The sequence below is a fragment of the Oryctolagus cuniculus genome, chromosome 7 (assembly GCF_964237555.1).
Source record: "Oryctolagus cuniculus chromosome 7, mOryCun1.1, whole genome shotgun sequence".
Lineage (NCBI taxonomy): Eukaryota > Metazoa > Chordata > Mammalia > Lagomorpha > Leporidae > Oryctolagus > Oryctolagus cuniculus.
This window is the reverse complement of record NC_091438.1, coordinates 60,995,958-61,067,285: the sequence shown is the minus strand read 5'-3', so window position 1 is coordinate 61,067,285 and position 71,328 is coordinate 60,995,958. Positions and strand designations below refer to the sequence as shown.

Sequence of the window (71,328 nt, the reverse complement as noted above, 5' to 3'; positions counted from 1 at the left end):
TGGCCTCCTGAAGCTGGCAGTCTGGGGAAGCCAAAGAGGCTAGGCTTCACAGGGCAGAAGGCCAGAGAGAGCCGCACAGAATGAGAACTCAGGAAATACAGAGAGGAGGTGTCATGGTTTGAGTGTGTTCCCCAAAAGTTCCTGTATTGGAAAATTAACCCTCCAATTCAGGTGGGTGGTATGGGGGGGCCTTTGGGAGGTGATTAGGATGAGATGTGGTCATGAGGACAGGGCCCTGTAACGGCATCAGTGACTGTATAAAGACAGGGAGAGGGGCCTGAGCAAGCTCACTTCCTGTTTCACCACGCAATGCCCATTGCCATGCTGCAATGCAGTGGAGTCATGGTTTTGTAGCTGCCAGTCTCAGAGCCACGAGCAAAATAACCCATATTGTTTATGAATTACCCAGTCTGTGGCATGTGGTTATAGCCTCAGACAGCAGGCTCACCCCTCCCACCAAGTCCTCAGCTGAGTACGGGCCAGCACGTGCATGCGGGGAAACTCCCTGAGGCCAGGAAGGAATCCCTCAGAGGATGGGCAGGAACAAGACCTGGACTTCCTGCAGGGCCAGCAACCACTCCTGCCCTCAGTGACCATGGTGGAAAACCTCATATTTGAAGGACATTCGGTGGAGTATTCAGGAAAGTAGTGGGGGGAAAAAATGAACCCTAGATTAAATGCTATTCTGATTCTGCCAAATAAATAAATAAAGGCAAGATCAAAAAGGAAAAAAGTATTTTTAAATAAACTGTGCCTCAGAACAAAGTTCAAGACTATTTGTCAGAATACAAAAGTATCCAGCACCCAACAAGATAAAATCCATCCAACTACCCATGGAAAAAAGGCTCCAAAGGGGAAAGTCACCTGCACTGACCCACAGATCATCCAACTGGGGGACAAGGACAATAAGGCACTCACAACTGTACTCCACATGTTCAAGAAGTCAGAGAACAGATCGAGTATGTTAAACACTGACAGAAAATTAAAAAGATCCTAACTGAACTTGTAGAAGTAAGAATTATAATGTCTGGGGCCGGCACTGTGGTGCAGCGGGTTAAAGCCCTGGCCTGAAGCACTGTCATCCCATATGGGCACCGGTTCTAGTCCCAACTACTCCTCTTCCGATCTGGCTCTCTGCTATGGCCTGGGAAAACAATAGAAGATGGCCCAAGTCTTTGGGCCCCTGTACCCACGTGGGAGACCAGGAGGAAGCTCCTGGCTCCTGGCTTTGGATCAGTGCAGCCTTGGCTGTTGTGGCCATCTGGGGAGTGAACCAGAGGATGGAAGACCTTTCTCTCTGTCTCTACCTCTCTAACTCTGTCTTTAAAAAAAAAATTACAGTGTCTGAGATGAAAAATACACTGGATAGGATGAAAGACATTGCAGAAGAAATTAGTAACCTTGACACAGCAGTGGAAACTGTCCAGTGTGGAACACAGAGAGCACAGGAGACAGAAGGAAGCGAGGAGAGCACCATTGCGTGTAGAACGGCTTCTAGCAATCTAATATGTACGCAGCTGGAGTCTCTGCAGGAGGGTGGATGGGCGTGGGTACGACAGAAAAGAAATAATAGTGAAATTTATCTCAAAAATTAGAGAGGGCTTTTGGTGCAGTGGTTAAGATTTGGGACACTCACATCCCAAATCAGAGTGTGTGGACTGAACTCTTGGCTCCACTCCCAATTCCATTTTTCTGCTACTGTGCACCTTAGGGGGTAGCAGGTGATAGCTCAAGTAACCAGGTCCCTGCCACTTATGTGGAAGACCCAGGTTGGGTTCCTGGCTCCTGGCTTTGTCCTGTCACAGCCCTGGTTGTTGTGGGCATTTAGGAAGTGAACCAGTGAATGGGAGATTTCCCCTTCCTCCTTCTGCCTTTCAAATGAATATAGTTTTTAATTTTGTAAATTTGATGAAATGTATAAATCTAGAGAGCCAAGAAACTCACAAACTTCAATCTCAAGAAATATAAAAATCATGCCAAGACACATTATACTCAAACTGTCTAAAAGCAAAAATTGATAAAAATCTTCAAAGCAATCACAAGAGAAAAATGGCATTACATATGGAGGAACAAAGACCAACAGTAGATTTCTCTTTAGAATGCAAACCAGAAGACAGTAGAGCAACATCTTTAAAGTACTAGGGGAAACACTGTCAAGCTAGAATTCTATAGCCAATAACAATATCTTTCAAAAAAATGCAGGTTTCAAACATGAAAAATTCTGGGACAGGCGCTGTGGCACGGCATATTGAGCTGCTGCTCGGGATGCCCACACCCAAGACTAGAATGCTGGTTTAAGTCCCAGCTGCTCCACTTCCAAATCAGCCCTCTGCTAACATGCCTGGAGAGCAGCAATGATGGCTCAAAGTACTAGACACCCTGTCACCCACATCAGAGACCTGCACTGAGTTCCTGGCTCCTGGCCCAGCTCCAGCTGTTGTGGCAACCTGGGGAGCGAAGCAGTGGATGGAGGATTGATCTTTCTCTGTCTCTGTGTGTGCCTCTCTCTCTCTGTCACCCCGCCATTCAAATAAATAAATGAAATGTTTTTTAAAAATGAAAAATTCTGGGGGCTGGCGCTGTGGCGCAGCGGGTTAAAGCCCTGGCCTGAAACACCGGCATCCCATATGGACATCGGTTTGAGACTCGGCTGCTCCATTTCCAATCCAGCTCTCTGCTGCGGCCTGGGAAAGCAGAAGATGGCCCAAGTCCTTGGGTCCCTGCACCCACATGGAAGATCCGGAGGAAGCTCTTGGCTCCTGGCTTTGGATCAGCACAGCTCCGGCCATTGCAGCCAATTGGGGAGTGAACCATTAGATGGAAGGCCTCTCTCTCTGCCTCTTCTCTCTTTCGCTCTCTCTGTGTAACTCTTTAAAGTAAATAAATAAATCTTAAAAAAAAATTTGAAAAATTCCAGGGCCAGTGCTGTGGCGTACCAGGTAAAGCTGCCGCCTGCAGTGCTGGCATCCCATATGTGCACCCGTTTGAGTCCCGGCTGCTCCACTTCTGATCCAGCTCTCTGCTGTGCTCTGGGAAAGCGCAGAAGACGGCCCAAGTCCTTGGGCCCCTGTACCCACATGGGAGACCCAGAAGAAGCTCCTGGCTCCTGGCTTCAGATGGGCCCAGCTATGGCAGTTGTGGCCACTTGGGAAGTGAACCAGAGGATAGAAGACACCTCCCTCCCTCCCTCCCTTTCTCTCTATCTGCCTTTCAAATAAATAAATAAATCTTTTAAAAGAAATGAAAAATTCTGGGAGCCAGTGTTGTGGCATAGTAGGTAAAGATGCCATATGTTATGCTGGCAACCATACAGGTGCTGGCTAATATCCCCGCTGCTCCACTTCCAATCCAGTTCCCTGTTAATGGCCTGGGCAAAACAGCAGAAGATGATCCAAGGACCTGGGCTCCTTCCACTCACTTGAGAGAACTGGATGAAGCTCCTGGCTTCTTGGTTCAGCCTGGCCCAGCCCTAGGCTGTGTGTCCATCTGGGGAGAGAGCCAGCAGATGGAAGCTCGCTCGCTCTCTCTCTCTCTCTCTCTCTCTCTCTCTGTGTTTCTCTTCTTTAACTCTGACTTTCAAATAAATAAAAAAATGAAAGCTTCTGTTCTTCTGCACTTGTCCACTGCTCCTTAGCACTGTATGACAAGTGTTCCTTTTTGACAACCATAACGGAGGGACTATGCCAAAGATCTGAAAGTCAGTTGAAGTCCCATTTTTCTACATAAAGGCAACACCTATGGTCCCTAATATCACAGATCAGGGATATCCTCCTGGGTATTATTCTTTTTTATTATTAAAGATTTATTTATTTATTTGAAAGGCAGAGTTTCACAGAGAGAGAAGGAGAGGAAGAGGGAGAGAGAGAGAGAGAGGTCTTCCATCCGATCGTTCACTCCCCAATTGGCCACAAAGGCTGGAGCTGCGCTGATCCGAAGCCAGGAGCCAGGAGCTTCTTCTGAGTCTCCCACGTGGATGCAGGGGCCCAAGGACGTAGGCCATCTTCTACTGCTTCCCCAGGCTGCAGTAGAGAGCTGGATGGGAAGTGGAGCAGCTGGGATGCGAACTGGTGCCCATATGGGATACCAGCACTTCAGGCCCAGGTGTTAACCCACTGTGCCACAGCACCAGCCCCCTCCTGGGTATTATTCTCACAGCATTTGTGGACTTTCCTTGTACTCTGTTTACATATTTATCTACCTCTCAAATGATGCTATGAGTTCTAATGGCACACACTCTAATCTGGTATCAGGCTTAGCACAAGGTCTTACATTAAGTGCTCCTCACACATAACCTTAAAAGTCTATTCACAAACTCATGCTACTACTACTATTGTTCTGCGTGTAATCTTCCTTCTATGATAGCTACCACCATTTCAATAAATAATGGCTAACTATGGTTGAAATATAAATTACAGCCAGCCAAGACACTATTGAACAACTACTCACTGTTGGATAATCACGTGTGTAACTGTAACAGTGACCTTGCTCCTCTCCTTCCCACCACACTTGCCCCCAATTCCATCCAGCCGAAAATGCCACGAACACATCGAGGTGTGCAGAGGCATCAGCCAGCGGGAGGTGATACAGAAGAGAAGTTCAAGTATGTGAGGATGAAGGAATAAGGTCTGAATGCTGAGGTTTAAGCAGAGCTTAGAGGTGGGAGCAGATGGAGGCAGAGAAGGAAGCTGTGCAGGTAGAGCCAACAGGAAGACACATGCAAGTATTCTGAAAAATTTCAAAGGGAATCACAAATAAAATCTTATAAATATCACCAATCAGTACACTGGTAAGGATACACTAGATGCTGTTGGGCACTTGCTAAAGTAAGTTAAAATTAAAAATATTAAAGAAATAGCTTAACATTTAAAATATTAAGTATGAACTGGTACAGCATTTGACTTAGCAGTTAAGCTGCTGGTTACGACAACCACGTCTTAATGCCTGGTTTCAGTGCCCACCTCGGGCTCCCAATTCCAGCTTCCTGCTAAGGCAGACCTTAGGAGGCAGTTATGATGGCTCAAGTAACTGGATCCCTGCCACCTGTTGAGTTCCTAGCTCCCAGTTTCAGCCTGGCCCAGTCCAGGCTGTTGTGGGCATTGAGGGCTGAAATCAGTGGATGAAAGAGCTCTCTGTCTCATTTTGTTTCTAAATTTTTAAATTTAAATTTAAAAAATTAAATTAAGAATTCCAGGATCAGAGTTGGTGCTGCAGCATGGTAGGCTAAGCCTCCACCTGAGGCGCCGGCATCTCATACAGGCACTGGTTCGAGTCCCAGCTGCTCCACTTCCAATCCAGCTCTCTGCTATGGCCTGGGAAAGCAGCAGAAGATGGCCCAAATGCTTGGGCCCCTGCACCCACGAGGAAGACGACAGTATTCATTGTCTCCTGGCTCCTGGCTTCAGATCAGCTCAGGTTCCGCCACTGCAGCCATTTGGAGAATGAACCAGCAAACCTTTCTCTGTCTCTCCCTCTCTCTGCCTCTCAAATAAAGAAAATCACATTAAAAAAAAAAGAATTCCAGGATCAGGATAAAAAACATTAAAGTTGAAATGGAAGGTAAAACAACGGAGAAAAATAAATACGTTGGAGAAGTCATTCTAGAATCGATACTTTGGCTTGAAAGACCCAGAGAAAGCTGAGATGAGGCCATGGGACTGCTTACATGGAAATGATTTCTGATGGCACAAAGAGCTGGACATAATCAACCAACTGCTTCAACTGTTTTCTTTTTCTTTTCCTTTTTTTTTTTTTTTTTTTTTTTTGACAGGCAGAGTGGATAGTGAGAGAGAGAGAGACAGAGAGAAAGGTCTTCCTTTTACCGTTGGTTCACCCTCCAATGGCCGCCACGGCTGGTGCGCTGCGGCTGGCGCACCGCGCTGATCCGAAGGCAGGAGCCAGGTGCTTCTCCTGGTCTCCCGTGCGGGTGCAGGGCCCAAGCACTTGGGCCATCCTCCACTGCACTCCTGGGCCACAGCAGAGAGCTGGCCTGGAAGAGGGGCAACCAGGACAGAATCCGGTGCCCCGACCAGGACTAGAACCCGGTGTGCCGGCGCTGCTAGGTGGAGGATTAGCCTAGTGAGCCGCGGCGCCGGCCTGCTTCAACTGTTCTAATCAAGGCAAAATAAAATGAGTAAAAGAAGTATGAGCAAAGGACAAAACTTTGTGGTGAGAAAGAATGGAAAGGCAGAATAATCCCTTTAGGAAAGAAAACCCAAAATCCCTTACACAAAATTACCAATGAATACCCTACAGTATTAAAGTACCAAAGCAGCTGAAACGCTTGGGAGCAGCAGGAGGGCCGAGCAACGGAAGGCAGAGCCCATCTCCAGCCCTGTGTAAAAACGGCGCCCTGTGTCCGCTGGGAGCGTGGTGACGGTGAGGTTGCAGCAGATCTTATTTCTGGTAAACAAGAGCTGTGCTGCTCCAAGAGGCTCTGGTGTGCCTATGAGGGAGGTCAGTATACAGAGAACATGATCTGGTCACTGTTACACCGTCAGCCAAATGTGATGTAGAAACAGGGCAAAATTAAGGGACATTCTGTATATATGTTGTTTCTCCAATGAACAGTCCAAAAGGCAATATCAAGAGAGGCCGCAGAGCAAATCCAGTCATTCAGATTCCCTAATCATACTATAGGGTAGGAAGTTCAGAAACCAAGAGGTTGAAGGCCAGCCGGGCAGAACGTCAGCTTGATTGCACCAGGGGCAGATGAGCACGAAACTCCTGCTGCTTCCGGAGTTTCCCTAATCCCCTGCGGTCAGTGGCCCAGGAACAGACAGGTGGATCAGCGCGGCGACGCAGCCTGCGGGGACGCTGAGGCTTCGCGCAGCCCGTGATGCGGCCAGCACTCTCAGTGGCCAAAGGGCACCGGGAAACTGCTTATCTACCAAACAGAAAAAGCTGAATCTTCAGCTTCCTTCTTCTTTTTTTGAATTTATTTTCATCTATTTGAAAGGTGGAGAGGCAGAAAGAGAGATCTTCCAGCTGCTGGTTCACTCCCCAAATGGACGCTATGGCTGGGACACAACTGGGCCAGGTTGAAGCTAGGAGCCAGGAGCTTCATCTGGGGCTCCCATGTGGCCATCTTCTGCTGCTTTCCCAAGCACATTAGCAGGGAGCTGGATTGGAAGAGGAGCAGCCAGGACATGAATCAGCACTCATATGGGATGCTGGCACCACAGGCAGAGGCTTAACCTACTATGCCACAGTGCTGGGCCCATCAGCTCACTTCTTAAACCCACTCCCAAATTCCAGGTAGGGCAATGATTTAAATGTTAAAAGTTAATCACAGGAGGCTGGTGTTGTGGCACAGTAGGTTGAGCCTCTGCCTCCACTTCTGCTCCAGCTCTTTGCTAATCGCCTGGAAAGCAGTAGAAGATGGTCCAAGTGCTTGGGCCCCTGCACCCACGTGGGAGACATGGAAGAAGCTTTTGGCTACTGGCTTTGGAGCAGCTCAGCTCTGGCCATTGCGGCCATTTGGGGAGTGAACCAGCGGATAGATGACCTCTTTCTCTGTCTCTGTCTCTGTATAACTCTGCCTTTCAAATAAATAAAAAAAAATTTTTTTAAGTTAATCACAAAAATACTAAAGGTATGAGTGATTATTTTTAATAATCTGAGAACAAGAAAGTATACAAAAAATGATATAAACCAATACCCATACTATACAGATTTGCTTTGACCATATAAGAAAAACATTCTAAACAGCAAAACACCAAAGGGAATGCTGAAGACCCATGGGGAAGATATCCACAGGATGACAAAGAGTTAATATAGAGAGGGTTTTCAAATTGAGAAGGAAAGGCAAAGACCTCAAACAGACCTTTGGGAAGTAGGCAAAGGCTACAAACAAGCAGTTCTACCAAGACACAGAAATGGCCACGAAACCTAAGAGCAGCCACTCGGTCTCAACAGCAGTCAGGAAATCAATGCGAGGACACTTTCACTTTCCGGACTGGCAAAGATGAGAAAGACCTTGAAAAATGTGTCCAGTGAGGGCGTGGGGGCAGAGCACCTTCCTGCTTTGAGGGTGGGGCTATGGAAAGCTATTTGGTGGCCAAATTAGAACAGAGAACATCCATATCATTTGACCCAGCAATTCCACACCTCAGAGTTTATCATAAAGGCATAATTATACAGCTTTACAAAGAATATCACACACCTGATGTTTACTGTGGCTAACAACTACTGAGTGTTCCTACTGGCTGTCTTCTGTGCTGGGAGTCCGACATTATCACTGACCCACATAGCAATCCCACGAGATACCATTATATAACCATATATTATGGGTGAAGAATTACGCCATAAAACAATACACCAGGGTGGGCATTGCTCAGCGGGTTCAGCTGCTGCTCAGGATGCCTGTATCGCATATCTGAGTCCCTGAGTACCTGGGATTAAGTCCCACATCTACTTCGGATTCACCTTCCTGCTAATGCACCTGTGAGGCTGCAGACAATGGCCCAAGGGCTTGGGTTCCTGCCACCCACCTGGGAGACCCTGATGGAGCTCCTGGCTCCTGGCTTTGACCTGGCCTAGCTTTGGCTGTTGCAGCCATTTGGGGAGTAAAGCAGTGGAGGGAAGAGCTCTTCCTCTGTCTCTTCCTTTCTCTCACTCTGTGTTTCAAATAAATAAATCTTTAAGAAAAACCAATACACCAGGTGCTACTAAAAATGTTCCAGGTATTTATTAACACTGAAATATAGTCGTAACAGTAAATATGAGGTTTCAGAATGGCAAGTAAAATCATGTATGAATATTTATGGTTAAAAAGATCTGGAAGGATACTCTCTCTGTTACCAGCAACTGCCCCAAAGAGGTAGAACTTACATAGATGCCTTTTTCTTCATAATTTTTCTGGAGGGCATGAATTATTCCCACACCAATTCAAATTAGTAGGAATCATTAAAAAAAAAAAACTACATAAGGAACCTAATTTTAGTTAAAAATATGAAAAAGTAACTTTAAACAGTATGTATGAGGGGCATACATATATGTATGTATGGTGCAGTGGGTTAAAGCCCCAGCCTGCAGTGCCAGCATCCCATATGTGCACTGGTTCAAGTCCTGGCTGCTCCTCTTCCAATCCAGCTCTCTGCGATGGTTTGGGAAAGCAGTAGAAGATGGCTCAAGTCCTTGGGCCCCTGCACCCACATGGGAGACCCGGAAGAAGCTCCTGGCTCCTGGCTTCAGATCGACTCAACTCTGGCCATTGTAGCCATTTGGGTAGTGAACCAATGGATGGAAGACCTTTCTCTCTCTCTCTCTTTTTCAAATAAATAAAATAATTTTTTTTTTAAAAAAGTATATATGAAAGAGTGGTATAAAAAGTATACATAGACCATGCCAGTTTATTCTTTCTTATATCACGTAGGCTAACAGATGTCCTTTACAGCTACAGGACTGGTGTGATAGTCCGGGCTACGCCAAGCCACAGGGACATCCATGGTCCTGATTTAAGGCAGGCTTCCTAACACCACATCCCAGCGCCTCAATCCACCAAATTACTTGTTCAGAGTCTCATTCAGAGCCTTCTGTTTATCACCCATTGGGTGATTTTCCAGAGGCCCAGAGGGTTCCAACAGCCATCCACCGCCCCAGTAGGGGAGCTCTGACCAACAGAGAGTCCCTGGCTGCCGTCTGCAGTCACCATTAGATTGTCAAACAAGCTCTGAGAACTGCTGTGACAAAGCTGGGGGCCTCCCCGGGGAGGCGGTGCCCGGCTCACGTACCAAGCCCACGTGGGGACTAACAGTGTCCGCGCCTGTCGGCGGGCTAGGTAACCCTCTGGTTCTGGCCGGCCAGAAGCCGAGAGGCCACGAAGCACAGCATTCTTCACAGAAAGAACTCCGTCTTCACATCTAATTAACTGGAAGTCTAATTAAATTCCTGTTATCATCAGCTTGGGGAACTTAAAGTTGGCCCCAAGGGCCGCACGGCTTGGATGAACGCTCCTGCCTGTCTTGAGAAGGGAAAATGCTGGCAGCACCAACTCCGCCACAACCGGGTGCTCAGCGGCCACAGTCTAAAAGCCACCTGCACATGGCCTGGCTGTCTTGCCGTGAGGCGCAGCCTCTCTGCCAAGCAAAGCAAGGGGTGAATTCAGAGCTGGTCCCTCACACACACATTCTCTCCTGCCCCCAATACAGCCCTGCCTGGGCGCCCACTGTGGATTGGCCCCAGCCCCTGCCCCCGGGGCACCACAATCCCCAGAGCTCAAGTCCCTCCTGCAAACCGCACGGTATTTGCCTGTAACCTGCCACATCTCCTCCGGCATACTTTAAACCATCTCTAGGTTATGTGAGATACCTAACAGGCTGTGTGAAGGCTTGCTATAGTGATTAGGAAATAGCGCTAGGGAAAAAAGTCTGAGCATGGTCAGCACAGACACAATCCCCGCCCACTACCGGCATCCCATAGGCGCGCAGGTTGGAGACCTGGCTGCTCCACTTCCCATCCAGCTCCCAGCTCCCAGCTCCCTGCTAATGTGCCTGGGAATGCAGCAGTAGATGGCCCAAGTACTTGGGCCCCTGCACTCAAGTGGGAGAGCAGGATGGAGTTTCTGGCTCCTGGTTTTAGCCTGGCCCAATTGCAGTCATTTGGGGAGTGAGCCAGCAGATGGAAGATCTCTTTCTCTCTAACTGCCTTTCAAGTAAATAAATACATCCTTAAAAAAAAAAAAAAAAAAAGTCTGGGAAGTAGGCTTCCACATGCCATCGAGGGGACACAGGGCCAGGCCCCAGGGATGGCACGCTCCTCTGTCTTAACAGATAACAGAAAGCAGTTCTGTTCAATAAGGCACTGCTGGGAACAGAAAAGAGGAGCCAAAAATAAGATCACAGACGTCCCGTCCCAGTTCTCATGGAGACTATTCTTAGAAATGGAAAAGCTCAACATAAAAAAAATACACAATTTCAATTCTGTTCAGTTATTCAGAGCTTCCTGAGAGGCAGGATGATGGAGGGTAGAGCCCAGGGCTAACAATCAGTTGCCTGAATTTGATTCCCAGAGCTCGGTGGTACAACCTGATGGGGGCGGGGCCTTCCCGGCCCCTCTGTTACAGTTCCACGACACATAAATAACTGAACCCCTCAGTTGGTATCTGCTAAAACAAACACAGGCAGGCATTTGGCCTAGTGGTTACACCACTGCTTGGGACACCTATATTCCATATTGGAGTGCTTAGCTCCACTCCCCATTTCAGCTTCCTGCTAACGCACCAGGCTGCAGGTGATGGCCCGTGCAGTCTGAGTTCCTGGCTGCCAGCTGCAGGCTTGGCCCAGCCCTGACCATTGTGGGCCTATGGGGAATGAGCTAGCACGCAGGAGTCCTCTCTTGTCTGTCTCTGTTTTCCAGATTAAAATTTTTTTCTTAAAGATTTACTTACTTATTTGAAAGGTTGAGTTACACAGAGAGGCAGAGGCAGTGAGAGAGAGAGGGGTCTTTCATCCACTGGTTCACTCCCCAAATGGCAGCAATGGCCAGAGCTAGGCCGATCTGAAGCCAGGAGCCAGGAGCTTCTTTAGGGTCAGGGGCCCAAGGACTTGGGCCACCTTCCACTGCTTTCCCAGGTGTGAGCAGAGAGCTGGATGGAAAGTGGAGCAGCCAGGACTCAAAATGGCGCCCATAAGGGATGCCGGCACTGCAGGTGGTGGCTTTACCTGCTATACCACAGTGCTGGCCCCTCTCAGATCAATAATTAAAACAAAAACAAACAACAACAACAACAAAAAAAGGTTGTTCCACAATACCCAGTGCGAGGCCAGCAACCCCTATTGTCCAGACACCTCAACAAACCGGGCAAGAAAGACACGTGCCACTGTCCATGCATTCATATCTACACATTTGGTCTCTCAGTCTACGCTTAGACACCTCTCTTCATTCAATTTACTGAACTTGTCCAAGTTGCCTAATATTAAAAATCTGTGTTTTTTTGCCTTTTTTTTTTTTTTTGACAGGCAGAGTGGACAGTGAGAGAGAGAGACAGAGAGAAAGGTCTTCCTTTGCCGTTGGTTCACCCTCCAATGGCCGCCGCGGCCGGCGCGCTGCGGCCGGCGCACCGCACCGATCCGATGGCAGGAGCCAGGAGCCAGGTGCTTTTCCTGGTCTCCCATGGGGTGCAGGGCCCAAGCACCTGGGCCATCCTCCACTGCACTCCCGGGCCACAGCAGAGGGCTGGCCTGGAAGAGGGGCAACCGGGACAGAATCCGGCGCCCCGACCGGGACTAGAACCCGGTGTGCCGGCGCCGCTAGGCGGAGGATTAGCCTAGTGAGCCGCGGCGCCGGCAAAAATCTGTGTTTTAACCACACAGAGAAAGCAAATCAAATTTGGGGGATGGTGGGTCTTGAGACAAACAGGGTCAGGACAGTGCAAAGAGGAACATGTCAGCTTCAGCAGGCAGACCCTGGTACCAAGCTTATGAATCTGGGCCACTGAGGACAGGAGCAGACACCCCCTCCCCACCAATCTCACAGCCCCGTCGGCAACAGGCGCCATGCCATGTGACGATAATGTGAATCACAGTATAGTGTAAGTTAATCTCTTCTTAATGAGCCAGGGTCAGACTGCTGATGAAGAAGGCAGAGAAATATTTTAGAAAGAGTCCCAGTAAAAACAAACAAACAATAATAATAATAAAAGCCTCTGACACTTAAAAGGGCAGGCTGAGTTTAGAACAATTCGTTTCTAATCACACGGGTAAAGGAGCTACATTTCAAAACCCTCAGCATGTTATTTTTACTTCTGAGTCCCATTTCAAAGAAGAGGAAGCGACAGGGAGACGGGTGCCAGAGCCAGCGGGCGGAGCCGAGGGACCTCGGAGGCTTGCTGGCCCCCAGGGGGTGGGGACCCTCCCTCTGCTACCACCACGCTGGCAGGCTTCCAGATCTCCGGCCCAGCTCGTTCCAGACCCAGGCTGGCCGTACGGGCTGTTCTCTCCGTGCTGGACTCCTCCCGGTGAAATTCTGTTCAAGTGTCCGCCAGAGTGACTTGCAGGGCGTTCTTCTTAACGCCCCAGACTAAAAAGACTTCTGTCAATCATTGTCCCCGGCTCTGTCGTTCTTCTCGGCACTGAGCACACTGATAACTGTACTGTCTGGGGGCCATTTTCTCCACTGGTCCCTGGAGCTCCAGAAAGGCAGAGGAGGCCTTGTCTGTTACGTGCAAATCAGGCCTAACACATGCAGGAGCTAGATGAACAGCTGTGGAATTCAAGAAGGCCGACCTTGGTAACTAACCTCTACCCTTTACCAAGCAGGTACCTATTAGTTCTATATATGCAATTACCAGGCTACTTTGTAAATTACTGCCACTTTGTAAAGGAGGTAGGCAGCTCAGAGAGGTTAAGTAATTTGCCCAAAGTCACACAACTGGTTAAAGGGCAGAATCAAGGTTTCACGACTACTCCTTTTCCAGGACTCTGGGAAGCAAAAGTGATGAAGGGCTCACAGTACAGAGTGCACCCTGCCTTTAGGGAGTTCATAATCTGGGGAGCAAAACGTGTGTAACTGAAACCGAATGCCAGGACGAACACTTTTGGTGCTGTATTACATGGCCCTAGCACCTGGCGCTAACACGCATTCAACACTAAGCGCTTTGAAAGGAAGCTCAATTTGGGCGTGCTTAGAGGACTAGCGAGCAGAGGAAAGGAGGCAGGGTGGGAAGGGCGTTCAGGCCCGAGGCTGCCGGGAGGACGCAGGTGGCCCCCGAGGGGCTGCAGTGCGGTCACCCGAGCTGGAGCCGAAGGGCAGCTCGGGCCAAGAAATGGTGGAACAGCGGGCGGAGGAAGAAGACGCGCATAATCAAAGCAACTGCGTCCGCGTTCCAACCCCGTCCTCCCACGCACAGTTCCTGGGAAGCACTGACCGCGACGTGCTATTTCCTAGGACTGCACAGAGCTCCGCGGAGCGCAAAGGGACCACCGGGGTGAGATATGCGAGATGCTGTTTCAGCACCAGCAGCTAAAACCGCAGCCACTAACTCTAGTTAAGTGAAAGCCTGATGAAGGAGGAGAAACTAGTCTCAGTTTGTCATAATTGTAAGGTTGTTTTAGGAGCTGGGGAGGTCCGAAGTCAGGAGCCAGGAGCTTCTCCCGGGTCTCCCATGCGGGTGCAGGGGCCCAGGCACTTGGACCATCTTCTACCGCCTTCCCAGGTGCATAAGCAGGGAGCTGGATCCAAAGTGGAGGGGACAGGCAACAGCTTTACCTGCTATGCCACAACACTGGCCCCAATTGTAAGTTATTTAAAACCAATTAACTGTGTATACATGAGAGCACCACAGACGACCAGGTGTCTGATGATTTTAAGTCTGATTATTTTCTCCTCCATCTCCCATAGCTTCAGAAAAGAACACTTTGGAGAGACCGTCTCTCTCCTTCTTCCATTCCCCCTGTTTCTCTCCCTCGTTCAAGGATGTAAGTAGTGGAGTCATCCGTCGGTATCCACAGGGGACTGGTTAGATTCCCACGTCTGCAGCTGCTCAAGTCTTTTCCATAAAATGGCCCTACATTTGCACAGAGCGTGTGCGCGTCCTGCTCCTGCTGTACACTTTCACCCCCCACCCATTTACGATCACCTAACCCAGTGAGTGCTGTGTAAGCAGCCGTTACACTGCATGGTAGAAGAATATTGACAATGGGAACAGGCCTATACACGATCTGCAGTCACAGTTTTAAAATAAATTTTAAAAGTTTTTATTTATTTGAAAGGTAGAAAGACAAAGACAGAGCTCTTCCATCCACTGGTTCCCTTCCCAAATGCCCACAACAGCCTGGGGTAGGCCAGGTTGAGGCCAGGAGCCAGGAATCCAGCCCAGGTCCCCCAGCTGGCAGAGCTGTCACCTGCTGCCTCCGGGTGTGGTGACACTGGACATGGAGTAGGCAGAACCTGACCCAGGCACTAGGATCTGGGAGGTCGGTATCCCAGACAGAAACTCCAGCGCTGCATCAAATACCCGCCCTCACAATTTTTTTAAAACACTGTTTTAAATTTGTGATTAGATAAATCCCCAGGAACAGATCCCAAGATATTGGGGCCAACTGTACACATTGTTTAAGCCAGATTTGGTTCCTTTAAGTACCTAGATAATTCTCTAGGTACAGCATAGCTATGAAAACTTTCACCGCATATCCAGGTATCTAAGCATCTAGCCGGCAGTGCCTTAGTGGCTTAGCCAAGACCATCGTCATCATCATCGTCACACACCCTCAGCAGAAGATGAAGACACACTAAGCCCCGCGCTGCTGCTTAATCCTCACCGTGACCCGAAGGGCAGGCAGGACTACTCTCATTTTATACATGCAGGAACTAAGGTTCACAAAGATTTGCTTGTCCAAGGTTACTGCTCAAGTTTGGAACCAGGCCTCATCTCGGAGATAATTTTCTTCTCTAAACCACTGCTTCAGAGACCTGCCAATCATATCCACAACTTTAAAACGTGTTGTAATCACAATGGGTACAAAAAGAACACCGCTGCAGAAGCTCCTGCCATTTCTAGACTCCCCCTCCCGGCCACCCCCGCCCAGGCCTGTCATCCGACACCGCCAAGCCATTCAACCAGATGCGTTTCTGCCTCCTCCGGCTCCTTTTGGGCACATTTCCTTAGGAGTTGCTTCAAGGCTCTATTGATCTGGATCCTTGGCTGACAACCAGGCACCAGGGAAGCTTATTAAGAAATTACACAAGGGCCGGCGCCGCGGCTCACTAGGCTAATCCTCCGCCTTGCGGCACCGGCACACCGGGTTCTAGTCCCGGTTGGGGCGCCGGATTCTGTCCCGGTTGCCCCTCTTCCAGGCCAGCTCTCTGCTGTGGCCCAGGAGGGCAGTGGAGGATGGCCCAAGTGCTTGGGCCCTGCACCCCATGGGAGACCAGGAGAAGTACCTGGCTCCTGCCATCGGATCAGTGCGGTGCGCCGGCCGCAGCGCACCGGTTGCGGCGGCCATTGGAGGGTGAACCAATGGCAAAAAGAAGACCTTTCTCTCTCTCTCTCTCTCTGTCCACTCTGCCTGTCAAATAAATAAATAAATAAATAAAAAAGAAATTACACAAGGGGAGGCCGAAGCTGTGGCTAGCAGGTAAAGCTCCGCCTGCAGTGCCGGGATCCCATAGGGGCGCTGGTTTGAGACCTGGATGCTCCACTTCTGATCCAGCTCTCTGCCTGGGAAAGCAGAAGAAGATGGCCCAAGTGCTTGGGCCCCTGCACCTGTGTAGGAGACCTGGAAGAAGCTCCTGGCTCCTGGCTTCCGATCAGTGCAGCTCTGGCTGTTGCGGCCAATTGGGGAGTGAACCCACGGATGGAAGACCTTTCTCTCTCTGCCTCTCCTTTTCTCTCTGTGTAACTCTTTCAAATAAATAAATAAATAAATCTTTTTTTTTTTTTAAAGGAAAGAAATTACATAAGGGGGTCAGTGTGGTAGCATAGCAGGTTAAGCCTCTGGCTGGGATGCCAGCAACCCATATGGGCGCTGATTCGAGACCTGGCTGCTCCACTTCCAATTAACAGCTCCCTGTTAATGGCCTGGGAAAGAAGTGGAGGACAGCACAAGTCCTTGGGCCTCTGCACCTGGGAGACCCTGAAGAAGCTCCTGGCTCCTGGCTTTGGCCTGGCCGGGCCTCAGCTGTTGCAGCCATTGGGGGAGTGAACCAACAGATTTCTCTCTCTCTCTCTCTCTCTCCTCTCTCTGTAACTCGGGCTTTTAAATCTGCCTCTTTGAGAGGCAGCGTTACAGAGAGAGAGAGAAGGAGACACAGAAAAAAAGGTCCTCCCTCTGCTGGTTCACTCCCCCAAGCTTCTTCTGGGTCTCCCAGGTGGGTGCAGGGACCCAAGCACTTGGGTTATCTTTTGCTGCTTTCCCAGGTCATCAGAAGGGAGCTGGACTGGAAGCAGAGCAGCCAGGACTCAAACCAGTGCCCATATGGGATGCCAGCACCACAGGCAGAGGCTTAACCCACTATGCCACAGCACTGGCCCCAAAAATAAATCTTAAAAAAAAAAAAAAAGAAAGAAAGAAATTACACAAGTCATGCTCCTATGGCACTTCAAGGTTTTCAAACCAGGGTCACTTTCTCTTCAAAGCCTCGCCATGATGCCCCACTTCAGGCAATGGGGAACTGAGGCTCAGAAAGAGCTCACATCGGTGAGCTCTGCGGGGGGCACTGTGACCTTGAGGAGCAGAGAATTCGCGACCAGGGGACTTGTAGGTGGGCTCTGCAGCCCTGCCTCTGCCTGAGCAGCCTGCTGGCTCAGTCACCGCTGTGACACGCTTCCAGACGCAGCACCACGTGGGGACAACTGGGGTCTATTCCCAGCGCCCGGGCTGCACACACGGCATCGGGCCTTGTGGGTGAGAAGGAGGGATCTGATCTGGACGGGTAAAGACAGCAGTGTCCGGCCTTGCCCTGGCCTGTGACCGCCGGTGGGCATCAGCGGCTCCTGCCCCAGGGTCTCTCATGCCTTGGCCCACTCCTTCCTTCAGTGGGCCCACGCCTGCGAGTGTTCTGGCACCCACAGCGACAAAGGACGGCGGCCCTCCTGCCCTGCTGTGGGGCACTAAGGGGTCATTATCTCTCCCCAGCTCTGCCGCGACTTTCTCCAGCTCTAGCCTCACATCTAGCACTGTCTGTTAAACGCCTTTACCAGGAAAGTTCTAATGCCAAACCCCCAGGCATTTCCCCTCTCTTTGCACCCTCTGACGTTTTTCTTTTTTTTTTTTAAACTTTCCTGTATGTTTTCCTGGAGACCTCAGTCAAATGGCTCGTCAATCCCCTCTCCTTCACTCCTCAGGTAAGGCCCCACTGAACACCCCCGGGTGTGCCTTGGAGTTTCCTCCCTCCATATCTTCACAGATTTCCCTGCGGCCACCTTGATTCTCTCTCCACCCCCAGACCGTCTGCACCACAGTGGTCACGCCTTCTGCCAAGCTCCCAGCAAGCTGTGTCCGAACTCATAAACCTCTCGTGCCGCCACGGCTTAGCTTTGGGCCATATGTCTGGGCCTGGTCTCCACTTACACACAGTAAGCTTGCTCCTAAGCAAGTGCTTAAATGAATGACATCTACATAATACTTTATCAAAAGAGTTCAATAAAATTTCTCATTTGATTATTTGATTCTCTAAACAATCCTAACAGCTGCTTCTCTTTAAAAAAAAAAAAAAAAAAAAGCAAACCAAAAATAAACCCCAAAAACCAACAACTCCGGGGCTGATGTTTGGCACAGCAGTTAAGACACTGCTTAGTGGGACCAGCGCTGTGGTGTAATGGGTAAAGCCACCGCCTGCAGTGTTGGCAACCCATATGGGCACCGGTTTGAGTCCCAGCTGCTCCACTGTCAATCCAGCTCTCTGCTATGGCCTGGGAAAGCAGTAGAAGATGGGCCCCTGCACCCACATGGGAGATCTGGAAGAAGCTCCTGGCTCTTGTTTTTGGATCAGCCCAGCTCTGGCCATTCTGGCTATTTGGGGAGTGAACCAGTGGATGGAAGACCCCCCTCCCCTCTCTGCCTCTGCCTCTAATTCTGCCTTTCAAATAAAATAAATAAATCTTAAAAAAAATAAAAAGGGGAAAAAAAAATTATCAACTCCCAACTTGACTCTCACTGGGATTAAACATGACAATAGGTCTGATCTGATTTCATCATCATTTAAAAAAAATCATCTATTATTCCTCACTTCATGTTTCTGTGTGGGAGCAAACTGTTGAAATCCTTACTTAATGTATACTAAGCTGATCTTCTGTATATTAAGATAATCGAAAATGAATCTTGATGTGAATGGAAGGGGAGAGGGAGTGGGAATGGGGAGGGCTGTGGGTGGGAGGGACGGTATGGGGGGGAAGCCATTGTAACCCATAAATCGTACTTTGGAAATTTATATTCATTAAATAAAAGTTAAAAAAAACATAATATTTAATAATAAAAAAAAATAAAATAAAAAGGGCACTGCTTAGAAGTGCCTGGTTTGAGTCTTGGCAGCTCCATTTCCGACCCAGCTTCCTGCTAATGTGTACCCTGGGAAGCAGTGATGACTGATGGCTCAAGTACCAGGGTTCTTATTCCTGGCTCCTGGCTTCAGCCTGGCCCAGCCCAGTCTGCTGTAGCCATTTGGGTAAAAAAAAATTCAGCAGGTGGAAGATCTTTCTCTCTCTCTCTCTCTCTCTGCCTTTCAAATAGAGTGAAAATAAAGAAATGAGTTTTAGGTTTAGAACACAACTCTGAAGGTCAGAGAAATTAAGTGATTGTCCATGATCACACAGCTATGGAGCATCAGGGGCAGGACTGAAAGCCAGGTACTGGGAATTTTACAAATGGCACATCCATGTTTTACATACAACACATCTAAGTTTTAAATCCCTTATAGGAAACAGCAAATACCAGATCACCATTCCATCTGAGAAGTACTACAGTAAATTAAGTTTCCTTCTCAGTTGGGTTTCTCCTGGGCCTTCAGGGTGCTCGTGCCGTGGAACCAGACTTGCAAACTAGTGAATGTGCAATATCAGAACTTCGCTTTTTTAGAAGTTACAGGAAAAATAAAACTCTGTAGCAAAAAAAGCGAACCTAAGAGGGATGGTATTCGTAAGCTCTTAAGGAACAAACCTAGATTTTCTTCTGATAAAAATACTTCAGCCAATGAATCATATGTCAGTTTCCGTGTATGAGTGTATTTATGGCAAGCCCATCTACTTTCAAACACGCAGGCAAGCAGGATGAACAAAAGAAGCAAGCTCCAGTTTTGACAGGATACTGTAGGGAAGGAGAAAAAAAAAAACAAAACCACGCTTGCTGTCATGTATCTACTGGGTTTACTTTCAGATTCCCCGAGCTAGTAGCTTTGATTAGCAGTTGATCTTTGAGCCAACAAGTGACGATGGAGTATCACCACTGCCCCCAGAAAGAGACAACTGTCCTTCACAATTACAGGAACAAAGCCCCAGTCCCGCCCTCCTCAAGAACGCTGGTGTTTCACAGAAGCCGGCTCTGGAGGTGGTGGCAAATCACCCCCAGATGCGAAGCCCACGGATACTCCAGCCCCTCCAGGAGCCAGGAGCCACAGTGGGCTTCCAAATCCGGGGCTGCCAGATCAACATTCGCCATCACAACCTCTGGCCTCCTCTTGTCCCACGTAGATCACGGGATTTTTTTTTTCTTTTCCAAGGCAAAGGAGAGCTAGTCTAAGACGTCTCATGTTGTGGGTGGAACTGGAAGTTAGAAGGGGAAATGGCCAAACAGAAGCACAGAAAACATTCTCAGCTGAACGTTGTAGGTTCTGAGGGGAGGGTTTTGTTTTTACCGTGGTTTCCTGAGAGGAGGGTTGGGGGCGAAGTGGGAAAAACAGACTAGATCTCTAAGCAGGGCCTCTTGTTCACCTAACAGCCTGCAGAGGTACGAAGGATCTGTCGCGAGGCTCAGAGGCACCCATCACCAACATAACTGAGACCACGGCCACCATCGAACAACAACTAAACAGCCGCCCAGGATGGACTGAAATGGATTAGCTCACTCATAGGGCTCGCTGCTCTTCAGGCTCACCTGCGGGCAGAATGGTGAGGCCCCGGAGTAGGAAGAGCAAGTTGGGGCCGGCGCTGTGGGGTAGTGGGTAAAGCCCCTGCCTGCAGTGCCAGCATCCCACATGGGCACCAATTCGAGTCCCGGCTGCTCTACTTCCCATCCAACTCTCTGCTATGGCCCGGGAAAGCAGTAGAAGATGGTCCAAGTGCTTGGGCCCCTGCACCCACGTGGGAGACCTGGAAGAAGCTCCTGGCTCCTGGCTTCGGATCAGCCCAGCTCTGGCTGCCATCATGGCCATCAGGGGAGTGAACCAGAGGATGGAGGACCTCTCTCTCTCTGCCTATGCCTCTCTGTAACCCTGCCTTTCAAATAAATAAATAAACCTTAAAAAAAAGCAAGTTTTTGCTAAGTTTCTAAAACAGGTGAGTAATAGAGAAACAGATTAAAGTGGCAGCAAAGGGAGAAAAAGGGAACTGAAAATTCATAGACATGCAAAGATGCAGTAGCTGTTTTGGAACATAACCACATAGTTCTTCCTAGGAACAACTGCATGTCAAATTTGATGTTTTTCTCTGCCTTAATATTGGTCCCCTAATCATATTAAACACGTAGGCCTCATTTATCCAGCCTCAAAACACAGGTCACTTTCTGGGGAGACAGAAGCTGAAGGGCAGGGGAGGGAAGGGAAGGAGGGGGGGTGAGAAGACCTTACTCTCCCTCTCTGAGCACTACAACCCATGGCCTGGCAGGTGACGGCCCCACTTGGGGAGCAGAGTCACTGCTGTCAGCCGCTGAGAGGCCAACGGCTGCCGGCAAGAGTTGGGTGGGGGTCAGCAGAGTGCAGGGGAAGCTGGTGCCAACCTGTGTGTCCCTGAGGTGCAGATGAGAAGCAGTAGGGTGCAGAGCCTGCGAGTGCCGCTATGACAGCAAGGAAGTGGACCAGGGCACACGCCCTCTTCCACAAGCAGGCGGAAGACTCAAAGCTTGGATTTGGGATTGTGATGCCCAAAGCCAGCTGTCCCCCTGTGAGCCATCGGTCACACCTGGCTAGGACCTTTCCCCAGATTAAAATGACACTTCTCCAGAGCTGCTGAGACCCCTGGTCCACACGCCAGCCTGATGCCCTTCTCAGGGTTGAGGGTCTGACCAGGACACCGTGCATGGGTGGACATTTCCTGAGGGTTTTGCTTGCTCTTTCAACCAGGACCAAGCAGGGCCTCCAGAGTTCCTGTTCCTCTGCCCAAAACAGGTTGGAAGAAACATGAGCCAAGAGATTAAACGAGCCCTGGTGGGAGCAGGTGTGCAGGTAAGGGTACCGCAGACACAGGCTCAGTCCAGGCATTGACAAGGCAGTGAGAACGTTCCAGGGAGGCTAAAGGCGCTGACCTTCCGCGTGGCAGGGGGCTGTAGAGGACTGGTGATGCAAAGCAGGCTATAGCCTGCCACGGGCACATTCAGTCCCGTCGGCCCGCCGCAGCCCTGCCAGAGCCGGCAAACAAACACGCACATTCTTCTGGAACTGCCACCCCGTACACCGCGGCCTCCCGGCAGCGCCTGTTTATCTAAGGAACCAGTTGCTCTGAGGTTGGGCTGGGAGTCGGGAAGTTATGTGGACAGAAGCAGTTGGTGACAGGAGCGCAGGGAGGAGAGAAAACGGGCAACAGTTCTCAGCTCTGTTAATTGGAAGTTGCCAACGTTTTGAGGAAATTGTCAGAGGGTTTGTACACAGGAAGGAGAAGTAAGGAAATTATGTCAGCCACCACCAAAACTCTGGCCAAGCGCTGCATCTGGGTCTTTAAAGAGTTTCATGGCTGCCCTCAAAGGGGTGCCTACAGGAGAAATGTGTTCAGGCAACTCAACTTAGCAACCAACGTCAATAAAATCTCCCAGGCCTGCTCAGGATCTGTCATGTACACAGGGATACATGTTATGGACACTCTACGCACCCGGAGGAAAGAATCATTAAAAGTGCCACACAAGGGCCTATGCTTTGGTGTAGCAGGTAAAGCCACCGCCTGCAGTGCTGGCATCCCATATGGGCACCAGTTCAAGACCTGGCCACTCCACTTCCCATCCAGCTCTCTGCAATGGCCTGGGAAAGCAGAAGAAGATGGCCCAAGTCCTTGGGAGACTTGGAAGAAGCTCCTGGCTCCTGGCTTCGGATTGGTGCAGCTCTGGCCATTGCGGCCATCTGAGGAGTGATCCAGAGATGGAAGACCTCTCTCCCTCTGCCTTTCAAGTAAATAAATAAATCTTAAAAAAAAAAAAAAAAAAAAAAAAGGTGCAGCACAAGAATTGTTTGGGGTCGAGGACAACAAGACCATCCACTTGTGTAAGAAATGCGTGCTTACAAATCACTCCTAATAAGAAACAAAAGCTAACTTCTTACTGGGTCCTAATGAAACAGTAGACACTGTTCTGCTGAGTTAAGACGTAACCCAGTTTAGATGCACAGTCACTTAACTCCCACAACCACCCTATGAGGGAATAAGCACTCTTGTTTTCTCCATTTTAGGGATGAGGAACAGAGACAGAGAGGACTTAAGTAACTGATCCCAGATCACACAGCTATGAAGTGACACAGTCTGGATTCCAGTGCAGGCTGGCCTCAAAGCCTGCCTGCCCCCTGGGGCTACGTTGCCCTTCCGTGGCATGTCCAGCCCTCAGAGCCAACCTTGGAAGCAGAATTTTGGTAAAGTGTGGCTGTCTTTCTCCTTTGTTTTCTTGTTGCTCCTTCTGCTTTCCATTCTCAGTAACAGCCAACGTTTTTAATTTTCACTTTCTTTCCCATGAGTCTAAGTTATTTATAATACTGCCACTAGAAGGAAAACATGTCCCTCTCCTCCCTCTAAATGCCAAAATAGAGCAGATAAGCATGGCTTCTATGTGAAAACTATATAGCGTCCCCAATAAATGCAACACATTTGAAGTAATTTAAACACACAGATTGAAAAGAGAGGACAATGAAGGGAAACCTCCTGGAGAGAAACAGGGGGTTTTGGGCAAAGAGGGCAATGAATGAAGAAGCCTGAATTGGAGGCTATCAGGGCGCAGGTCCCCTAAAACCATAAACCACAGCCCTATCACGCTTTGGCTTGGCTCAGCTGTCTTGAGATTAGTTAAATGCCGCTATCTTCTCACAAGTCATAGAAACAGGCCCAGGAGATATGCCGAAACCTTCAGCAAACCATCCTCCCTTCCTCCCTTGGCACCCCCAGCTTCTGGCACAGAGGTGGGCGTCTGGAGAGCACTCACAATCAGTGATTATATGAATTATGCCGCTTGCAAAGAACAGCAGTCAGGTATAAGAAATTAACGGAGAACCAAGAACTCTTGATTTTTTCTTAGGGATTCAATCTCGTTACAAAACACAAGAAAAATCAGACTAAGTGTCTTTCCCTTCCCCAGCTGTGCCAAAGCACTTACCACCTTAGACCAAAAAGAAAGAAAAAAAAAAAAGACAAAAAGTTGTTCTGTCATGTGGACACTTTTATTTCAAACTGTTTACTTATTTCAAACTGTTTACCAGGGGCCAGAAAATACCCGACCTCTTCAGCACGGCTCAGGATGATTCACTGGGACTTCTTTAATACACCGGACTGAAAAGCAGAACCAACTCCTCCCGAACACCCCCTGGTTGAGGAAGTGAGCCCCTCCGGAGCGGAGTGACACTGCTCAACCATTTCTATGGTAAAGGCTGTTGATGAAGGCTCTTCCAGATAAACAAGCCGCTAAAAGGCTGTGATCTTTGGAGAAAAGACCCTGGGTGAGCAAAGAATGCAGAAAGGCTTATTTTAAATAAGGTTACTGAAAGAAGACTGACTTCCAAAAAAAAAAAAAGCAACTCACTGGCAACAGTAACTGAATAAAATGAAAAGAAGGGGATGTCTTCACTCATGGACTGTCAATGAATGAGCAGTGTCAGATCTGCTCCAGAGCGGATCTGGCCTCAGAAGGGCCTGGGCCAGCTCTCTCCACATCCTGTTTTGGAATGTACATTTACAAACAATATATCAACTCAAACTAACCAGGGAGAATCTGGTTAAGAAATAAATACATGAGCAGCAGCAAGCCCCAGGTAGGCCAACCAGGGAGAGAAGATGATTCTGGCTATGAAGTAAGAATGTTGTATGCAGCTGGCCCAAGGAAGGGGGCAGGTCTGGACAGAAATTAAAAACCGGAAGCTGTGGAAACGCAGTCTACTCAACCACCTTGTGCTCATCAAACAGGAGGGCCTCTCCGTGCCATCCCACCCCGGCTGCGCTCATCGCCCCCCACCCCGTCTGCACCGCCGGGCTATCTTTAGCCAGTTGAGCACAGTCATCCTGATCCTGGCATACTGGTGTCCCCAGAGCTGAGAACTGTGTCACCGGCGCTCAGCACGGTCCAGGGGAGACCGAGGGCGGCTGACCCGGGAAAGGAATGGGGTTACACAAGAACAGGTGCAGCCACAGGGCGAGTGATGGGTTCCTCACTGTTCCCACGTGCCATTCTCTGTGGACGAGGGAAAGACCAGAGGAAGAACACACGTGTGGGCAGCAACAACTAAATGGTTAACTTCGGAGCCCAACTCCCACCGAAGGCCAGGACGGAGCTACAAAGGTGGAGCTGCCGGTCCCCCACGGACAGAGCCTTTCGATCTCAGTAACTGGCTCCAAGCGTAGCATCCGCAATGTGTTTTCTGAACTGCTGGCGATCTGGCCTCTACAGGAGGCAGACAGCGCGGTCGGCGTTCCAGTACCACGGGACGAGGCCAGCTAGCGCGGGGCAGGAGACACGGCCCAGACGCTGCGTCCTAATGACCGCTCCTTGAACTATCAGAACACGCCTCGAGTCCCCCAAGCCTCGCCGGGGCCTCCACACACCGCCTCGCCGGCCTGCGCTTGCCCAGCCCCGAGGCCGCGCCTCGGCTTCCGCCCGGCCCAGCGCCTCCGCCAGGCGCCGCCGAGCCGGCGGCCGCGATCCTGGCTGCTCGTCCCTGACACACACACACACATACACACACACGGGAAGACGCCGCCGCCCCGGCAGGCTTTGACAACTCACAGAACGCCGTGAGAACCCGAGCCCGCCGCGGCTGTGACGAAACACACAGCCCCGCGGCCCGGGCCGGCTCCTCCCGCCGCGGGCTCGGGCGGCGGCCAGGGGTCGGTCCGCGCTCACCTGGTGCGTGTTGTTGACCAGCTTGGAGACGAAGTCTGGGACCCCGCCGCAGTCCCCGTCTTCGCCCGGAGCGCTGCGGCGCCAACGGCCGCCGCGGGCCAACGGGCCCCCGGCCGCGGCCGCGCGCAGCCCCCAGCTCACACCGAGCGGGCCGGCCCAGCGCGGCAGCGACGCGGCGGGCGGCGGCGGCGCGTCCAGCCGGTCCTGGCCGAGGGTCGCGGGCGGCAGCAGCTGCAGGAGGAGGAGGAGGAGGCCGAGGCCGAGGCCGCGGGGCTGGCGCGAGAGGCCGCCCGCAGCTGCCCGGGGCCGCTCCATCGCCGCCGAGTGCCGACGCCGCTGACACCTGCCGCCCGGCGCGCCCGCCCACCCCCGCCGGCGCCGCGCCACACCCCCGAGCGCGGCGGGGCGCTCCTTGGATACGCGCGGCCCGGCCTCCGCGCCCGCAGGGACGGCCCGCCTGTCCTTCTTCCCCGGCCCACTCCTCATTGGCTCGCGTTGCCTCCGGCTTCGGGGGTCTGGGATTCGGATGCCAACCTGCGGGGCTGATTGGCTGGAACGTGGCGGGGACGGCTGAGGTCACCCCCTCGCCCTGCGGCTCCGGGGCCGGCCTTCCAGAGTTCCTCCAACCTGCCCTCGAAGCCCCTCGCGCCGTGGCGCCCTCGACCCCTCGCAGCTCCTCAGGCGCCTTCACGCTGGAACTTGGGCTACGACGCTCCCGCCCCGAGACTCCCCGAAAGCCCCTCCGGTTGAGTGGCGCCTGGCGATCTTTACCAGCTCCCTGCGCTCCCTCGACTGGGAAGGGGGGCTTCGCCTGGAACCGGTGCTGCAGGTTTTAGCCTCTGCTCGCCCGAGCGCCCATTGTCTGCGCAGGCAGCCGCCCTGAGGCCCGGGAGATGAACGCGCACTGGTGTGGGCCCAGTGCTGCGGAGGCAGATAGACTCCAGGGCTTCCGCCAGTCCTGCGAGCCGGGAGAGGCGGCTTCCTGCACATTCGGCCTGCCTGGCCAGTCTCTTCTATGGGGAGGCAGGCCGAACGAGGAATCGCTATGGCTTTTCCTGGATTCTGGGTATAGCTCCAGGTTTTACGGGCAAGTAAAAGGGGCCAGGAGAACTGCCCGATGCCTGCTTTATACACACATGAGCACTGCACAGATGCATATCAGGGCTTCGTCAGTTCTACCTGGCAGTGACCGCATTGCTCAAGTTTGGTTCCAGTACACGATGTCCCCAAATCAGCACCCCGCCTCCAAGAAATAAAACCCCCACACCGTTCCCTTTACCGAAGATGCTGCGCACAAGACTTCTGGAACAGGCAGTACAGGTAAAGCCAGTTCTGAATCCTTTAATTCTGACTCCATCCCTTCCAAATGCTAGACACTGGTCCACAGACAAGGTGGCAAGCAGAAAGATACAAACTATGGCACTCAGATAAACTGACAAAATGACTTCACCGTAATCTGGCGGAAACTCAGAGGAGGGTATGTTTGCTATGGAGCAAAATGGTGCAGTGCACCCAACCCAGTATTTGCATCAAAGGACTCTCTGGTCATGTTAACTTGTACAAAGATTCACAACCGTCCATCCCTCCCCGCCACACACACACACACACACAACGCCGGTGTGGCAGAAGTGAAGAATGTTTCTGAATGCCACCAGGGCAGTCCTCCAAGTTTTGTTACTGGACTGACAAGGAAAGCTTGTGCTGGTGAATACTTTGTTCCTTTCCGTAACTACTATGTGTCAGACTATTTTTTAAAATACAAATTATTTAAACGATGCCAACTGAGGAGTGGATCACACGACAGTCAGTTCCAGAAGCATGTGATTAGTTGGGGGGAGAGGAGGGCCTATAAAGGAGTATTTCTTTGTTTGGGTGACACAAAGATGAATAGTCTATTGTCTTACTATAAGAAGAGGAAAAACCCAGCTCAACAGTGCCATCTTTCGGGAGAATGAACAAATACACCTTTTAACTATGTTGCAATTATCATTTACCTTTAATTTTCTTTTTAATTTATTTTTAAGGAATACAAATTTCATAAGTACTTTAGGAATATAGTTATTCTTCCCACCATACCTGCCCTCCCACTCCCCCTTCTCCTCCCTCTCCTCTTCCCAGTCCCATTCTCCATTAAGATTCATTTTCAATTAACTATACACAGAAGCCTAACTCTATACTAAGAGTTTAACAATTTGCGCGCGCATGCGAACACACACACACACAAAATGAGAACTAGTTTTACTGTTAACTCTCATAATACAACTCTTGAAGAGAGGTCCTGCATGGGGAGTTAATGCACAGTGACTCCTGTTGTTAATTTAACAATTAACACTCTTTTATGTATGACATCAGTGACCATCTGAGGCTTTTTTTTTTTTAAGATTTATTTTGTTTATTTTAAAGACAGAGTTACAGAGAGGGGGTAGAGACAGAGAGAGAGGTCTTCCATCCACTGGTTTACTCCCCAAATGGCTGCATCAGCCAGAGCTGTGCCAATCCAGAGCCAGGAGCCAGGAGCTTCCTCTAGGTCTCCCACATGGGTGCAGGGGCCCAAGGACTTGGGCCATCTTCTACTGCTTTCCCAGGCCATAGCAGAGAGCTGAATCAGAGGAGGAGCAGCCGGGACTAGAATCGGCGCCCATATGGGATGCCAGTGCTTCAGGCCAGGGCTTTAACCCACTGTGCCGCAGTGCCGCAGTGCCGGCCCCAGCATCCGAGGCTTTTGACATGAACTGCTTAGGCTATGGAAGCCTTTTGAATCCACAAACTCTGTCAGTATTTGAACAAGGCTGTAAACAAAGTTAAGTTCTTTCCTCCCTTTAGAGAAAAGAACATCCTTCTTTGAAGGCCACTTCTTTCTGCTGGGATCTCAGAGATCCTTCATGTAGAACATTTTTTGCCACAGTGTCTTGGCTTTTCATGCATGAAATGCTCTCACAGGCTTTTCAGCCAGACCAGGAAGCCTTAAGGGCTGATTCTGAGGTCAAGAATGTTACTTAAAGCAGTTGTCATTCTAAGTCTACTGTGTGGACTGCTTCCCATGTTGGAATATTCTCTCCTTTTAAATTCTATTATCACCAGACACTTGATCCTATTTATATGATCACTTTAACACTTAATCGTATCTATATGTTCACTTTAACACTTAAGATGACATTTTTACCACCAAGCCTAATGGGATTTGGGGGTCCTGTGGCAAGTTTTTAAACTTAGAAGTCCATAGGAATGTACGCAGAACTATACAGCTTTACAGTTACAAACTTCCCATATTCCCATTTTTTACTGAGATCTATTTTCAATTGACTTTATACACGATTAACTTTAACAGTTCAACAAATAGTATGAAGAACCCCCCCCAAAAAAAAACAAAAAAAAACCTGTTCCTCAACAGTCAAGAGAAGGGCAGCTCAAATCATCCCTTCTTGAAGTGTCATTTTCACTTCTACAGATTTGCTTGTAGGTGCTCAGTTAGTTGTCACTTTTCAGGGAGAACATATGGTATTTGTCCCTTTGGGACTGGCTTAATCCACTCAGCAGGGTGTTTTCTAGATTGATCCATTTTGTTGCAAATGATGATTTCATTTTTTTTTTTTTACTTCTGTGTAGTATTCTATAGTGTACATATCCCATAATTTATCTAGTCTTTGGTTGACAGGCATTTAGGTTGATTCCATGTCTTAGCTATAGTGAATTGAGCTGCAATAAACATGAGGTGCAGATAACTCTTTTGTTTACTGATTTCATTCCCCTCGGGTAAATTCCCAGGAGTGGGATGGCTGAGTCATATGATAGGTCTATATTCAGATTTCTGAGGTTACCTCCATTCTGTCTTCCTTAGTGGTTTTATCAGTTTACATTCCCACCAACAGTGTATTAGGGTAACTTTTTTCCCCACATCCTTGCCAGCATTTTTTTTTTTTTTACAAAGATTTATTTATTTAACTTAAAAGTCAGAGTTACACAGAGCGAAGAGGAGAGGCAGAGAGAGGTCTCCCATTTGCTGGTTCACTCCCCAGTTGGCCTCAAAGACCTGAGCTGTGCCGATCTGAAGCCAGGAGCCAAGATCTTCCTCTGGGTCTCCCATGCAGGTGCAGAGGCCCAAGGGCTTGGGCCATCATCTCCTACTGCTTCCCCAGGCCATAACAGAGAGCAGGATGGGAAGTGGAGCAGCCAGGACTCAAACCAGCACCCAGATGGGATGCCAGCGCTGCAGGCGGTGGCTTTACCCACTACACCAGTGCTGGCCCCCAGCACTTATTGATTTCTGTATGACAGCCATTCTAACTGGGGTGAGGTGAAACTGCATTGTGATTTTGATTTGCATTTCCCTGACAGCTAGTGCTCCTGAACATTGTTTCAATTGTCTGTTGGCCATTTGGATTTCCTCTTTTGAAAAATCTGTTTATTTCCTTTGCCTATCTCAACTGGGTTGTTTACCTTTATTTTTGATATGTTGCATTTACTTAATCTACGCTTACTGTATTTCCTAAAACTCTAACGGTTGCTGGGGACATGGTGTTAGTTTGCATGTGGCCCTGCGAAAATGTTTGGGTGAATATTTAGTATTTCACTTTTGTCTTTTTAATTTTTTTTATTTATTCGACAGAGTTCTAGACAGTGAGAGAGAGAAAGAAAGGTCTTCCTTCCGCTGGTTCACTCCCCAAATGGCCACTACGGCTGGCGCGCGTTGATCCAAAGCCAGGAGCCAGGTGCTTCTCCTGGTCTCCCACGTGGGTGCAGGGACCCAAGCACTTTGTCCATCCTCCACTGCCTTCCAGGGCCACAGCAAAGAGCTGGACTGGAAGAGGAACAACCTGGACTAGAACCCAGCACCCATACGGGATGCCGGTGCCACAGGCAGAGGATTAAGTGAGCCATGGTGCCGGCCCCTCACTTTTGTCTTATGACACAGGCACTAGGTATAAATGTTGCAGTCAGTTCTCCTTTGTGAAAAACTGCACACAAGGTCATACTGTGTAGGGCTAAAATATGCAAATTTACCTTATTACTAAAACCTACCTTTTTCTCCAGAACTACATCCAATGGCACAAAGATGAATAGAGAGCGATGACACATCATAAAACCCTCTCCTTCAATCATTTCTGCACAAGAAACTTGTTTTAATATTCAACACAAAACCAAAGCTCTCTTTGGAGAATGTACATTATTAAGTATTAAGGGCATGAAATTTACCATTTTAACAGGCAGAAATGCACATTGTCCAGGCAGAAGGGAAACCACATAAACTGGAGATGCATTTTTTCCCCTAAAATGATGTACGTGGCCCAGACACAGTTCCTCTTCCTGGAGCACCATGTGCTTTGCCCTCTTCTGTACTACCTACAGTGTCAGAGGGAATATCGTTTACTTCCTGGTTCCCCCTCCCAGCAGTGAGTTTCACTAGGAGCAGAGTGTACTTAGCATTTTCACAGCTCTGCTTAATACACTGTTTGGTATATAGGTGATAGGTGCTCAATGAATTTGTTAAAGGAATCAACTGGAGCTGACAGGATTTTTCAATGCTATTCTCTAGTAGGACTTAATAAAATGTTAAGAGGGATAAAATCACCAGACTTCTCTGGAACATGGTGCCAATACACTCTAATACCCTACTGTCCTTGTGTGCATCTAGTGCAATTTCTTTCTTTCAAATGCTTCCTGTCATTGCAGTTTCCAAATGCATATAAGCACATTATTTTTTGCTTTAATTACAGGATGAACTTAGTATGAATTCAGCCTACTCAAACAGTCACAATTTAAACATCACAGAGTACACTTTCTAATAAAGACCACACATGGAGCCCAGCAAGTGGTTCTGGCGTCCTCATTAGTAAATCAACTCTCATTTATGAATTAATCAATTCTATATCATCCATGAATTAGCTCAAGTACATCTCAAATCTCCATAATATTTCCATATTAATACACAAGCAGGTGTTCTGAAACCACAAAATCTGAATTCAAGGCCCAACAGCTTAATTTCTGTGTCCACAGCCTTAGATTCCTCTATTTAGAGATAATGACAGCTACTTTCTGTGGTTGTTTTTGAGGCTGAAATTGTTAAATTCTTTAACACTCTCAACAAGCCATATCATGGCAGCTCTAATGGGAGATGTCACAACACATCCCAACAGTCTAACGTAAACTGCTTCTGAATTCTACAATTCTCTTACTGATTTGGTTGAGATTTGTAGCCGACTGCCAGTGAGGCCCTGATTGTGGATTTTCTATAGTCCTTAACTTCATAAAAAGGAAAATCTCTTCCCAAATTGTTCATTCAGACACAAGAACTAGTAAGTACAACACTCTAAGTGGCTTATTCCAATCTGTCAATGTTTTGAGGAGGGCCTCAGATCATGCCCTTGATGATCAGTGAATATCATCTTATTCCTTAAGGACAGCAGCAAAATACCTATTTACTTAAGAGAAACCCCAGGACTGAAGTAGACTTACAGTGGTATTACCATGATCTAACCACCAAGAAGAGCTGGATGAGTTTGAGATAATTTACCAAGACCAAGGGGTCCACTGCTGGAACTGGCTGTTCTAAGGACCACTGAAAGAATTTTAGAACAGGAGCTTTAATAAGGTATTAACAGACATTAATATCACTATCTTTTTTGCCCACTAACATAAGCATTTCAAGACAAGACTGCATTTTAAAAGAACAGTCTACTAAATATCTTAAAATTTCTTTATTTCAGAACTGTCTTTATGTACAGACATCATTAAAAAAAAAAAAAAAAAAGCACATAGACTGGAGATTTTCCAAGGAATAGGAGCTGGAAATAAAATTTAAGGGCAATCGGGAGAACTGAAATTGTCCCTGGAAAGTTGTGAGGCTCACACTTCCTTAAATGTCCTTGATAACCTCTTCAAGCTCTTCCTTTGTGAACATGTGGAAATTCTGGCCAGGCTGCACCGTGGCTAGCTGCAAAGAAAACAGAGAAGGGTTCATGAGCTGGGCTCGATTACCCTCGCATGGTCAGGAGAAGCCAGGCCACTGACACAGCTGTTCTTTAGGAACTAAGGGATCTGCTGTCCCTGGGATGGCCTTTCCAGGCAGCGGGCCCCTAAAATAGCTCTCTGACTCCAAAATAAAAATTCGTATTGACCAAATTTTCTGTTTTCAGGCTAATCCACCGTGAAATAGTTAACCAAATACCTAGTATCATTGTCACCTCATGAAGTTACTTCAACAAGGATCTCAAACTACACAGACTCACTACTTGTTCTGTTAAACACTCCCTTAGCAGCAGATGTTAGCTTAATGGTTAAGATGCTGGTTATAACACCTGTATCCTTCCCTGCTCACTTGTGTCTCACACTGAGTTCCTGGGTTCAATTCCCAGCTCCTGACTCCAGCTACCTGCTAATGCAGACCCTGGGAGGCAGCAATGACGGCTCAAGGAATTGGGTTCCTGTCCCCTACGCGGGAGACCTGGATTGAGTTTCCTGCTTTCAGCTTCAGCCTAGCCCAGTTCTGACCATTGCAGGCAACTGGACGAGTGACCCAGATGGGAAGCCTGCCTTTCTCTCTCTGCCTCTTAAATAAGTAGTTCTTTTTAAAAAGATTTTTCTTTAGAGGCTGGCATTGTGGCATAGCAGGTAAAGCTGTTGCCTGCAGTGCTGACATCCCATATGGGTGCCAGTTCGAGTCCTGGCTGCTGTACTTCCGATCCAGTTCTCTGCTACGGCCTGGGAAAGCTGTAGAAGATGGCTCAAGTCCTTGGGCCCCTGTACCCATGTGGAGACCCGGAATAATCTCCTGGCTTTGGATCGGCACAGCTCTGGCTGTTACGGCCAATTGGGGAGTGAACCAGGAAATAGAAGAGCTCTCCCTCTCGGACTCTCCTTCTGACTTTCAAAATAAATAAATAAATCTTTTTTTTTTTTTTTTTGACAGGCAGAGTTAGACAGAGAGAAAGGTCTTCCTTCCATTGATTCACCCCCCCCAAAGGCCGCTACAGCCGGCGCTGTGCCCCTCCGAAGCCAGGAGCCAGGTGCTTCCTCCTGGTCTCCCATGCGGGTGCAGGGCCCAAGCACTTGGGCCATCCTCCACTGCCCTCCCAGGCCACAGCAGCACAGCAGAGAGCTTGACTGGAAGAGGAGCAACCAGGACTAGAACCCAGGGTGCCAGCGCTGCAGGTAGATTAGCCTAGTGAGCTGAGGCGCCAGCCATAAATAAATCTTTAAAAAAAAAAAAAAAAAAAAAAATCACCTGCCAGCGCCTCAGCTCACTAGGCTAATCCTCCGCCTGCGGCACCGGCACACCGGGTTCTAGTCCCAGTCGGGGCACCGGATTCTGTCCCGGTTGCTCCTCTTCCTATCCAGCTGTCTGCTGTGGCCCAGGAATGCAGTGGAGGATGGCCCAAGTGCTTGGGCCCTGCACCTTCATGGGAGACCAGGAGAAGCACCTGGCTCCTGGCTTTGGATCAGTGCAGCACACTGGCCACAACACGCAAGCTGTAGCAGCCACTTGGGGGATGAACCAACGGAAAAGGAAGACCTTTGTCTCTCTCACTGTCTAACTCTGCCTGTCCAAAAAAAAAATCACCTTCAATAAGTAGTAGTATTATTGTTAGGCACTTTCTCTCTAACAACCCAAACTTTCTTTCTAAAAATTTTTATTTATCTACATTCATTTTATTTGAAAGGGAGAGAGAGAAAGACAAACAAGAGAGAGATCCTCCATCTCTTGGTTCATTCCAAAAACCCACAACAGCCAGGGTTGGGAAAAGACAGAGCCAGGAGCACAGAATTCAATCTGGGTCTCCCATGTGAATGGCAGGGACCCAAGTACTTGAGCCATCATCTGTTGCCTTCCAAGTTGTGCACCAGCAGGAAGCTGCATCAGAAGCAGAGAAGTCAGAACTTGAACTGGGCACTAGGATATGGGATGCAGGTATCCCAAGGTACATTTTAAGTACTATGACAAATGCCTACCTCTTGTTTGTTTTTTAGTTACTGGCCATGAAAAGATTCCATTAACACAGGTATCGGGTATCAGCTGTGACAAAAGATATCAATGATAACCACTAGTTCAGATTATTAGCTATTTTTTAACTTATTTGAGAGGAAGAATGACAAGAGAAATCTCCCACCTGCTGGTTCACTGTCTAAATGCCCACAACAGCCAGGGCTGGGCTAGGCTGATCTGAAAGTCAGGAACTCAATGTGAGTCTCCTGTGTGCATCTTTCAGGGACCCAATTACTCAAGCCACCATCGCCAGCGGCCTCCCAGAGTGTACATTAGCAGGAAGCTGGAATTGCAAGTAGAGCCAGGACTCAAACTCAGGCACTCTGATATGAGATATGGGCATTCTGACAAGGACCTTAACTGCCACAACGAATTCCTGCCCCTAATAATCTATTTAAGAAACAAAATCTAGGATCACACATGCTTATTTTCAAATTTAACTAAAACTACCAGGTTTTCCATGATCTATGTTGATGACTTATTCCCCATATTTTAAGGGAGTAAGTACCACTTCATATTTTCCTCAAAAGCTTTTGTGTTTTATCTGTTTCAAATGTCATTTCCTTGGGGTAGGCACTGTGGTAGAGCAGGTTAAGTCCCTGTTTTGGATTGCCCACATTCCATACTGGAGTGCATGGGACTGAGTCCCACCTCCACTTCCAATTCAGCTTTCTACTAATGCACACCCTGGGAGGCAGCAGGTGATGACTCAAGTCCTTGGGTCAATGCCATCCACAGTTGCAGACATTTGGTGAATGAACCAGCAGACGGAATCTCTCTTTCTTTCTTGCTCTGCCTTTCAATTAAAGAAAAATATGAACTTAAATTTCCTCATATTGTCTTTAATTTAAAAACACTACGGCATATTTTAGTAATATCCACTACTGACATTTAATATAATTTGAAAGCTATAGAGAAAATGATCATAGTCCAGCTACATGATTTTTTTTCTCTTATTTATAAGTAAAATACACTAAAAAACTACTGTACATCTTAAGACACCTGATGATCTGGCCCAGAAATACTTAAAAGGATGTGGGTGAGGCAGGGAGTGAGTGAGGGACAAGGAGCTAGGGACTGCCAACACCCAAGCCATACACACCACCCAAATCCCAGTGCCAATTCAACATGGCTGAAGCCTTGGCACCTATCCCCTATCAGGCAGCTAAGCCTCACTTTCCATGAGGCACCAGATGCCACGACACATTCTTGGAGATCACCCTGTGTGCTGCAGCCTCATCCCAAACCCCGTGTCCTTTGATTCTTCAGTCAGGCCCTGCCCTGAGCACCGTCCTTACCCCATACAAAGGACGACCCCTACCAGGGTCGGGGCAGTTCTTCCCCAAGAGGTTGCCTGCACTCATGTCTGAGTGGGTTCTATCTCTCTGCCTTTCAGTGAATCCTGCTTTTCTGCTCACCTCTTAGAAAACAGTTCTCCTCCCAATATAAGAGTCATGTCCACACAGACTGAGTTCCGATCTAAATATATTTAAAAACACATGTTACGACCTTTTTTTTTTTTTTTTTTTTTTTTTGACAGGCAGAGTGGACAGTGAGAGAGAGACAGAGAAAGGTCTTCCTTTTGCCATTGGTTCACCCTCCAATGGCCGCCGCGGCTGGTGCACTGCGGCCGGCGCACCGCACTGATCCAAAGCCAGGAGCCAGGTGCTTCTTCCTGGTCTCCCATGGGGTACAGGGCCCAAGGACCTGGGCCATCCTCCACTGCACTCCTGGGCCACAGCAGAGAGCTGGCCTGGAAGAGGGGCAACCGGGACAGAATCCGGCACCCCGACCAGGACTAGAACTGGTGTGCCGGCGCTGCAGGCGGAGGATTAGCCTAGTGAGCCGCGGCGCCGGCCACTACCACTTCTCTTAAGGTATAATGTCTCTACTTGACCATTGCTGACATGAAGACAGAAAGAAAGTCAATAAACAGGAAAAGAGCAAGGGCCTGTAGAATTTTCTCATCAGGTCTCTCATGGCTCACTGGCCAACCCTTCAAAAACATTAAAAAGCCAAAACCCAGCAACCAGACACACTGATTAGACCACAGAATCAGAATACAAATCATAATAACAGCATTTGAACCAAGCACTGCCTTCAGGAAGTTACTCATCACTAGATGAGTAAAAATAACCCCTTATATTTACATAATGACAAATGGCATTTACATAACGAATATGATACTGTTCTCTCACTTGACTTTCAAAAAACCTTTGTGAGACAAAACAGTTATTTTCTTTCATTTATTCCACCAATAATTAATCACTATGCTAATTAGCTTTTATACAACTGTGGACTAGAGTTGTACTAGGGACCAGGGAAGCAAAAATGAAGAAACTTATTTTGGAGTGGGCATTTGGCCTGGTGTTGACACACTGGTTGGGCTGCCTGTATCCCATCAGAGTACATGGCGTGAAGTCCCAGCTCTGCTTCCCAGTCCAGTGTCCTGCTAATGCACACCCTGGGGGCAGCAGTGGTGACTCAACCAGTTGAGTCTCCACCATCCATGTGGGAAACATAGATTGAGTTCCTGGCCTCAGGCTCAGCCCAGCCATGGCCACCTTACACATTTGGGAGGCAAATAGAGGATGGGAGTTCTTACTCTCTCCATCCCTCTCAAATAAACAAACTTAAAAAAAAAAAAAAAAAGGAGGAATACCTATCTCACAGAGATGTTACGGAGAGTAAAAGAGTAAACACACGCGGATGACTTCAGAGGTTGCATACTATACCATGAAAACCTGGAATTAATCTTGGAGACAGTAAGCATCAGAAATGTTTTTTAAGTCGTGAACATTGATATAAATGTTGACTGGAAAATCTACTCTATTAGCACCCATGAAGAAAACACGGACTGAAATGCAGGAAAGCAGAAAACTAAATAAGAAACGTATGAAAACATACAAAGCAGGAGGAAGAAAAGGGACTGGGAAGAAGGCACTAGGAGCAGGGATGGAGAGTGCCACTGACATGGCAAGGGGACAACGACATGATTTAGTGACAGGAGAGGGAAGCCAAAGTCATCTAGGTTTCTGGTATGAATGGTAAGTACTCCAATGGTGCCATCAACCAGAATTAGGGGAATGGGAAGAGGAAATGGTTTTCAGGAAAGATAATCATTTTTATTTTAGAGCTGTCAGATTCAGACAAGAAAGATCAAATAATAGTTCTAAAAAGTAATCAGAAAATCTGACAAGCAGAAATTATCTTAGCAAGTAGCAGTCTCAGAAATAGTAAAAGTCAAAACAAATGGTAGTGATTAAAAAATAAACAAGAGGAGATGCCTTATGATTCCCGATTATGGATTATATTTGGCAGAGACTTGCACTAAAGGTAAAAAATCAGGACAGATGGAATGGCACTCAGCAATAACATACTACACACAAGAGACACGCAACACGAACCTCAGAACCGTGATGCTGAGCAGGTGTTAGACAGAGTACATGAGCACAGTCCATTTATATAAAGTCCTAGAACATGAAACCATTATTTATAGAAAGTAGATCACTGTGGGGGAGTGACTACAAAGGGGTATGAGGGAACTTTTCAGGAGGAAGGAAATGTTCCCTATCTTGACTGTGGTGGCAGATCAAAAATGTAATGAACTGTATCCTTAAAATGGATGCATTTTACTGTATATAAATTTGACCTCAACAAAATGCCCTTTTAAAAATGACAAGCAGGGAGCCAGCACTGTGGTGCATCAGGTTAAGCTGCCACCTGGGACACAACATCTCATATTGGTTTGATTCTGGGCTACTCCATCCAATCCACCTTCCTGCTGATATGCCTGAGAAGACAAATACACAGGCCACTGCCACTCATGTGGGAGACCAGGACAGAGTTCTTGGCTCCTGACTTTGGCCTGGCATGCAATTCTTTTACTCATCCACATCATCCATAATGACTTTCCCGAATATTCCCCTTCTCCTCCCTTTCACTGCTGCACTCGTCCACCCTCAGCAGGTGAGCCAACAATCACCAGGGAAACAGAGGACACCACTCCAGGCCTACCTATCTTTACTCATCGTGATCCCTTCCCTCCTACCTACATGTACCATTCGTGGTAACATTCAGAATTTGGCCCATCCCTCTCCAGACTCACTTCTTCCCAGTCTTTTATATCTTACACTCAAGTGTCCTTCAGAAAGTCTGTTGAACGGGGGAATTAAAAGATTATTTTATTTTGATATAAAATCTTTGAAATTTGTGCATTTTTTTCATAATACACATTTTCCATGCACTTTCTGAAGACCCACTCCATAGATAATTTCAAATTTTTTTACACTAAAATAAAAGTTATCTTTTAATTCCATTTTCCATGAACTTTTTAAAGAACCCTCCTATATCTGACATACCAGTAATGAGACAAAACCCCCAAGTTTTTCTTTTATGTACAATGCTATTTTACATCTTTTGAGACTTTGTGCTTGTTGCTCCCTTCTCCAGACACTGCCTCTTTCAGGAAGCTCTCCTAATGCCCTCATCTAAGTTGTATGTTCTATTTTTTTTTTTAATTTACTTGACAGGTAGAGTTATAGACAGTGAGAGAGACAGACAGACAGAATGGTCTTCCCTCCGTTGGTTCACTCCCCAAATGGCCACTACGGCCGGTGCTGCGCCAATCCGAAGCCAGGAGCCAGATGTCTCTTCCTGTTCTCCCATGTGGGGCCAGGGGCACAAGCACTTGGCCATCCTCCACTGCCCTCCCGGGCCACAGCAGAGAGCTGGAATGGAAGAGGGGCAACCGGGACTAGAACCTGGCGCCCATATGGGATGCCAGTGCCGCAGGTGCAGCATTAACCAAGTGAGCCACAGTGCTGGCCTAAGTTGTATGTTTTCATGGCAATCTGTTCTTATTGATAGTACAGAAGTATCACCTCAAACTCCTATTATCCATATGTTCCTTACACTACCCAGTGTAATGTAGTCACTGGATTTTCTGTAGCTGTATCCTGCCATCTAGCATAGCACCTGCCTTATGATGGGTACTTGATATAAAGCTGAATGCATTTTATCATCCCCTTTTCTATCCACTAATTTCTTCTCAGTTTATTCAAGTATTTTCACATCTTTCCCCATCCTTTCAGAAATAAAACTCCTTTTTTTCAATGCTGTCTTCTGCTGACACTAACCAAACTTCTTGAGGAAGTAATATAGTCTTGATTTCTACTTTATCACCTCCCTTTCACTCTTTAACTCATTGAATTCTGACTTCTGCCATCACCACTGTGGTGGAATGAGAAGGCCATGCCAAGATGGCCGCTGGCAAGCGAGCGTCACTTACTCAGGAATGGCTTTGAAACCCACCTGGCAAAGGAGACTGCCTGGCAACAGACTGTGATTGGTTGGGGCATAGACCACCCCTTGACCGGATTGGCTGGTCTTGGCTATATAAGCTGTTGTACTAATGCTGGCCTCAAGCCCACTTTCACCAGACTCCCGGGGTCTGTGTGGTGACTCCGAGCCTCTTGCACCCACCATGCTCCTCCTCTCAGAAACGAATCCACTGCAACACTGTTAAGAAATCAACTGCAACACACCACCTTACTAAAGCTACTTATTATTCAGAGGCTATCAATAACTTAAGAGCATAGCATACAAGAATGTGACTTTCTCCATCTAGTCCATCTTCAGCAGTGGGAGCTACAGTATCTGGAAAACAAAAACAAAAAACAGCCAAGTACCTCTATGTTAGTTGCATTCAGCTTCTCCTCCATGACTTGTTTGAGGATGATGAGTGAAGATTTGATTGCTTCTTTCAGTGTCATTGACTTGAAACAAAAAAGGTGACAAAATGAGTCATTAATGTACATAATTCCTCCATTCTTCAAAGAGCTCCCTTTTAACTACCCGAAGGAATGATTTAGCAAGTATTAATAAAAATCAGACATCTTAATTAGTACAGTCTGTTGCAAGTGTATCCAGAATTCCAATAGATAATAAATAAGTAAAACCCACTTATTCAGAGAAACCAATACCATATTTTAAGGTAAAACAAAGTTGCCAACTTGGATTTAGTGATGGTAAGGAATTCTTCTATTATGGCCGTGTCCAAATACTGATGCAGTATATGGTCACAGAAGGCTTCCACAGCCTTGGCAGCCCATGGCAAGAGCCTCAGATGATGACTGACATCATAAATAAGAGTGTTAATTGTTAAAGGAACAACAGAAGTCACTGTGCACTTACTCCCCATATAGGACTTCTGTCCCTAATGAGTTGTAATATGAGAACTGACTGCAAATTTTGTTCCCAAACTGTACTTTATATGTTGTGTGTGTGTGCATGGGTGCAAACTGTTGAAGTCTATGCTTAGCGTGGAGTTGGTCCTCTGCATATAAAGTCAAATTAAAAATGAACCATAATGAAGAAGAAGATGGGAGAGGGAATGGGAATGGGAGAGGGAGAGGGAGAGGGAGAGGGTGGGGGAGAGGAAGGTGGGATGGGAGGGAAGTGTGGGGATTTGGGGGAAAGAACCACTGTATTCCTAAAGTTCTATCTATGAAAAAAATGGATTTATTACATAAAAACTTAAAAAAAAAACCACAAAAAAAGAATTCCTCTAAATTTTAATTTAGAATTAAGACAATGTAATACTGATATCCCATGAATAAAAATACCCTAAATCTAAGAAGGCAAATTGAGAGTTCAGAAACACACTTTTTTTTTTTATTTGAAGATAGAGTTAGACAGTGAGAGAGACAGAAAGAAAGGTCTTCCTTCCGTTGGTTCACCCCCCAAATGGCTGCCATGGCTGGAGCTACGCAGATCCGAAGCCAGGAGCCAGGTGCCTCCTCCTAGTCTCCCATGCGGGTGCAGGGGCCCAAGCACTTGGGCCATCCTCCACTGCCCTCCTGGGCCACAGCAGAGAGCTGGACTGGAAGAGGGGCAGCCGGGACTAGAACCCGGCGCCCATATGCGATGCCAGTGCCATATGCGGAGGATTAGAGTCATTAGAGCCATGGTGCCGGCCCCTAGAAATCATTTTTTTTTTTTTAATTCTGTTTTGTGCCTAATTGCTCCCACATATAAAATCACTACTACTAGCAATCGATATGAACAGGCATCCCTGTAGGAACTACCCAAATGGTAAGTATGGCAGCCTTTAGTTACACCAATGAGCTACCCAAATCAAATCTGCCAAATGCCCAGAGGCTCTGAGAACCAGGGTAGAAAGCTTTTGCTAAGCAAAGCTGTGAGGGTAGAGAATAAACACGTGTCCCTACCATGGTATATCACTCAGCAGTGAAAAGGAACTACCTATTGATAAAACGACATGAATGACTCTCAGAGTCAGTATGTTAAAAACAATAAGAAAAAAATACAAACTGTAAAATTCCATTTATAAAAAGTACAAGAACAAAAAAATGCACCTACAGTGGTAAACATGGTTACAAGGGAGGGGAAAAGTTGATGAGAAGGTGGATGAGCACTTTAAGGGTGATGATGGAAGTACTGTGCATACTTTAGGATGAGGTTCCAAGGAGGTATAAAACTGTCAAAACTCACAGAACTAAACTATTAATGTCTGTATATTTTATTATATGCAAGTTATTTGACTTCAGAAATAATAACAGGATAAATATTACCTTGTGGTAAACTTCCTGCAAGGAGCTCTGGGCCCCCTCTGAGGCAGAGCCAATTGCTCGAGCATCACACTGTACAAAGGTTCCAGATGGGTCCATGTGAAACCTGTAAAGAGGATCCAAATGCTTCACAGTGATGACATATTATGTAACAAACATATCACTAAAAGAGATAAATGTTTGACCATGCAGCCAAGAAACGCCACTGAAACACCAAGGCGCAGAGCCAAAAGATGTTCTATGTCTGGAAAACTGGATCTTTTTTTTAGATTGATTTATTTATTTGAAAGACAGAGTGACAAGGAGGGTTGGGGAGGAAGAGAGAGGGAGAAAGAGAGGGCAAAGAAAGAGAAAAAGAGAAAAGTCTTTCATCTATTGATTCACTCTCCAAATGGCTGCAATAGCTGGGGATGAGCCAGGCCCAAGCCAGGAGCTTCTTCCAGGTCTCCCACGTGGGTGCAGAGGCCCATGCACTTGGACCATCCTCTGTTGCCCTCCGAGGCACATTAACAAGGAGCCAAACTGGAAGCAGAGCAGCTGGGATTTGAACCCGTGCTCCGACATAGGATGCTGGTGTCAGTAGCATTAACCCCAACAGAAATTGGATCTTTTAAATAGTATTTAAGAAAAGTAGCAATTTCCTCAGAGACTTAGAAGTATAGTATACATAATTATGGTACTCATATACATTTATCCAAATAGGATTTGAGGATGAAGACCAGAAAAACAAAACTCTTAAACATACGCTGAGTACAGTAACAAAGTTACTTCTAATTCTTCCTAAAATTACCACTGATTCCAAAGGGAAGTTCTCTATAGAACCCCCAATGTGTTGGTCTAAATAGCAGAGAACTGGGAATTTGTACAGCAGGTTAAGCTCCCGCCTGTGATGCATAGGAGCACAGGTTTGAGTCCAAGCTGCTCTGCTTCTCACCCAGCTCCCTGCTGATGCACCTGGGAAAGCAGAAGATGACCCAATTACTTGGGCCCCTGCCACCCACATGGGGATCTGGCTCCTTAGCTTCAGTATGACCCACCCCTAGCCTGGCCCAGTCCAGTTGTTGTGGCCTCTTGCGGTGTAAACCAGTGAACAGAAGATCTCTCTCTTTCTGTGTCACTTTGCCTTTCAAATAAATAAAATAAACCTTAAAAAAAAAAAGAGGAAAGAAAGCACACTGAAATTTAGCAACATAAGTCCCTTTTCTACATCTCTACAAATAATCTTCTCATTAATTTAAACTACCAGTCCTACCCTAAATTAAAATACACATACACACACTCCCTCCAAACATAGGAGGAAAAAATGGCAAAACAGTACTTACAGCTGGGGTCCTTTTTCATCAACTCCCCCAAATAACAGTGCTACTCCAAAGGGACGAGACTAGAATCAAAAGGAAGAGTGATTAAACTAAGTGGCTATAAAGGAAGGAGATTGAGGAGGCTGGGAAAGATATACAGAGGACAAACTGTAAGAAAACTTGACACAAGCTTCATACTCACCATGGCACCTGGATCTGCATCTTCTTCTCCAAACTGTAGAGCCAAATTTGATACAGCCTGGGTCACACTCTCCACTGTCATTGTCTCGTTGTAAGTGAACCAATGGTTCTAGAAGAAGAGCAAAGAATGGTACACATTTCAAGTACGAAGGGCATTAGAGCAGCCCGCCAGCTTACTATATGCATCTCTTTGAACTGTGGTTGAGAACTGAAGCTTCAAATGCTTTTCTTAATTAACACCAACATGAGTATGTGGGACTGTATGAGAGAAGAGAAACAGCTCTGGAAACAAACATATCGAAAGGACTCTAAGCAACGAAGGACTAGAGAATCATCCTTTGATAAACAGGATTAACCCCTGAAAGCATAAGTTCAGTCTTTTTATAAGGTGATCACTGACAGCCAAGTGTCACTTTCCCTCAACGGCCCTAAGTTATCATTCTATTGTTCTTTAAGGTAAATGACTTATTCCTACTTAAGTACTGAGAGAAATCTGAAAATAAGCACAAACATTTTTACCATGAGATTTTTTTAAAAAAATTTATTTGACAGATAGAGTTACAGACAGAGAGAGAGACAGAGAGAAAGGTCTTCCTTCTGCTGGTTCACCCCCGAAATGGCCGCTACAGCTGGCGCTGCATCAACCCGAAGCCAGGAGCCAAGTGCTTCCTCCTGGTCTCCCACATGAGTGCAGGGCCCAAGCACTTGGGCCATCCTCCACTGCCTTCCCGGGCCACAGCAGAGAGATGGCCTGGAAGAGGAGCAACCGGGACTAGAACCGGTGCCCATACGGGATGCTGGCATCGCAGCCAGAGGATTAACCTAGTGAGCCATGGTGCTGGGCCCTCTAGCCTACTCTTAAGGCAGCAGGACCACAGTTAAAAAAACAAAATCAGCATTCTTGAGCAGTATTTGTCATCTGGTGTAACAACTCACTAGAGAGCTGTCACCTGCAAGCCTGGCAGCAAAGGCAGTTTTGAGAGGAATGTTCTTTAACTCTCATCACTTCCCACCAGCATGCTCCCACAGAAAGCCAATTAGGGAACAGAATGCAGTGAAAAGCACGCTTGCTTCATAGAAGGCAAATCCAGAAGAAGCAAAAGACTGTAAGTAGTATTGACCAGAGCTTCCTTAAAGCTCCATCTGCTGAATGGCTAAACTCTAAACCCCAGGGAGTTGTAAGTGGGAAGTCTACCCAAAGTCACTCCCAAGAGCCACATCTAAAAATGACACAGATACCTGCAATAAGCCCAGGCAGCTATATCATCGCTAAACAAGAAACTCAAGCATCTTGATAAAAAGAAGAGATGATGCCCATTTTACCTGTGTCTCCACTCTGGCTTTATCAATTAAAGTCTTAGCATCAGCAATAAGCCCACTCATGGCACAACCTGCAATGTAAAAGCAACAGTGATCCAGTGGCCAAAACCTTGTAGGACCCTCCCATCTACTCATGGAAAAACTGAAATCCCAGAGTGGAACCACAACAGCAATCTTAGGGCAATATACCCAGCAGATTAGATGGGAAACGATCTACACTGAACCCAAGTATAATGACGTTATAAACGAAACCATGCACTGTGATCCGTAAGTCCAGACAAGATAGAAGAGCAGCAGCTAACCAAACACAGGTTTCTATATATTATACCTGTAGGCATCCCTTTGGCATTCCTGGTGGGCCAGAATACACTTCTGAACTAAGAAAACTAAGCAAGCACTAATGCCACAACCTGAGAAATAAGGAAAAGAAAGCCACTCACTGTGGGCTACAGTGGAAGACTCTGGAATAAAGCCTTCTCACCTCATTGTCCCAAACACAAACCAACTAGTTAGATTGGAAAGTTTGCCTGACTGTCCAACATACCAAGATTAACAGCTGTTACTATTTCCTTCGAGACCTATCTTCTTCCTTGGTCTACCCAACCAACCAGATCCCAAGTTCTGTCAATCTCTTTCTGATCAATCTGTCTGGCATTAGTTCCTTCCTCTCCATTTTCTGGCCAATGCCTCGGTTAAAGCCTTCATCATCTATGTGTTGGAACTATTTTTCTTTCTTTCTCAACAGCAAATTCCCAAACTAGCTCACTTCTCTTTACTTGAGAGGCAGACAGAAACAAGAGAGAGTCCTCCCATCCACTAGTTCACTCCTGAATGCCTACAATGACTAAGACTGGACTGAGGCCAAAGCCAGGAGCTGGGAACTTAATTCAGGTCTCCCAAGTAGGTGGCAGAAACCTAATAACTTGAGCCATCATCTGCTACCTCCAGGGTCTGCAGGAGTGAGGCAGAAGTTGGAGGTAGGTATTGAACCCTGGCACTCTTGATATGGAATCCAGGTGTTTTAACTAGTATGTTAAACACCTGCTTGTTCAGACAACTAAGAAAGTTTTTTGAGGCTGGCACATGGCATAGTGGGTAAGGCCGTTGGCTGCAGTGTTCAAGATCCAGCTACTCCACTTCCAATCTAGCTCTCTGCTATGGCCTGGGAAAGCAGTGGAAGAAGGCCCAAATGCTTGGGCCCCTGTACCCATGTGGGAGACCAGGAAGAAACTCCAGGCTCTGGGCTTTGGATCAGCCAGCTCCGGCCGTTGCAGACATTAGGGGAGTGAACCAGCAGATAGAAGATCTCTTTCTTTCTGCAACTCTTTCAAATGAATAAATAAATCTTTTCTTTTTTTTTTTTTTAAGATTTTATTTTATTTCAGAGGTAGAGTTACAGACACTGAGAGGGAGAGACAAAGAGAAAGGTCTTCCTTCCATTGGTTCACTCTCCAAATGGCCGCAACAGCTGGAACTGCACCGATCCAAAGCCGGGAGCCAGGCACTTCCTCCCGGTCTCCCACACGGGTGCAGGGGCCAAAGCACTTGGGCCATCTTCCACTACTTTCCCAGGCCACAGCAGAGAGCTGGATCAGAAGTGGAGCAACTGGGACTAGAACCAGTGCCCATATGTGATGTCGGCGCTGCAGGTGAAGGATTAACCTACTGCGCCACCGCACCAGCCTCCAAAGAAATAAATCTTAAAAAAAAAAAAAAAAAAAAAAAAGTTTATTGAGGCCAACACTGTGTTGTAGCAGGTGAAGCCACTGCCTCTAAGCAAGGCATCCCATATGGGCACCAGTTCAACTCCCAGTTGCTCCACTTCCGATCCAGCTCTCTGCTATGGCCTAAAAAAGCAGTACAAGATGGCCCAAGTCCTTGGGCCCCTGCACTCGCATGGGAGACCCGGAAGAAGCTCCTGGCTCCTGGTTCTGGATTGGCATAGCTCTGGCCATTGCAGCCAACTAGAGAGTGAACCAGTAGATCAAAGACCTCTCTCTCAGTCTCTCTCTTTCTCTCTGTGTAACTCTGACTTTCAAATAAATAAATAAATCTTAAAAAAAAAAAAAAAAAGTTTCTTAACTAGTCTCCCTGCCTCTTCAACACCCACAGTTTATCTTTAACAGCATATTGGGATCATACTACCTCATTGCTTAATACCTTTCCCACCACTGCAAAAGGATCAAGTTTAGGCTCTTTGGCGTGGTAAAAAAGGACTTCCACTCTGATCTCAGACTCATCTTTTGTGACAGTTCATCTCCCAGTCATACTAAAAACACTTGTGCCTTGGAACTTTGCTCATTTCTATTCCCTCTAACGACAATGCTCTCGGCTACTAAACTCTTTGTTCACTGGTAAACTCTTCCTTAGCTTTTAGAATTGAACTCAGCTCAAGCATCTCCTTCATAGAATCCTTTCCTGAAAGCTCTACTACCACTAACTCCAAGCAAAACTAGCTATTTCCTCCTTGACCACTGAGCACACACTAGAATCTTCCTTGGTATCTATACCACTTAATTGCAATTACTTACTCACATCATATCCACCACAATTAGACTGTGTGCTCCTGGAAGACTCTGACTCACTATCTTGTATCTAGCACTGTGTCAGGCACATTGCAGATTCTCAATTTGGTGAATAAAATGACACTGATCTATCTCCAAAAATCAGGTGACTTTGAAATCAACTAGATCAATGCTGTAATCTTCAAGAATTAAATCTGTTTATCTATGAGATGGATAATATAGATTAAGTAAGGGTTCTCAAAAATGTTCAGGACTAGAAGTGTTTTGGATTTCAGATTTTGGATTATTTGAAAATGAAGAATGAGGTATCTTGGGGTGGGATCCAAGTCTCAATAAAAAATTTATGTTTCATATACTCCTCATATAAATAACCTGATGGTAATCCTATACATTAATTTAAGTAATTTTATACACAAAATAAAGTTTGTACACAGTGAACCATCACACTTGTGGTATCACTTGGATACATAGGAAGTTTTGGATTTTTGTGCATTCTGAATTTTAGGATAAGGAATGCTCAACCTGTATCAAGCTCCCAAACTCATAATGGCATTTGGTTCAAAGGCCTTTAAGCAATTAATTATTTTATCAATGTGTCATTAATTACTTGCCTAGATATGAAAGAAAATTTGGATAGCAAACTAAAATGTGCTATAAGTAAACAAAAGTGCTCACTCTGTAATGCTACAATGATACACAGACCAAGACAGGGAATTATAATCACTGAAGAAGGGGGGTAGGATGGGTTAAGGAAAAAAAGGTAAATCTGAAAACTGTGTTAGAAAACTGATCTACTCAGACAATTATTCTTATTACTCTCTGAACCTTAGTCACTCTCAACAACTTTGTGTGGTCTCAGTGGACACCCTAGCTTCCCTCTGAACCTGGTAGCCTCCTACCAAGGCTAACATTATACATTATATACAATATATATACATTATATATTATTATGTAACATATACATTATACATTAATGAAGACCCAGCCATCACAGGGAGCTTGCCTATGATGGCCTATGATGATTAAACCTTGCCACAACAATCATATTTCCCAAGTCTAAATTTGAGGAAGAGAAGAACTTCAGGAATAGGTTAAATATAAATGAGTTTTGCTTGCTACTCCTCAAGTTGTACACACTGGCCTACTGCCTGGAAAACAACAGCTAACAAGAGGGTAAGGCATGCATCTCATGAACCTTCTTTCAGACATCAGAGAAGTAATTAACCCACACCAGATTCCACAGAACAGCTTTCCCTGACTCCTTACCTATGTGAGCATCAATCTCTACAATTTTCTCAATGCTGCTGGGCTCCATAAGTGGGGAGGTAATTCTCTTCTCCACGGCCAGGCAAACACCCTCTGCTGTCTGGATACCAATAGCTGTAGAACCAAGCTAAAGAGAAACATGTTATGGTTACCATGAACAAGCCAAAGAACAGTTTGCACATTCACCAGTGATCTCTCTGCACATCTTCACAAGACAGAAGATTTAATCAGCTATACCTAATATGCACAGAACAAGCAGCATCCTTCTATATGCTATTCCTATCAACAGCAAGAACACTGATGTACAGTTACATACTTCTAAAGAGAAAGTTCAATAAAGTCTTGAAAATTCTAAAAAAATGCCAGTCCAATGCAGTGGGAGGTGAATTCTAAAGTTCTAAATATGGATGAGATAGTAATACATCTCTAACGCCTGCTCTGCACCTGGTTTCTTTTCACTTCTGCTATTTATCTTGGTCTATCCCCAAAGGTGATATTTCCTAAACCTCTGGAAAAATAATTGACAAAGGAAGGAAAGGAAGAAGGGAGGGAAGGTGGAGAGAGAAAGAAGAGTAGAAAAGAACTACTACACCATAAAAATATTCAAGGCCAACAGCAGCCTACCATATAGCTTTAATTCATCTCCTGCTCCAAGTTCCCATCCTAGTCATCTACCTATCTATGCTGTTACAAAGGCAAACACAGGGATACATAAAATGCTTAAAATGGTGCCCATTACATAATGAATGAACAAATGTTACTTATTCTTTTTTTCTTTGACAGGCAGAGTGGACAGTGAGAGAGAGAGACAGAGAGAAAGGTCTTCCTTTGCCGTTGATTCACCCCCTAAGTGGCTGCTGTGGCGCACCGCGCTGATCCGAAGCCTGGTCTCCCATGCAGGTGCAGGGCCCGAGGATTTGGGCCATCCTCCACTGCACTCCCGGGCCACAGCAGAGAGCTAGACTGGAAGAGCAGCAGCCGCAACAGAATCCGGCACCCCGATTGGGACTAGAACCCGGGGTGTGCGCCGGCGCCGCAGGCAGAGGATTAGCCTAGTGAGCCGCGGCGCGGGCCATCTCCCCTGGAATACAGTCTTCCTTCTGCCTATCCAGATTCCATCCATCACTCACAAAGCCTGTCAGGACTGTGTTCTCTCCTCTGAACTCCCATTACCATTTAGTTAGACCTACAAACAATGACTGCCAAATGTGAACACCAGACTTGAGCCTGTTATTACAAAGGATGTATGAGTGGATGGAAGATCTTTCTCTTTCTCTGTCATTGCCTGTTAAATAAATCTTTTAAAAAAAGAAATCTTCATCCTCCAAAATGAAAAGTCCATAGATAATATCTAACAAAAAATATAAGTATGTGTTCTAGAAATACAGAGATAAATGCCAAGAATATTATCAGCTAAAAGAGTTTTAAAGTGTTGCCGCTAAGAAGCTGAAAATAGATGGAGCAGGCACCAGAGATTGCTGTGTTTGTTAACAGGCTTATAGAACTTACCTTCTGCCTCTAAAACTATCTACCTATCTATATAAAATATTAAAAAATGGGGCCAGTGTTGTGGCACAGGTTAGGCTGCCACCTATGATACAGGTGCCAGTTTCAGTCCTGGCTGCTGCACTTCTGATCCAACTCCCTGCTAATGCACCTGGGAAAGCAGCAGAAGATGGCCCAAGTACTTGGGTCCCTGCACTCAACATGGGAGATCAGGATGGAGTTTCTGGCTCCTGGCTTCAGCCTAGTCCGGCCCTGGCCACTGTGGCCATTTAGGGAATGAACCAGCAGATGAAAGATCAGATAAAGATCTTTCTGTCTCTCCCTCTCTCTGTAACTTTGCCTTTCAAATAAATAAATAAATCTTAGGGGAAAAAAAAAAGAAAAATCAGAAACCATTCCCAGAAAACTGAATCTATCAGTTTAGTTGTTCTCTGCTTGTACTATGTTTTATGTATACTGATCTTATATCCCCAACTGAACAGGGCAGGACAGAATTCATGCCTATTTTAAAATTTTATCTAAAAAGAAAAAATATTTAAATTTTATTCAGAAATCTTCTTCAACTGGAGGTCATTTTGCCCCCTGATATTTGGCAAAGACTGGAGACATTTTTGGTTGTCACAAAAGGAACAATGAATGTTAACAGGCATCTAATAGGTGGTGGTCAAAAATGTCACACACCTTACAATGCACAAGAAGCAGGGCTGGCGCTGTGATATAGCAGGTAAAGTATCCTCCTGCAGACTCACTGAGCACGTCGACCTCTCTTCTGCATGTCTTGGCTCACTAGGTTGTCATAAGGACCTGAGCAGGGATTTACATACTAGTGCACCGGTACCCCTTTGATGGAGGGCTCTTGGCCTGGGCTAGTAAGCCAGTGCCTCCTGGCCCCAGTTTAGTTTAATTTTCTGGATGGGGCTGGCGCTGTTGCATAGCAGGTTAAGCCACTGCTACAGCGCTGGCATCCCATACGGATGCTGGTTGGGGTCCTGACTACTCCATTTCCGATCCAGCTCCCTGCTTATGGCCTGGGAAAGCAGCGAAGGATAGCTTGAGTGCTTGGGCCCCTGCACCTGCGTGAGAGACCTGGCTGAAGCTCCTGGCTTCAGCCTGGCCCAGCCCCAGCTGTTGCAGCCATTTGGAAAGTAAACCAGCTGATGGAAGACCTTTCTCTCTCTGTGTCTCTCCCCCACCCTAACTCTGCCTTTCAAATAAATAAATAAATCTTCAAAAATAAGAAAATCCTCCAGGGAAGACCAATTTCCATGTCAGTGGAGGTGGTGTGGTGTGGGGTTGGGAGAGTTGGCTCTGAAGCCAGCATCTGTCACTTCTTCCCTGGGGGCCTGGGGCCAGGAAGCCATGGCTGCACACTTGTAAGGCAAGGGTGACGACAGAGCCGGCCTTTCAGGCACACTGTGAGGATTCAATACTGTCAGCCAAGAGCCTGAATCAGTCCATGTCACACAGCCAGCCTTGGTGTCTCCAATGCCGGGGGGGGGGGGGGGGCACTGCTGCCACTGATAGGGGTCCCCTTTCTCCCTGTAGTTCCTGGGAGCACCCTGACACTCAGGGATGGGAGGATTTTCTTTTTTGGATATGTTTTATTTGTATGACTCCAGCAGCTCAGACAGGGCCAGACTGAAGTCAGGAAGGAGCCAGGAACTCCACCTGGATCTCCCTTGTGGGTGCAGGGGCCCTGGTAATTGCTTTCTAAAGGTGCATTAGCAGGAAGCTGGATTGGAAGAGGAGCAGCTGGGACTGGAACAGGCACTCTGATAGGAGATGCTGCTGTCACAGGCCATGGCTTAACCCCTTGGGCCACAATGCAGTTCCCAGGAAGATCTTTCAAAAAGCAGGGCTCCACGCTCCCTTTTCATCAGGGTCTCCCTCTCACCTTTGCACATTCACCCCCAGACCCCAGGCTGGTAAGCCCCACCAGGGAAGCATTGCCATGGACAGCTGCCCTCCATCTGTATGAGACAGCCAGGCTGCTGTGGGGTGGGGGTGGGGGAAGCTCATTTACTTCCTATGTTCATGTTTTTGAATTACTAAATGTGCTGAATATAGACTGACCTTCACACGGTTGCAGTCACAGGCCAGAGCCGCTGCCTCCAGGGAGCAGCAGCACCAGGCTGTCAAGTTCTTCCCAGGAACTTCTAACACAAGAAGTAAAACAGGGGGTTGGCGCTGTGGTGTAGCGCGTAAAGCCTCTGCCTGCAGTGCTGGCATCCCATAAAGACGCAGGTTCAAGTCTTGGCTGCTCTACTTCCAATCCAGCTCTCTGCTATGGCTTGGGAAGGAAATGAAAGATGGCCCTAGCCCTTGGGCCCCTGTGCCCATGTGGGAGCTCTTGGCTTCAGATTGGCCCAGCTCCGGCTGTTGTGACCATTTGGGGAGTGAACCAGAGGATGGAGGACCTCTTTCTCTGCCTCTGCCTCTCAAACAAATAAATCTCTTAAAAAATTGCACAAGATGCACTTTCTCTGAAGAAAAATTAACCAGTCCAAAATGTCAATAGTTCCTGCATGGAGGAAGTGGTCTCACAGCCCAAAAATAAATTCTCAGTCTGTTCAGTTTAGCCTCCAATGTAAAATAACTTTCTAGGCTTCCACTCCAAAAAAAGGGTCAATATTACTGACAGACTATTTTACAACATAGATCAAAATTCAAGATAACTTTTTTCTTACAGTTACATTTCCCTCCAGAACTTACAGTGTTATAATTCTGCCTAAATTTCTCCCCCAACCACCCTTTTTGAGGACTGTGGAGAGGGGGAAGGGAAGACAAGGAACATCTGAACTGACTATATGTGATATCTCTTGGATGTAACTCATTAACACAGTAATCAATGGCTAGGTGCTCAATATAATACAATAATGTTGACATTTTCACTCCTAGGGCACTTTTTTCTACCTCTACTGGGTGTATCCTTCATCCACACAATTTGCATGGTACCTCCAAGTAGCCATGTCTACCATCAGGCATTTTTACCCCAGATCCTTTCATGCTACTAAAGCCTTATGATTATCAAATCACTTTCATATTGTCCATTTTTAAGTTGCCAGGGCAACAAGCAGATTATTTGAATGTCAAAACACCTGAATTTTTCACAAGGGTTAAGTTGCAACCACTGTGGGTCATATCCACTACCTCTATCCTAACCCAAACTAAGACAAAGAGATCAGATACCACCTCAGAACCTCTAGAAAACCTGGAAGTTACGAGCCCTAAGGAGCTGAAAACCTGGGGATTACTCTTGGTGTGCCCACCTGAGCAGAGCCATTAGCTTCACTAAGGCTCAAAATAAATGCTGCAGCTTAGAATTCTGACAGTCAAGCACTTCCCAGTACTCTGTTTTCAATAAAGACTGTAAGAAATAAACATAGGAACAGGCACTTTAGAGGGCCCATCATTTTCTGTCCCACAACATAATGCCTCCACTTCACTCCCATGTCTTCAACTAATCAAAATTTCTTTCCCCTATTTCCAGATTCTTACACAACTTCTTCCCCCAATATACTCTTTCCAGCAGATAACTGAGGAACAGAACAGTTATAGGAACTGTCTTCTGAAAGAGGCATTTTAAATAAATAAGTAAATCTTTCAAATAAACAAATCTTTAAAAAGTTATTTAGATTCTTCATAATTGAATAATGTAGATTTCATAATTTTAGGGACAGATAACTTACTTCTAATTTTTGGAATACTAACTTGAACTACACATTTCATTCTTTTTTTTTTTTTTTTTTTTAATGGCAGAGTTACACAGAGAGAGGAAGAGACAGAGAGATCTTCCATCCGCTGGTTTGCTCCCCAAATGGCCGCAACGGTTGGGGCTAGGCCAGGCCAAAGCCAGAGCTTCCACCAGGTCTCCCACATAGGTGCAGGACCCAAGGACCTGGGCTGTCCTCAGCTGCCTTCCCAGGTACATCGGCAGGGAGCCTGATCAGAAGTGGAGCAGATGGGAAAGGAACTGGTGCCCATATGGGATGCCAGTGTTGCAGGTAGCAGCCCCACCAGCTACACCACAATGACAGCCCCAAACTATCCATTTCTTATGCTACTGGATTACAAAATATCTCTTACTACATAAAGTGTCTAGTAAAAATTCACAACTTTACCAAAAAGAATGCAAAGGTAGTCAGCTACACGATTGATTCAATACAACAAAATACAGAAAACAATACAGGTGCTACTTCTGGACAGCCAAGGGGATTTTTATAAATACAACCAATAAGCCCTTCCACCTGCATGGAGAGAAAAAGCTATTTACATAAATATGAAGCAGTTACCTGGTCAAAAAGTTTTAGAGGTTAGTAGTATTGAAGTTGTTAAAAAATGGTTAACAATGGTTGGTGAAACAGATATAGAACATTTTCTAAAGGACTGGATAAAACAAATTTACTCCAAGTGCTCTATCAACAGTGTTAGGTTGCCATAAAATTTCAAAAATTTTGCTATTTGCTACCATACCTTGATGGCCTCAATGGCATATTCCACTTGGAATAATCTTCCTTCAGGAGAAAAAGTATTCACACCTCTATAATTTAAAAAAAAAAAAAAAAAAAACTTTAAAAAATTGTCAGAAAAATGAGTCATTGGACAATGACCTCAAGTTCCTTCACAACTAGCTCAGACTGCTAGAGAGGCATGTTATTATTCTCTACTTGCCCTCAACAATCTCAGCCATTTTGGGGTACATTAACAGTTTCTCAAGGCAATGGAAACATCCATACAACACTTCTGCCCTACTCACAGGAAGTCCTCCCAAACTGATCAATGAGGAGGCAACTCTTGTGTCTTAATCCTAAATCAACCTAGATCAATGTTGAATCAACTTACCAATTCTTTTGATGAGTTCACAGATCAAAACTATCAGGTAATTCCCAAGAAACTGATTTTTTCCTTTTTAGTCGAGTCATGGGCCAGCATTGTAGTGTAGTGGGTATAGTGGGTAAAGCCATCACCTACAATGCCAGTATCCCATGTGGGCGCCAGTTTGTGTCCTGTCTGCTCCACTTCCCATCCAGCTCCCTGCTGATGGCTGGGAAAAGCGGCAAAGGATGGCCCAAGTGTTTGGGCCCCTGCCATCCACATGGGAGACCCAGATGAAGCTCCTGGCTCCTGGGTTCAACCTGGCCATTGCATCCAACTGAGGTGTGAAACAGTGGATGGAAGATATTTTTCTCTGTCTCTCCCTGTAACTGTATCAAATAAATCTTTAAAAAACAAACAAAACAATATACATGGTCAAGTCATTCTCAACTTATTTTTATGAATCAGCACTGTCAGTAGACTGAGAGCCATGTGGTTCCTATGTCTTAACCTAGTTCACTTACTCAAGATACGTAAACCAATTACATGCCAGATTACTTTTTCTCCGAAACACTTTCCCATCATTCTTTGCTTCAATGTTTTTGAAATAAGAGGTACCAATCACCATTGTAACTATAAAACCCTTGAGCACACAATGGATACTTTTTTATATTCATAAAGATTTATTTGTTTATTTGAAAGTCAGAGTTACACAGAGAGAGGAGAAGAAGAGAGAGAGAGAGAGAGGTCTTCCATCTGATGGTTCACTCCCCAAATGGCCACAATGGTCGGAGCTGCGCAGATCTGAAGTCAGGAGCCAGGAGCCTCCTCCAGGTCTCCCACCCAGGTGCAGGGGCCCAAGGACTTGGGCCATCTTCTACTGCTTTCCCAGACCATAGCAGAGAGCTGGATCAGAAGAGGAGCAGCCGGGACTAGAACCGGCACCCATATGGGATCCCAGCTCTTCACGTCAGGCTGTTAACCCACTGCGCCACAACGCCTGCCCCAACAATGGACTCTAACAATATACATTGAAAAGTTTATTTGAGGGGCTGGTGCTGTGGCACAGTGGGTTAAAGCCCTGGCCTGTAGCATCGGCATCCCATATGGGCACCGGTTCAAGTCCCAGCTGCTTCACTTTCAATCCAGGTCCCTCTAATGTGCCTGGGAAAACAGTATAAGATGGTCCAAGTCCTTGGACCCCTGCACCTGCATGGGAGATCTGAGAGAAGCTCCTGACTCCTGGCTTCAGATCGGCCCAGCTCCAGCCACTGAGGTCATTTGGGGAGTGAACCAGCAGATGGAAGACCCCTTTCTCTCTCTCTATCCCTCTCTATAACTCTTTCAAATAGAATAAATATTAAAAAAAATTTATTTGAAAGGCAGAGAGACAGCTTCCATCTGCTGGCTCACGCCCCAAGCCCACAACAGCCAGGGCTGGGCCTGGCTGAAGCCAGGAGCTCAGAACACAAGCCAGGTCTGATATGTGGGTTGCAGGGACCTAAGTTCTTGAGTTATCACCTGCTGTATCCCAGGAAGTACATTAGCAGGAAGCTGGAATTGGAAGTGGAGCCAGGACTCTAACCCAGGTGATATAGGACACAAGCTCCCAACTGGTATCTTAACTGCTGTGCCAATCATCCACTCCCAGAAATATTTCAACAAATGCATGAAAATGGTTTTAATAGTTTATGAGGGGGCTGGTGCTGTGGCGCAGGTTAATCCTCAGCCTGCAGTGCCGGCTTCCCATTTGGGCGCCAGTTCTAGTTCCGGCGGCTCTCTTCCAATCCAGCTCTCTGCTATGGCCTGGGAAAGCAGTAGAGGATGGCCCAAGTGCTTGGGCCCCTGCGCCCACGTGGGAGACCTGGAAGAAGCTCCTGGCTTCGGATCGGCACAGCTCCAGCGGTTGTGACCATTTGGGGAGTGATCCAGCTGATGGAAGACCTTTCTGTTTCTCCCTCTCACTGTCTGTAACTTTATTTCAAATAAATAAATAAAATCTTTAAAAAAAAAAAATAGTTTATGAGGTCTAGAGCAAAGTGTTCGCAAATTTGTCAAAAACTCTTTTTTCAAAATAAAATTTATATAAAACCCCAAAATATAAAACAGATAATAAAAGTTTATTTAGCCTTTACTATATGTCTGGCACTGCTTTAAGCCATTAAATGACTCAAAAAAAATCTACCTCACTTAATCCTCAAAATAATCCTACAAAATAGTAGTCTAAGGTGGATAATATGTTACAGATGAAGAAGGTAAGCCACAGTGAAGTAAATTGCTCAAAGTCTCTCAGCATCTATGAGACAGACCTGGAAACAGAATTTAGCCCATCTGACTACAGAGACCAAGGTCTCAACTGCTCCACTGTATGGCCTCAAAAATCATTCTGGCTACATTTGGGGTAGAAAGAGAATCCTACCATCCCAGCCTGCTATGTTCCTGAGGTAATTCCTTGAGGCCCAATTACTACACTTGATCTTAGCCAAAAGGCTAAGTGATACCTTGAGGCCCATTTAAAAGAAGTTAAGGAACAGGTATTTGGCGGAGCCACTTGGGACACCCATGGAGTCCCAGCTCTGCTTCTGATTCCAGTTTCCTGCTAATGCATATCATGGAGGCAGCATGTCATGAGCTAAGTCCTTGTGACTGTGTCACCCACATGGAAGACTTCACTGAGTTCCAGACTCCTGACTTCAGCTTGGCCCGGCCTTGGCTGTTGCATACATTTGGGGGATCAACCAGTGGATGAAAGATTTCTCTCTTCCCCCGTTCTATCTCTCCCTTCCAACTAAATAAATAAATGAAATGTAAAATGAGCAGTTTAATGTAAAGAGCAGTTTAAGGAAGTAGGCATTTAGTCTAGCAGTTAGGATGCCCATATCCTGTATCATAGTGCTTGGCTCCAGTTCCTGACTCCAGCTTCCTGCCAATGAAGATCCCACAAAGAGGTGATGATAGTTCAAATAACTGGGCTCCTGCCACCTACATGGGAGACCTGCATTTCATTCCCAGCTCCTGGCATAGGCCCCAAGCAGCCCACCATTACAGGTATTTGCTTGCTCTCTCTCCCTCTCTTCGCCACTCTGACCTAAAAATAAATAAAAACTAAATTTAAAAAATTTCTGAAGATCACTGAAATATCTAGGATCAAAAGACCTGGAATTGAGTTCTAGTTTTGTCACTTACTACCTTTAGTTCCCTCAAATAATAAATGATTTTTTTTTTTTTTTTGGACAGGCAGAGTGGACAGTGAGCGAGAGAGACAGAGAGAAAGTTCCTTTACCATTGATTCACCCCCCACCCCCCAATGGCTGCTGTGGCCGGCGCTCTGCGCTGATCTGAAGCCAGGAGCCAGGTGCTTTTCCTGGTCTCCCATGCGGGTGCAGGGCCCAAGCACTTGGGTCATCCTCCATTGCCTTCCCGGGCCACAGCAGAGAGCTGGCCTGGAAGAGGGGCAACCGGGACAGAATCTGGCGCCCCGACCGGGACTAGAACCCGGTGTGCTGGCGCCGCAGGCGGAAGATTAGCCTAGTGAGCCGTGGCACCTGCCAATAAATGATTCTTATACTGTGGTCTTTCTACTCTTGGCCCTCTTCTCAAACTTTACTGTTTCCTTGGATTACCTCATCTGTGCCAAGTTCCAACAATGTCTGCTGCCAGTTTATTTATTTATTTAAAAGGCAGAGATAGAGAAAGGGAGAGAGAGAGCGTACTTCCTTCTGCTAGTTCACACCCCAAATGACCTCAATGGCCAGGGTTGAGCCAGGCTGAAGCCAGGAGCCAAGGTTTCCCACTTAGGTGGCAGGGACCCAAGTACCTGAGCCATCATCTGCTGCCTTTCCAGGAGCATTAGCAGGAAGCTGGATGGAGAGTGGAGGAACCTGAACCCAAACCAGTCTTCAGTGTAGGATGCAGGAGCCCCAGGCAGTGGCTTAGCCCCGCTGCACCACAATGCCTATCCTCCCCTCACCTCTGTCTTAATTAATTTAAATGTCTGTTTAACATTTCCATTTGGTTGGCCTATCAGCACCTACCCCTCAATGATTTATAATCTGAAAGATTATCTTTTTAAATCCAGTCACCCTGAAAAATTTGCTTCAACTCCCGCCATTCCTACTTTAGTTTTTATTTCTTTTTTTTTTTTTTTTTTGACAGGCAGAGTGGACAGTGAGAGAGAGAGACAGAGAGAAAGGTCTTCCTTTGCCGTTGGTTCACCCTCCAATGGCCGCCGCGGCCGGCGCGCTGTGGCCGGCGCACCGCACTGATCCGATGGCAGGAGCCAGGAGCCAGGTGCTTTTCCTGGTCTCCCATGGGGTGCAGGGCCCAAGCACCTGGGCCATCCTCCACTGCACTCCCTGGCCACAGCAGAGGGCTGGCCTGGAAGAGGGGCAACCGGGACAGAATCCGGCGCCCCGACCGGGACTAGAACCCGGTGTGCCGGCGCCGCTAGGCGGAGGATTAGCCTAGTGAGCCGCGGCGCCGGCTAGTTTTTATTTCAAAATACCTCTAGTCTTGGGGCTGGCGCTGTGGTGTAGCAGGTAAAGCTGCCACCTGCTGTGCCAGCATCCCATAGGAGCACCAGTTCGAGTCCTGGCTGCTCCACTTCCGATCCAGCTCTCCACCATGGCCTGTGAAAGCAGAAGATGATGGCCCAAGTCCTTGGCCCCTGCACCCCTTGGGAGACATAGAAGAAGCTCCAGGCTCCTGGCTTTGGATTGGCACAGCTCTGACCATTGCAGCCAATTGGGGAGTGAACCAGCGGATGGAAGACTCTCTCTCTGCCTCTCCTTCTCTAACTCTGACTTTCAAATAAAATAAATTAAAAAAAAAAAAAAACCTCTAATCTCTCAGTTTCCAGGCTAGAAAGTTCTGAATTATTTGACACGTTCCTTCCCTTCTTTCCTATCCAACCATATGCCAAGGCATATTCCTCTTCCACAGCCACAGATCGCCCTTCCTTTCATTTGCGATGCCCTCATTACCTTTCACCTAACTAGTGTAATAGCCCCAAACCAGCACTGACTCACTCCTCTAATCCAACTAATCTCCATAAAGCTCAATAATGACCATGAAACTTAAGATAAAAATTAACAGCTTATAGTTGCCCATAGAATGAGACCAAAACTCCTTCACCTCACACTGAAAATCATCTAGTATCTAACACCATTCTGTTTTTCCCATATCTACTGCTACTCCAAGTATATGTGCTGATCAAACTGGACTTTTCTCAGACATGCATTATTTTTTCCACTGTCCCTCCTTTGCTCCTATTATTTTCAGAATTCAAAATTACTCACTGTATTTATTGAGATACTACTCCCTCAAGATCCACTAAAAATTTCAGCTCCTTCATGAAGTTTTCCATGATCCCTTAGTACAGACTGCACTCTGTCATCCAAACTTCCACGGGGTTGATTTGAATCCTCTGAAAATGTTAATACATTTCTAGCTGAAACTATAATTATTTTTGTGAACAGTTCTTTAAGAGATGCCTCCTATATGGGAACAAGGATCTTGATTTTGTTCACCGTAGGAAGCACCCAAATACACACACTAAGTGGATAAGGATAGACTGTACTTCAATCATTCTTGTTAAGACAAAAAAATGAGTAACACAAAACAATCAATACACATGCTAAGTAAACATTCACACAATTTAGTAAAATTTTCCTGTTAAGGATAATTTCCATCATACACAACCTAACTCAAAATTATCACCTAAAGATGGTTCTCCTCGATGCCCTAGAAGCTGAACACTAACAAAGTCACTTTATATGACAATGGGAATGACAATCATTTTTAAAACTTCACATACATCTTCCAGGAGATAGGAAAAGGATGGAAAAATGCTAGTTCCAGGTGATGAAACTTTGGGTTAACATACTTGACAAGAAAGGAGGCTTCTTAAGTCAGTTCCTACAAAAAAAATCTGTATTTCCTAACTATTAAAAAAAAACTTAACAGCTATGATCAGAATATACTGATCAGAATAGAAAATGAAAGCAAAAATGTCTACAGCATAAATATGTAAAACTTAATATTAGCATATGCAGCCTCTGAAAGCTTCGTTTTTTAATAAATATAACCTCAAAATCTTTGACTTTTAAAAACACTACATTCGGCCTTCAACCCTAATACTTCAATATTAACACTAACACTAACCTGCTTTAAACTTTTATTTTAAAAGTCAGAAAACTCTCAGCCAAGTGGAATCAGTATGCGAAATCTCTCGAGATCACTCCAAACTCTGGTTCCTATAAAAGCAGACTCCACACTGGGCATAGCTAAGTCTGCCTTCAAGCTTTTCCAAGAACTATACACCCCTGTGAACCATACTACAAATCCACTGGGTAGTCTCCGTGTGCTTTTTCACATTTTTTCTTATAAAAAGGGGGGGGGGGAGCAGTCGTACTCAACGCTAAAAGGTGTATGGGTAAGGGGGTGACCCCCGCCTCCGGATTAAAGGTCGGAGTCCCGGACCCCGGCTTCCTTTCCTAACACAGACCGGGGCTTCTCACTTCCGCACCAAGATACGACCGAGCAGTGACTCAGCGGCAGGACAAGTGGGGCCGATTTACCCAAATCTAGCTTGAGCAGTAACCGCGAGCGCAAGGGGAGGACAAGAGATCCCGCCCGGCCAGACCCGGGTTCCCGGGGCGCCCCATGACACGGCAGAACCCAGGCCGCGGCCGGGCCCCGGGCCTGCCCACCCATAACCCCGTCCCAGCTTCCCCCCACCGCACGGACCTGTCGTACTCAGACCGGGTGAGGAACATGGTGAGGGCAGAACTAGGCGGCAGCGGCGATGTGGGAAACCGGAGGAACCACGGGACTTCACCGGGATCCAACTCACCCACACCGCCACTTAACCCAGGAACCTGCTTCCAACTGCGCGTGCGCCCGCGACCTCTTTAGCCCGCCCTCCTAGGCTTGCTTTCTATTGGCTGGCCATAGTTCCCGTCGAGGCGATTGGGCCAACGCGCCTCCCGCCAGGCCTCGCTCAGCCTAACGGAGGCGGGACAAAGAGCATTCTTCCGCTTTAAACTGCCGGCGGTTGCTAGGGGCGCCGGGAGTTTGAGGCGTGTGTGGGGAGTTCTCCATTTAGCGGTGTGAGCCGGCGCCAGGATGGGCAGCTAGGAGGGATTGTACCGAAGGCCGTGCTATCTGAACCTTGATTTGATAGGTCTCTCGCCGGCTTGCTTAATCTCCGCCCGGAGACGTTGGTCCGGTTTCCAACACGCGCTGCGCTCGCCCGTCTCTGCGGAGTTCCGGGTTGCTTGAGGTCTGGCGCGGTCTATCCGGTGCTCTAGCGAGGGCTGCAAATTTTGAGCGGTGATGGGTGCACTACGGTGGGTCTGAGCCGGCGCCGTGGGCGAGTCCAGCCTGGCTCATTTATTGAGAAAAGTTGGTGGGTTTTAACCAGTAAGAAAGTCTTCCAGTTTCCGCAAGTTGAGGTAATTTTGCCAGCTCGTTGTTGGACCCTCCCTGCGCCCGCCCCCAGTCCAGATTTCAGACTGATGAGCTCAGGATCCCAGATTCAGATCGTTCGCCGTTTTTCTGTTCTTAATGAAGAATGCGTGCTTTCCTTTTCGGTGCTTCTTGCCTCCCTTTCCCAAGGGCGGAAGAGCAACTTCGTAGCTTCATAGAAACATTCTGAGTAACTTGTCTAAGACAGGAAGTTAAGAAATCACGGCCGGGGATAAGGTGTTGAGAGGATCGAAAAAAGGAAAGTTGGAGATCTATTATACAGCAGGGTGACGCTAGTGAATAATGTATATTTGAAAGTTGCCAAGAAAGTAGATCTCAAACGTTCTCTCTCACACACACAAGTATGTGAGATGATGGATACAGTAATTGATCTAATCATGCACAAAGTGTATCTGGGGCAAAACATCACGGAGGAAGCGGGGGCTGGCGCTGGCTTAGCTGTTGTGTCCCGGCTGCTCCACTTCCGATCCAACCCCCTGCTAATGGCTTGGAGAAAGCGAAAAATGACCCAAGTGTCTGGGAGCCTATCGCCCATGTGGGAGACTTGGAAGAAGCTTCTGGTTCCTGGTTGCAGCCATCTGGGGAATGAGCCAGCATATGGAAGATCTCTCAGTATATGAGATATGAAAGAGCATATTTCTTTCAAATAAATTTTAAAAATTAAAAAAAGAAAATCAGGAGGAGAGGTTGGGCATTTGGCCCAGTGCTTGAGACACAGGCTGTGATACCCCCATGTCCGACTCTGCTTCCATTACAGCTTCCTGCTAATGTAGCCTGGCAGGCAGCAGGTGGTGACTCATGTGCTTGGATCCTGGCTCCTAGCTTTGGCCTGGCCCAGCCCCATTCATTGCAGGCATTTGGGGAATAAGCCAATGGATGAGAGCTCGCTCTCTCTCTCTCTGCCTCAAATAAATATATTGAAATTTTAAGATGTCTAATTTTTTAGAACTTGCATTTATACCATAACTATAAACAATTTTTGTCAGTTATACCTTAGTAAATCAAGGAGGAAGTCATTTATGGGGCAGTTATGCCTGAAAGGGAAATGCCATGGCTATTAATAATATATCACTGGTCATCCCTTAACCTCTCCAGGTCTGTAGCTCAATAAAGTTCATACTTGTTCCTACACTAGTTTTTTAAGTTACTGAAGCATTTTGGTGGTAGAGGAAATATAGAAATAGGCCTTTGGGGCATTAATATCTGTTTTCCCTCCCATTTATTTCCTGGCTTCCTTCATGAATTCAACAGGAATTTGGTTTTGTGATCAATGGCCAATCAGATGTTTGGCATTTAAAAAGTTTGGGGAAATTCCAAGCAGCAATCCTCAGGAGTCAGATTTGTGGGGGGGGGGGGGGGGAAAGAAGAAGGTAACAGCTTCCTTGTAAGCTTGTCAATTTTTGTGGAAAAGTTGGTCATAAATTCCCTCAGGACCCTTCTCAGTATAAAGAGTGGAATCCAGACTATAGCAAAGAAATGTATTTACTGCAAGAAAGCAAACAAACATCTCACACCGAGGGGCCTCAGGGCTGGGAGTCAGTTGTAGTGTGACCCATCTTTTAAGTCTCTGTAAACACTTCATCTTTCTCCCCCTTGGACAAGACCCTTCCATACCGTGGAGCAACAAATTGACTCCCCCGCCTCTGCACATGTGCTTTTTAAGCCCCATCTGATTGGCTCCCCCATGTATATCCACGAGGGCGGGAGGGGCTATAAATGGGCACTCTAGCTTTAACTAAGTGGGCATTTTGTGCCCTTCCTTGTTCCAATTTTTTTCTCTTTCCACTTCCCCTCGGTGATCTGCTTCCTTGGCCTGTCCCCACTTGAGGGCTTTGTGACCCTTCATCTCCCCTGTCTGAGGACCCTCCAACTGCTCTTAGGGAAGGGGTTGATGACCACTCTAGCTGCGTCAAGCTGAACAGGGGAGATGTTATGGAGCATGGCGGTGGTGGGGTGGGGGAGTTTGTCCTACTGAGGTGGTCGATCCAGCAGCCTGGAGAGCCAGGGAGAGCCATCTGGGGCTCTATTTGGGTCTGCATCTTGATGGCATTTAATTTGTTGGAGATATGTTGAACTAAAAGAAAGGTGCGAAGAAGGATCACCAACACCAAGATGGAGAGGAAGGGGCTTAGATTTTGCATCCATTCTTGGAGGATTTTTGAGGAATCCCAATCAAGTTTCTTGGTTAAGGTTATTATTGAGGTTTTTGTAGACTGTGATTAATTCTTTTAGCTTTGCGGGGTTGTCTGCCACCTTTTGAGAAGTATTTACCCAAAAGCAGCAAGTTTCCTTAAGCATGGCACAGGTGTCTCCCAACTCTGCCATAAGAAGGTATAGTGCCCCTTGATTTTGTAGCACTCCACTAGGGAGTTTAGGCTTTCTTGTTGGACTAGCCAGGGAGAGGTTGAAGATGGAGGCATGAGCTGCCTGAATTCACATTGGCCAAAAGAGGTCCCTAAATTTCCAATCCAGGGGCCCACCCATTCAAGGATGGGATTGTCTGTCCTTAATGTGCCAAAGGACTGGGACTGGCGTGTGGCTCATCTGGTTAATCCTCAGTCTACGGCGCTGGCATCCCATATGGGTGCTGGTTCTAGTCCTTGTTGCTCCTCTTCCAGTCCAGCTCTCTGCTGTGGCCTGGGAAGGCAGTGGAGGATGGCCCAAGTGTTTGGGCCCCTGCATCCCCATGGGAGACTGGGAAGAAGCACCTGGCTCCTGGCTTCAGATTGGCGCAGCGTGCCAGCCGTAGCGGCCATTTTGGGGGTGAACCAACGGAAGGAAGACCTTTCTCTCTGTCCCTCTCTCACTGTCTGTAACTCTCTGTCTCTCACTCTCCCTCTGCCTCTGCCTCTCTGTAACTCTATCTTTCAAATAAATAAATCTTTTTAAAGAGAGAGAGAGAGAGGCCGTCCCAGTTGGGTGGGCTCAGTGGATCTGAGGGCTGACAGAAGTTGTTAAAATGCTGCCTTTGCCGCTTTTCCGCATGCGCTGTGCGGGTCTGCGGATGCCTTCCTCGGAACAGGAGCTGTCAAACCCCGCACTCTGTTCCCTTTTGCGTGGTAACCAATAAAGGTTTGTTCGTACCGCCAAAAAAAAAAAAAAAAAAAAAAAAAAAAAAAAGTTGCCTTTGCCTAAATGTGTGATAGGGATTCCCCAGTCTCTTGATCCAGCAGACTGTCTTTTTTTAAAAAGGGCTGCCCAAACAAAGGAACTAACTTCAAAGGAAGTTAGGCCCTGGAATCTTGGGGTATTTCTGGCTGTAATAAGGGTGATAGGGAGGAGATGTGGCCATGAGTCTTTAACTTCGTGTTATTGGTTTAATCAGATGTCTTTTAATTATCCCATTAGCCCTTTCTACTTGTCCTAAAGATTGGGGTCCCTAGGAGCAGTGGAGATGGTGTTCATTACCTAACACTCATTAAATCCCTTGGTGACTTTGGAACAAAAGGCAGATCCAGTATCACCTTGGAGAGTGTGTGGCACTCCAAACTAGGAAATGGTCTTGTTAACTAGGACCTACGCCACTTCTCGGGCTTTTTCTGGCCAGCAGGGGTGAGCTTCAATCCAGCCCGTACAGGTGTCCACTAGAACTACAGATATCAGAACAGTTTTCCTCTCAGTATGTGGGTAAAATCTATTTGCCAATCTTCTCCAGTGCACTGACCTTTGTATTAAGCTACTGAGGATCGTAAGTGGGCATTCTGGGGGTTAGTAACATTAAGGTGTCTTTCTGCCCTAGGTGGTATGAGTGTGAATGGCTTTAAGTGTTTTCCATGGAGTCCCCTGGATAGGAGATAACATCCATTGGTGTTGTCACCTACCAACCCTGAAGTTGGAGTGAGACCCCCACACAGGTCGCCCCCTCCACCTCTTCTAGGGAGTACTGGATGGGGGCATTGGAAGGTAAGAGGGTTTGTGAGTCTGGAAGTGGGCACTCTACTTCTTGGAAAGCCACTGCTTTTGCCTGCTTGTCTGCCCTCATGTCCCTGGCTCACCCACTCAGTTCCACTTTGATGTCTCAGGCAGTGGATCACCACAATCTCCTTCGGCGGAAAGACCCCCGTATCAATTGTAGAATTTCCTTCGAATGTTTGATGGGAGTTCTTATAGAGATTAGGAGACCTCGTTCCTTCCAGATGGCTGCATGAGCATGGAGAGCATGGTAAGCATACTTAGAACCAGTATAGATGTTAACTCGCAGACCTTGTGCCAGGTGTAAAGCTCGGGTGAGAGCTATTAGTTTGGCCTTCTGGGTGTTAAGAGGCATCAGGTTTGTCTCAGCCACCTGAGAATCAGTAACCACAGCACATCCTGCTCTCCTGATTCCTTCTCACCCAAAGGAACTTCCATCTGTATAGAAGTTCATCAGGGTTTAGGAGAGGGGTACTAAAAAATCCTTCTCTTAACTGTTGGACTTGGAGGAGGACCTCGACACAGTCCTGTTCACCTCCTGGGTTTCTGTCAGGCAGGCAGGTAGCTGGGTTGAGTCCCTTGCAGGTGTCTGTGGCAATGTCATCAGGTCCTTCAAGCAATAGGGCTTGATATTTAAGAATCTGGGCATCCGAAATCCAAGGGTGAATTTGGGAATTAAGTAGCCACCCTGTGTCATGGGGTAGGGGTGGGGAGGATCTAATCTAATGGTCAGGGGTCTTCCATCAGTTGTTTTGTTAGCTTCCAGAACTAGGAGGCTGGCTGTTGGTAAGACTCCCAAGCAGGCCAGCCACCCTTTGGCAACAGTCTAGTTCTATAGTTAAATAAGCAACAGGTTGGAGTGAGAGCCCCAAAGACTGAGTAAGGACTCCGAGAGAAGACCCATTTCGTTCAGCGATGAGGAGAACATGCCTATCTTGAATTGGCAAGCTAAGCGCTAGAGCATCTCAGAGGGCCAGTTTGAGAGCCAAATGCCATTTGGGCTTCAGGTTCCCACAGGAGGGGACATGACTCATCTTGTTGAGCCGTTTTTAGGAGTTGGTACAGGGGCCTGGACTTATCAGCATAGCTAGGGATCTATATCCTACAGAACCCCGTTACTCCCCAAAATGCTTTAAGTTATTTAAGGGTTTTGGGAATGGGAAAGTCAAGGATGGGTTGAACCTGTTGTGGGCTTAAGGCCCTCTTTCCTGCTGATATAATTAGACCCATATAACTGACAGTGGTCTGTCACATTTTGGCCTTTTCTTTGGATACTTTGTAACCTCAAGATGCCAGGAAGTTAAGGAGGGACTCAGTCTTGCCTTGGGTAACCTCTTCAGTGGCACCACAGACCAACAGGTCATCTACATAATGTGATAAGGTCACTCCTGGGTGTTTCCTATCCATTAAGTTGCAAGAGAGAGCAAGACCAAAGAGGTGGGAGCTGTCTCAGAAATTTTGGGGAAGTGTGGTCCCACCTATGGGTTGGGGAAGAATGGTCCATATGAATTGTTCCACCCTAGTTAGGGGGTTTTTAGAAGCAAAGGGGGGTTGGCTGGCAGGGCCTATGGCAATACAGAAGACACCCTTGAGATCCAACACTGAGAAGAACTTGGCCATACCCAGTATCTATGCCAATAGGGTGTACGGATTGGGAGCTACAAGGCGAAGTGGAACTATAGCCTCATTTATAAATCTTAAATCCTGGACCATTCTCCATTTATCAGGACCCTTTTTTACTCCCATTATAGGGGAGTTATAAACGCTAATACATTCCCCAAGAATCCCTTAAGTAGTCATTAAATAACGGACTTTAAGCTTTGCTTTACCTCAGGACAGAGAGAATGTTGTTTCTGATGTGAGAAGTGGAACAGGTCTTTGAGACTAATTTTGACGGGTACTGCCATCCTGGCTCTATCTACCATTTGCTTATCTGTCCACACCTGGGGAGCTACCTGTAATTCTAGGTGGGGAAAACAGCTCTCCACCCCAAGCAGCAATAACAATCAGACTTGGGCCTGTGAGAGTATCTTTTCCTAGTAATGGTACTGGTGTCTCAGGAACAAATAGAAGAGGTGAAGTGGTGGTTTCCACAAGAACAAGCCAAGGGTTGGGAGCAATACTTCTCTATAGATTTTCCAGAAACACTTGGATAGTCACCTTTTTGTTAGGATCGAGTCCAGGCCAAAATGAGATGTTAGAGAAACAGGCTCCAGTATCCAGGATCTTTCAGGAAGCTGATATGTTGGTTCCCTGTAATGAGAGTAGCCCCTCAAGGTGGACTGGAGTGAGAGGGACCAAGAAGGGACACCCTCTGGGGCCTGGGGGCATCTATTCCTCCAATAGATCTGCTCCTGGCAGATGGAGCAAGGTCCCAGTGGTACTGCCTTCTTTTTGGGCAGTCCCTCTTAAAATGCCCTGGTTCGTTGCATAGAAAACAGATTGGCTCTTTGCCAGCTTGGTTTGAGCCTCACTCAGTGGTTTCCCACAGGGTAGCCATCATCATGCTATCTGTCCTTTCTCCTATCAGTTACTTGATCATGATTACAGAATACATCAGTGGCCTCTCTGACCACATAATCCAGGGGCTTGTCAGGTTAGATCACCAGTTTTTTTTTTAATTTTATTTTAATGTTTTTTTGACAGGCAGAGTTAGACATTGAGAGAGACAGACAGAGAGAAAGGTCTTCCTTCCGTTGGTTCACCCCCCTAAATGGCCGCTACTGCCGGTGTGCTGCGCCGATCTGAAGCCAGGAGCCAGGTGCTTTTTCCTGGTCTCCCGTGCAGGTGCAGGGCCCAAGCACTTGGGCCATCCTCCACAGCAGAGAGCTGGACTGGAAGAGGAGCAACCGGGACAGAACCAGCGCCCCAGCAGGGACTAGAACCCAGGATGCCAGCGCCACAGGCAGAGGATTAGCCTAGTGAGCCACGGCACTGGCCAGGTCACCAGTTTTTGAAGCTCACAGATGTCTGGTGCTGACTGATTAAGGAACTGATCCTTGAGGAGAACTTCCCTCTCCACTGACTCTGTTGATCAAAGTGAACTTTGAACGCCTCCGTTAGGAATTCTAGAAACACTGAAGGAGACTCCTTATCCCCTTGATAGACTGAGAGAGTTGGACATAATTTACAGGCTTGACCCTAGCCCTCTTGAGTCCTTCTATTATGCAGTGGAAGAAATGCCTCCTATATCAGTCCTCACAGAGATCTTTGGGGTCCCATTCCTGACCTGCTGTTGAGACAGCCTTTTTGTCCTATAGGGACATTACCATGTCCACCCGAGTGTAGGATATAACATCCATTCCCTACCTGGGTTGCCTGTTCCCACACTCTTTTTCCTCTCTATGGGGTTGGTAGTCTCATCTAATAGGAGAATAAGGTCTCTCCCTGACAGACTGTACAATGCACAGAGTTGTTCAAAGCTGGAAGCCTAGTGTCTGGGTCATCAGTGTAACTTCCCAGTTCTTTTTTGACCTCCTTGAGTTCAGAGAGGTTGAAGGGGACCAATACTTCTCCTCCTGTAGGAGCTGGCATGAAGGGCCTGAGTAGGTCAGAGTGGGGGACTGCATGCCTGGTCATGACCCATTCACGAGGCAGGGGACAGAGTGCAGGTCTGGGGCATTAGAGCCCTCCTTTTTGTTAGTTATTGCAGGGGGTGGTGGTGAACATCCATGGTGACTCAGAGGGGAGGATCTGGGTGACACCTTTTTACCTATTTAGGGTGTTCTCAAAGGACAAAGAAGAGTTGGACACAGGGACCTCTGTCCATTTGCCCTCCCTTTTACAAAAGAGGTCTAACTGGAAAACAGTATTAAAATTAAGGGTCCCTCCCTCAGGTCATCGTTCTTGATCTCCTAAGGGGTATTTAGGCCAGGCCTGGGTACAGAAAAAAGTGAAGACTTGTGTTTTTCGCCCTTGGGGATCCGATTCACTCCAGTGGTCTAAGTAGATATTCCAGTGGAGAACATGAAAGAATCTTGGAGTTGGACATTCCCATCTGTGGGGAAAGTGAGGAAACCAGATGGCTAGACACCAGGAGTCCCTGATCCTTACTCAAAGGGTTCTGGCACAGCCCAGAAGCCCTTGTCCCAAAGTCCTGTCCCTGCTGGCAAGATTCGTTCATGCTCTACCCATGGGAACCACGGGCAGGTCCCGGCCCCGCTACTCTCTTCTCTCCCCCAGATATCGCTGAAACCTCCATCCTTCAAAAGTAATCAGTGACCTAGAGCTCTGTGAGGAAAGGTCAAGCCAAAACCCTGGCTCAAGTACCCAGGTTCCTGCTACTCCTGTGTGAGACATGGATTGAGTGCTAAGCTCCTGGCTTCAGCCTGGCCCTGCTTAGCTGTTGCAAGCATGTAGGGAGTGAACAAGCTGGATGGAAGATCTCTCTCTCTCTCTGCCTTTCAAATAAATAAAAATAAGTAAATTTTAAAGAATAAACATACAGAACACAAAGAAAGCTAGACACAGAAACTGAGAAAGATGAATATGCATCTTGGGAAAGTAGACACATGGCTTCTGGAGCAAAATCAACTGTCAGATGAGTCAAGTAGGACTGGAGATACTACCCAAATTAAAACAAAAGTTAAAACTGATCCCCGGGGCCGGCATTATGGCGCAGCGGGTAAATGCCCTGGCCTGAAGCGCCAGCATCCCATATGGGTGTCGGTTCTAGTCCCGGCTGCTCCACCTCCCATCCAGCTCTCTGCTGTGGCCTGGGAAAGCAGTAGAGGATGGCCCAAGCCCTTGGGCCCCTGC

General features: G+C 47.0%; 2 protein-coding genes across 9 annotated transcripts in view; both read right to left on the bottom strand.

Annotated features, from left to right (window-relative positions):
* The window catches only part of SORT1 (sortilin 1), a gene marked incomplete in the record, with an annotated part of 84,264 nt that extends 58,215 nt beyond the window's left edge, over window positions 1-26,049 (bottom strand). Inside the window, 1 exon segment of one of the 4 annotated variants that reach the window (XM_051856187.2) lies at window positions 25,668-26,049. In XM_051856187.2, coding sequence (XP_051712147.1) covers window positions 25,668-25,982 — 315 coding nt within the window. 4 annotated transcript variants of the gene reach the window in all.
* Window positions 26,050-32,347: 6,298 nt separating this feature from the next.
* On the bottom strand, window positions 32,348-64,000 carry PSMA5 (proteasome 20S subunit alpha 5). Of its 5 annotated transcripts, XR_011390538.1 has the most exons (10): window positions 61,918-62,087; window positions 54,829-54,895; window positions 48,850-48,976; window positions 45,062-45,129; window positions 43,740-43,847; window positions 43,562-43,620; window positions 42,243-42,345; window positions 40,338-40,424; window positions 36,066-39,377; window positions 35,179-35,443 (listed from the first exon to the last, which is right to left on the bottom strand). XR_011390538.1 is itself a non-coding variant. In XM_002715806.5 (9 exons), exons 1-9 carry the CDS (start codon window positions 61,944-61,946, stop codon window positions 32,521-32,523), a joined length of 726 nt encoding a protein of 241 aa, XP_002715852.1. In that variant the 5' UTR covers window positions 61,947-64,000; the 3' UTR covers window positions 32,348-32,520. The 5 variants fall into 5 exon arrangements, 4 of the variants coding, with proteins under 4 accessions (XP_002715852.1, XP_069934032.1, XP_051712152.1 ...); XM_002715806.5 differs by lacking the exons at window positions 35,179-35,443; window positions 36,066-39,377 and adding an exon at window positions 32,348-32,598 and having other exon boundaries at window positions 61,918-64,000; XM_051856192.2 differs by having other exon boundaries at window positions 35,179-39,377.
* Between the last annotated feature and the right edge of the window lie 7,328 nt (window positions 64,001-71,328).

Bases quoted from the DNA above. Each gene is read 5' to 3' on its own strand.
- PSMA5 (XM_051856192.2), bottom strand. From the start codon at position 61,946: ATGTTCCTCACCCGGTCTGAGTACGACAG. The intron at 43,848-45,061 runs GTAAAATGGGCA...CTCTTCTTCTAG, and splicing joins AAGCCAGAGTGGAGACACAG to AACCATTGGTTCACTTACAA. The intron at 40,425-42,242 runs GTAATATTTATC...TTTTGTTTCAAG, and splicing joins TGCAGGAAGTTTACCACAAG to TCAATGACACTGAAAGAAGC.